We start from the raw sequence: 60,131 nt of genomic DNA on the forward strand, positions 1-60,131 counted from the left end.
GGATGGGTGACAGATAGAATGTTCAATAAAGTATACAAACTGAGAATTGAATCATATCAACTGTATTGAACATATAATTAGCCAAATATATACTGTTTGTAGATGTGGAGTTTGGAAGTTTGATAAACCAATCTGTAAACAGTTCAAGTTTAGCAAGATATTTGTTTATATATTGTAACTGCAGATTAGTCCACTAGCAGTTCTGTAAGGAAAACCTGTAGATGTTCATGAAAATGTGATATTTAATAAATAAACTGATTTGATATGAAGTTCTACATGTTGCTGACTATTTCAATTGATAGCTTATGTACCAGGCCCCTTCTCCTCTGCAACACAAGGGTGTGACACTGTAATGACGAAATGGCTTTGTTATGACAGTATGCCTAAATATGTCCAAAGTATTTGAGAAAGCTCACCAAACAGACCAATGTTCTGGGTTTCGATTCGTTCAACGTGTGGTTACCATCACTAGTCTGAAAAGGTAAGGTACAGTATGTCAACATGCAATTATCTGAATCCATCACTCCACACCACTGAAGTCTCAGCCAACATCATGGCAGCATTAGGACTCCTCTGGCTTGTGATCGGTGAGTAAGTTCTACTGTTCAAGTAATACAAAACACTTTCAGAGAAATATTGATGTTCATTTCCTGAACATAATACTTTCTCTAAGTGTGTACATTTCCCCACGCAGCCACAGCATCCATCCTTGTCAAATGTGAGGATGCAAAATCTGAAGACAAAAGTAAAGTATTTCTGCATCTTTTTTTTTGTAGTGATTATTGATTAGTGTTTCATCAATACTTAATTACATCAATGTATAACATACAGTATATACCTTTAAAACACAAATGACCTTCTTAATAAAAAACACACTTACATTTAGGGGAAATCCTAACTTCCACTTAAGTTCACCCCTTATTGGCATTTGTTTCTATGCAGAGATCTACCCAGCAAAGATCTTTGGACCATCTAATGTGACTGAAGGGGTAAATGTCCATTTTAAATGTAGCATTACTGGCATCGGAGGACCTGAGGACAAGTTAAATGTTTACCTTTGCAAGAATGGAGTTGGGATAAGAATTGCGAAGCTGGAGAAAGGTAAAGATGATGCTATTTTCACCATGAAGGATGTTACAAGAGAAGACTCAGGCAACTACAGCTGTGTGTACACCAGAGATAAACCTGTACCCAGTCACTTGAAGTCAACAGGGGATAATTTAATAGTCTTTCATGTCGATGGAGAATGGAAAGGTAAGATTCTGTCAATATTTGTGTATAATGTATGTTTGTAATGATAAGATTGCTATCCATACTGTATATTTGCCAATTTGTTGAATACTTGTCATTCAGACACACTTTCAGACAATATATGACTTTGTAATGAAAGGCTACATACTCTGACTCAGCAACAAGTTAAACAGCGTCTACTGTACACTATTGTAAAGTGGCTGTCACTATTGTAAAGTGGCTGTTCCACTGGATGTCAGAAGGTGAATTCACCAATTTGTAAGTCGCTCTGGATAAGAGCGTCTGCTAAATGACTTAAATGTAAATGTAAATGATTTGTGTATAATGTATGTTTGTAATGATAAGATTGCTATCCACACTGTATATTTGTCAACTTGTTGCAGTGCAGTTTGAATATTTTTCATTCAGACACATTTTCAGCCAATATATTGCTTTGTAAAGAAAGGCTACATACTCTGACTCAGCAACAAGTTAAACATCAGCGTCTACTGTACACCAGAGTCTAATTTATCAATGTTCTTCACAGAGGGACTAAATAATATGGGAGGACAAGGCAGAGCAGGACTGGCAGCAGCCTTGGTCCTCCTGTTTCTGACTCTGTCTTTACTGCTGTTACTGTGGAGGTGCTGGGGGATCCTGAAACCAAGTAAGTGAAGTGAACCTTTTCTGTTTGGCCAGTAATCAATTCTTAACCCAGTGCGCTGGACATTCACTTTCAAAAAGGCATTTTCACTGCCGTTTGCGGAGATCACATTCACAAAATGCTGCAGATGACGGCCCAATCGGAAATTCCCTTTACATGTCAAACAATTCATGTGGAATTTGGAATTTTGATAAACTAATCTGTTAACAGTCAAGTTTAGCAAGATATTTGTTAATATATTGTAACTGTATATTTGTACACTCGCAGTTCATATTCACGAAACGTTGCAAATGACAGCTCAATCGGAAAGCCCCTTTAAAAATCAAGCAAGCTGTAACAAAAATCTAACGCGGATATGATTGAATCCCGGCCTTACAATCACCATATGTGACATGGTGGGAGAAAGTGAGCAAATGCTTGATGTTAATCTAAGTGTCTATGTATTGTAACACAATGGTTTAAGTCATTCCTTACTGTTGCTTTCTGTTACAGTGATAGGCATTGACCATCAACCAAGGTATATCAAACCTACCAAATGAAAATAAAATACTACTACTTGATTTATCAATGTCCACATTGTTGAGACAGGAAATACAAATATTTGTATTCTTCCCTTAGTGAGACTCAGGATACGGATCAAACATACAGTCTAATCTCAGTTGTACCAGGTACAATATATTAGTTCATATTTTTACATTGCAAATTTAGCATCACATATTGTTCATTTTCTTAAGTTATTTAAGTACTAAGTTATACTGCATGTTTTCTGTCTTTGATTTTCATATGCTGGATGTACTAGTCGCAGCTGGTGTAATGTAAGTTTCTCTTCGTTTGCAATCCCGCTCGTACATTTCCTTCAGTATCAGGGACATGGATGAGGCTTATTGTTGATATTTCTATAATTACATTTTTACATTTATGAGTTTGAAGTTCATTTTCTGTTTCTGCAGCTCTCCAACTGATCCTACAGGAAATGAGGCACTGCACAGTGTAATAACTAGAGGTGGGTACTAAAAAAGAAACAAGTAGAATAGAATACGTAAAATGTACTGTCTGATGGGTTACAAAGGTAGGTTCATGTCATACCTATTTTTATCTGTTGTCTGTTATACTGACGTAGAGGCAGCCCTGAGCATCCCACGTAACCAGATACAACACAGGTTGATGAATGTTTACCCACATACACACAGAGACCAACATGCCTGCAGACAGAGGAAGGCAATGTGAGCAAAGACTCATAACACAACTCAAAGTCCCACAAAACTCAAACTACAATGCACTGAGGTTGCTATATTTATATAAAGATACATTTAACTGTAGCAATTTGGTTTCCCACAGACACTTAATTCTCAAAACACTCAGTTAACTTTCTCTACATTCAGTATCCAGCATGATTGACTAAATCTAGCAACCTCTCCCCTCAGTGAAAAGACCAGAACAGCAGGGTGAAACTGCCATCTATGCCAAAGTGACCAAAACAAAGAAGGAGAAAGAAAAACAGGACCCTGTGTACAGTCTGCTGAACAGAGAGGACACCATGATACTGTAGTAGTGCTATACTGTTGTGCTATATAGTAGTGCTATACAGTAGGGCTATTGTCACGCCCTGACCTTGGATATCTCTGTTTTCTTGATATTTTGGTTAGATCAGGGTGTGACTAGGGTGGGTACGCTAGTTTTTGAATTGTCTAGGGTTTTTGTATGTCTAGGTTTGTTGTAGGTCTAGGAGTTTTTGTATCTCTAAGTTGGCCTGATATGGTTCTCAATCAGAGACAGCTGTTTATCGTTGTCTCTGATTGGGGATCAGCCATTTCCCCTTTGTGTTTCGTGGGATCTTGTCTATGTGTAGTTGCCTGTCAGCACTCGTTTGTATAGCTTCATGTTTCGTTTAGTTATTTTGTTAGTTTGTTCAGTGTTCATTCTTTAAATAAATAAGAATGTACACATACCACGCTGTGCCTTGGTCCGATCCTTCTAATGAACGTGACAGCTATATAGTAGTGCTATACAGTAGGTCTATACAGTAGTGCTATACAGTAGGGCTATACAGTAAATCAAATCAAATTTTATTTGTCACATACACATGGTTAGCAGATGTTAATGCGAGTGTAGCAAAATGCTTGTGCTTCTAGTTCCGACAATGCAGTAATAACCAACGAGTAATCTAGCTAACAAATCCAAAACTACTACCTTATACACACAAGTGTAAAGGGATAGAGAATATGTAAATAAAGATTTATGAATGAGTGATGGTACAGAGCGGCATAGGCAAGATGCAGTAGATGGTATCGAGTACAGTATATACATATGAGATGAGTATGTAAACAAAGTGGCATAGTTCAAAGTGGCTAGTGATACATGTATTACATAAAGACGCAGTAGATGAAATAGAGTACAGTATATACGTATACATATGAGATAAATAATGTAGGGTATGTAAACATTATATTAAGTAGCATTGTTTAAAGTGGCTCGTGATATATTTTACATCAGTTCCCATTATTAAAGTGGCTGGAGTTGAGTCAGTGTGTTGGCAGCAGCCACTCAATGTTAGTGGTGGCTGTTTAACAATCTGATGGCCTTGAGATAGAAGCTGTTTTTCAGTCTCTCGGTCCCAGCTTTGATGCACCTGTACTGACCTCGCCTTATGGATGATAGCGGGGTGAACAGGCAGTGGCTCGGGTGGTTGTTGGGCTTGATGATCTTTTTGGCCTTCCTGTGACATCGGGTGGTGTAGGTGTCCTGGAGGGCAGGTAGTTTGCCCCTGGTGATACGTTATGCAGACCTCACTACCCTCTGGAGAGCCTTACGGTTGTGGGCGGAGCAGTTGCCGTACCAGGTGGTGATACAGCCCGACAGGATGCTCTCGATTGTGCATCTGTAGAAGTTTGTGAGTGCTTTTGGTGACAAGCCGAATTTCTTCAGCCTCCTGAGGTTGAAGAGGCGCTGCTGCGCCTTCTTCACGATGTTGTCTGTGTGGGTGGACCAATTCAGTTTGTCTGTGATGTGTACGCCGAGGAACTTAAAACTTACTACCCTCTCCACTACTGTTCCATCGATGTGGATAGGGGGGTGTTCCCTCTGCTGTTTCCTGAAGTCCACAATCATCTCCTTAGTTTTGTTGACGTTGAGTGTGAGGTTATTTTCCTGACACCACACTCCGAGGGCCCTCACCTTCTCCCTGTAGGCCGTCTCGTCGTTGTTGGTAATCAAGCCTACCACTGTTGTGTCGTCCGCAAACTTGATGATTGAGTTGGAGGCGTGCATGGCTACGCAGTCGTGGGTGAACAGGGAGTACAGGAGAGGGCTCAGAACGCACCCTTGTGGGGCCCCAGTGTTGAGGATCAGCAGGGTGGAGATGTTGTTACCTACCCTTACCACCTGGGGGCGGCCCGTCAGGAAGTCCAGTACCCAGTTGCACAGGGCGGGGTCGAGACCCAGGGTCTCGAGCTTGATGACGAGTTTGGAGGATACTATGGTGTTAAATGCTGAGCTGTAGTCGATGAACAACATTCTCATATTGGTATTCCTCTTGTCCAGATGGGTTAGGGCAGTGTGCAGTGTGGTTGAGATTGCATCGTCTGTGGACCTATTTGGGCGGTAAGCAAATTGGAGTGGGTCTAGGGTGTCAGGTAGGGTGGAGGTGATATGGTCCTTGACTAGTCTCTCAAAGCACTTCATGATGACGGAGGTGAGTGCTACCTTAGCTTTCTTGGGAACAGGAACAATGGTGGCCTTCTTGAAGCATGTGGGAACAGCAGACTGGGATAGGGATCGATTGAATATGTCCGTAAACATACCAGCCAGCTGGTCTGCGCATGCTCTGAGGGCCCGGCTGGGGATGCCGTCTGGGCCTGCTGGGGATGCCGTCTGGGCCTGCAGCCTTGCGAGGGTTAACACATTTAAATGTTTTACTCACCTCGGCTGCAGTGAAGAAGAGTCCGCATGTTTTGGTTGCGGGCCGTGTCAGTGGCACTGTATTGTCCTCAAAGCGGGCAATAGTAGTGCTATACAGTAGGGCTATATTGTAGGGCTATATAGTAGTGCCTTACAGTAGTGCCTTATAGTTGTGCTATATAGTAGTGCTATACAGTATTGCTGTACAGTAGTGCAATACAATAGTGCTATACAGTAGTGCTATACTGTAGTGCTATACTGTAGTGCCTTATAGTTGTGCTATACAGTAGTGCTATACAGTAGTGCTATACTGTAGTGCTATACTGTAGAGCCTTATAGTTGTGCTATACAGTAGTGCTATACTGTAATGCTATACTGCAGTATATGACATGTGAATAGAGTCTGAGGATATTAATACTGTACACCTAGGCGTATGCCAAGATGTGTTTTTTAAATACTGATTTGGTTTTGAACTTCATTTGATGCAGTCTGCAGTCTGGGTGCTATCTTTGAGCCTAGCAAAGATGTAGATGACTTCCACAGAGCCTACGCAAAGTGACATACTGGCTGCCATAAACTCACTAAGCAAGAAGGTGGACACAAGGTTGGCTGATATCTCAAAGAGTATTGGGACTTTGGCCGAAACTGTGAAGGCAACTCAGAGAAGGGTGCATGAGGTTGAGCAGACGACAGTCGATCACGAGGCCAGGCTTCAGGACATAGAGAAACAGTGCGCAACATTCAAAAATGACAACAAAACCCTGAAATCCCGACTGGAAATGCTCGAGTCGCATTCAAGACACCAGAACATCCGAATATGTGGCATCCAGGAGGACACTGAGAAAGGGAAACCAACTGAATTTGTCTCGGAGCTGATACCGGCCCTGCTGGGGAGTGAACACTTCAAAACGGCCATCCTGATCGCCTGCGCACACAGATCTCAGGCAACGAAGCCGGCCAAGGGCGGGCCACCAAGGCCATTCATTGTACGGCTGCACTATCCCCAGACCAGGGATCTCATCTTCAAGCTGGCTAGTCAAAAGTTCCCCCTTAACTTCAACGGAGCCAGGGTGTCTTTCTACCCAGATCTTACCTTGGAGGTGAGGAACCAACGGAAAGAGTATGATGAGGTACGCAACAAAGGCAGGGCGGCCAACATCCGATATGGATTCCCCTCCCCACCCGGTTTAAGGTGACAGTCGAGGGATCAACACGTACGTTTGACAACCCAAAAGAGGCCGATCGGTTCTTGACAAGCAAGCTCCCTGGCTGAGGATACAGAACGGCTGTGTCCGCCGGCTAAATGACCAAATACAGGCCAGGAATGTGTTTGGATTTCCGGACTAAGGCTTTTCGATTAGAAGATCAGCATTTGGGACATATGATTGGTGAGATGTTGTGGCTAATATAGCATTGTTTGGCACATCATGTTTTAGCGCCACTCACCCCCTAACGTGAGAGTTAAGTGGTAAGTGTTATTTAATATTAGCGTATATGCGGAGCATCTATAGACGACGAGTTAGTTCAAACTGTATGTCTAGACACCCTAAGGTTTGTGTGTTAGCCAAGGAGTGCTTCGTTTGGGGAAGTCACTCAGTAAAGGGACGGGAGAGGGGATGGGGGATGTGTTTTATGCTTACGTTTATTATTAGTACAGGTGGCATGACAAGCTCCCGCACGGCGGGACGTTTTTCTTCTGAGTTTTGTATGACAGCAACAATTTGCTCTAAAATAAGAAATGCCACATAGTGACAGAGCACAGAGTAGACCAGGTGGAATAAAGATAGTCAGCTGGAACTGTAATGGCTTAGGGCATGTGGTGAAACGAGCTAAGGTTTTTTCTCATCTTAAATCACTGGGTGCTGACATAGTGTTTCTTCAAGAAACTCATATTAAACGCTCCGCTCAGGCCAAGCTACGAGTCGCCTGGATCGGTCAGATATACCAGTCTAACTTTGATGAAAATGCGAGAGGGGTAGCAATCCTGATAAGGAAAAACATTCCGTTTGTTTACTCATCCTCGATTTCAGATCCTAATGGTCGGTATATTATTGTGGCTGGTACACTGAATTCGAAACCAGTAACCTTGGTCAATTTATATGGACCCAACGTCGATGATCCATTTTTTTTCAAAGGGTATTTAAGGACAAATATCTCGGATACAAGTGTTATTGTTGGAGGGGACTTTAACTGTACGTTAGATCCTCATTTAGATAAACAGCAATCAAGGTCACTTCAACAAGCAAATGCCAGTGTCTGTCTAAATACATTGATGACAAACCTTAACATTGTCGATATTTGGAGACTGACGCACCCAACAGACAGGGATTACTCTTTCTTTTCATCAGTTCATAAATCATATTCCAGAATTGACTATTTTTTGTTGGACTCCAAACTAATTTCAGCAGCTGAGTCGGTTACCTATCACCCTATTCTAATAACGGACCACTCTCCTCTGTCCATGGTGCTGAAACTCGACAATATATCGACAGGTCGGCGACCGTGGCGCTTAGACGCATACCTGCTGAAAGATGAGGCTTTTTGTCAGTATTTGAAGGAGCAGATTGCCTTTTTCCTCGGAACCAACGACACGGGGGATGTTGACGACTCCACCCTTTGGGAATCTCTAAAGGCTGAGATTAGACGTTACATTATTTCTTATACATCAGAGAGGAAGAAACACGCCAATACTAGGCTAAGAGAAATTGAAAGAGAGTTAGGGAACAGGAGAACGTTTTTAGGACGAATTCCTCATATACAGTCCTTCAAAGATCACAAAGTTAAAATATGAATACAATACCATCCTTTCGAAACGGGTGGGCTCTTTACTTGCTAGAACGCAACAAAGTTATTTTGAACTGGGTGACAAACCACATAAATTATTAGCAAGACAGCTAAGGCATATACAGGCATCTAGAGCTATTCACAAAATAAAAGACAAGGGTAAAATAGTAACAGATCCGCAGGATATTAATAAATAATTTGCACTGCTTTACTCAGAGCTGTACCAATCAAAATGCGATGCTACTGATCCACAAACTATGCTTCTCGCTGAATGTGAACTTCCTAAACTAGACAGGGGGGCAGCTTCTGCACTCGATGCAGGGATAACTTTGGAGGAAATTACCACAGCGATAGCACAATTTCCAAACAGCAAGGCCCCTGGGGCCGATGGATATGTAATAGAATTCTATAAGAAGTACTGCGCCAGTCTAGCTCCACTTATGTTGCGAAACAATCCAAAGAAAATGCCAAACTCCCGCAAACACTGTATGAGGCTACAACAGCACTGATCTTGAAAAAAGATAGATTCCATGGAGATGTTGTCTTATCGCCCCGTGTCGTTACTCCCCATAGAAAACAAGGTGTTGACAAAGATATTGGCAAACCGATTGAAAACATATATTTCTGACATCATACACCCTGACCAGACAGGTTTTATCCCGGGCCGACATATGCACTACAATTTGAGACGTCTTTTCAACGTAATGTATCACAATCATAAGGTTGAGGCAGTGGTAATAGCTATTGATGCAGAGAAGGCGTTTGACCGGATTGAGTGGAAATAAATGATGTCGGCTCTGGAGCACTTCGGGTTCGGAAAGGAATTTATTAATTGGATAAGAATTATTTATGCACACCAAATGTCGCAGTCATTCCGCTTGTTCAAGGGGTGCCGACAGGGGTGCCCTATTTCGCCTGCTCTCTTCGCTATAGCCATGGAACCCCTTGCTACTCGCATTCGGGCATGTGCCGATATAGCTTCTGTTAAAATAAAGGACACACAGCACAAAATTTCCCTATATGCAGACGATGTTATTTTGTTTTTGTCCAAACCTAAAACTTCTATTCCACCCTTACTTAACTTGATAAACGCATTTGGCTCCTTCTCTGGCTACAGGATAAACTGGCAAAAAGGTGAGTTGATGCCAATATTACGGCCTGTGGATATGCAATTTCTGCAATCTACCCCGTTTAGAACAGTGATAGACAAGTTCACAAGTCTTGGCATTGTAGTGACAGGAGACCTTGATCAGCTATTGAAAGCGAATTGGGACATGAAAATATATCAGCTTAAACAAAATATAGATTTTTGGAAAACTCTGCCTATCTCCTTGGTTGGTTGTATAAACGCTATTAAAATGGTTGTTCTACCCAGGTTTCTTGACCTCTTCCAATGTCTACCCAATTTCATACCACAAAGCTATTTTAAGAAACTGGATTCAATAGTAACTCCATTTTTATGGGATAACAAGGCAGCCAGAATTTCAAAGAAGCATTTATGCAAGTACAAAATAGAGGGAGACTTTGGCCTTCCTCACTTTAAACTGTATTATTGGGCTGCTAATCTGAACATTGTGTCTTTCTGGAGGGAAAGCTTACCTGCGATGAGACAGAAGGATATGCCTGCATGGCTTTTGATTGAGCAGGCCTCCTGTCAACGTTCCTCACTCCCTGCACTTGTTAATAGCCCATCATATGTGAAAAAATCCACTTATGACTCTAACCCAGTCATTTGTCATACGCTTAGGATCTGGAAACAGATTAGGTACTTTCTTAACATACCCACTGTATACATTGACAGCCCGATTTGCCTGAATCATCATGCTTTCCACCTCGCATTGGATGAAGTGGTGTTTTCACAGTGGAGGGAGAAGGGGTGTCAATGTATACAGTGGGTAATCTATACATAGATGGTCAGTTAGCTTCATTTCAACAATTACAGGGAAAGTTCAACATGCCAACAACACATTTTTTCATATACCTCCAAATCAGGAATTTCGTAAGGACACATATCCCACAGTATGGCATGAAGCCAAATAGTCCTACATTAGATAACTTGGTCCTTGTCGAAACCCATTCAAAAGGGTCGGTCTCTAGACTGTATGATGTGCTACAGGCCCACATAGAGGTATCCACAGACACCATTAAAAGGGCTTGGGAACAAGAACTTGGGTCAGAAATCTCAGATGAGGACTGGGTAGAAGCTCTCAGGAATATAACCCACAGTTCAGTGAATGCCAGACACAACCTTGTACAGTTTAAGGTGATACACAGGTTACATTACTCAAAAGTAAAACTGCATAAAATATTCCCGGACACCTCACCACTGTGTGAGAGGTGCAAGCAGGATGAGGGGATGTTGACCCACTTATTCTGGACATGTCCTAAGTTACATGTTTAAGGGCTCTCATTTTTGATTATTTATCTAGAGCCTTTGATAGAGTTCTAGCCCCAGACCCATTGACTGCTCTGTTTGGTACAGTAGATGGGAATAACCTCGAAGGGAAAGCTGTCTCTCTTTGTACTCTATTAGCCAAAAGGCTCATATTGCAATTTTGGTAACTGGAGACTGTACCTACCTTTGAAATGTGGTTACGGGATTTAGGGAATGTAATACATACGGAAAAGATTCGATACAATACCTCCAATAGAAGTCCAATGTTTTACAAAATATGGCAGCCGATACTGGATAAATGGTCTAGTCCCGCTTCATAACTGGGTTGACGATCTGCTGCTACTCTGTGCTGTACTCCACTCAACATTTATTTTTGGCTTAACTACACTGCTTGTAATGACTATATGCTGTCTTCATATACATGCACCACCTAATAGGATTTTGTTTTGTTTTGTCCTCTAAATTGGCCATCCCATTCAACAGTACAATGAATGCCATTGTTAGTATTGCTGTCTTTTTTATTTGATTTTTTATTGTAAAATAATAAACACATTATAAAAAAGAAAAAGAATAAGCTATATTAAAGCTATATTCAAACAAAGTGTTAGCCAATTATTTCCACTGGTTTGTTATGTCAACATGAAAATATGAACTAAGACACACAAATTAATAATAAGACAAGACTGAGACATACATAGAGAAAGAGAACAAAGAAGGAGAATATGTGGCAGGCCAATGTGGTTACAGTGTTTCTATAGAAAGCTCAGTCTAATGGAAGATGGAGACAGAGCTTAGTAATAGACAAGCCGTCATCATCATGTCTCCCAGCAGAGGGGGAGAGGGGAGGAGGAGGGGAGAGGAGGGAAAGAGTGGTAGGCTGGCTGCACCATACAGTATTACCACTTCTCCACACACACCATGACCCATGGGCTAGGCAGAAGAGGTTTTTTCCTTCCAGCATTTTCCATTTGCTGTCACTCTCACAAGGCGTAATCATCATAGACCCGTGTCTCACACTAGATGGCGTCACTCCTACACAATGCTCGTCCCTCAACCCATCAGTGCAGACGGCTGTCAAATATATGATGTGAGACAATACATCATAGACATGATGGAGTTATGTGACTCACAGACATGCATACACACACACACACACACACACACAAAATAACATCTCAAAATCTGAATATTCTCTTCCCACAGGTACTCTAGATACTGTAGTATCAGGGGTATGGATGCTGTTTATTAGAGAAGATCTTAACACACACATACAGATACACACATGCTCCTCCATCCCTATTAAACCTGAAGCAACCGCCTTAAGTTACCTTAGTTAGACGTATGGCTGAGACAGACTCGCTGCTAGCCACTGTCTGTGGGGAGAGAAAAAGAGAGAACAACATCAGTGTGCTGGATCTATATAGGTAGACCTGCTAGGGCAGGGCTTGCAGTGTAGATACTTGGCTGTGGATAGGCTACAGGCTGCAGGCAGTGTGCTGCTGGGGAAGATACCTGATAGTGATTAGTGATCAGACTCTTCTGGGAGAGAGAGGGGGCTGGCTTTCTGGAGGAGGAGGCGAAGGAGGAGAGAGAGGAGAGAAAGGGGGGCTGGTTTTCTGGAGGACGTTGAGGAGGAGAGAGAGCATGCTACCGTTCATTTAGAGGCAGCAGCAAGAGACTGAAGCATCGTCTGTCTGAGCTGAGGCAGGGCTGCATGGAATGGAGGAAAACTAGAGCGCAGCGCTGCTTGTCTGTCTGCCGGCACACTGTCTGGACTCTCACGCTGCATTCAGGATAGATTGTTTATTGAGCGGATGATAGGAATAGAGGATGCAGGTCTGATATGCACAGTATGTCTGTTTGTGATCATATGTGAATGGGTTTGTGTGTGTTCACTACATCCAAGCAGGTGAGTGTAATGTGTTCGCATGTACACTGTTGTGCATGTGTGTATTTGTGAAATGTGTAAGATGAAATGTGTGTGTTTGCAAATGTGCAAATTAGTTTATATGTGTATGCAGTGCGTACCTGTATCCATGTTTGTGTGTACATGTAAGGTATCTAAACGGGTGCATACATATCCCATAACTTCCTCTGTTTGTGCACTGTGTTGTGCTGTGTTTTCCTAGACTCTAGTTGTGTTGTAGTCATGGCTGCCTGAGGGACTGCTCCCTGGCTGTGTGGAGCCCCCTCTGATATCATGCTGAGAGTTGGGCCAGCGGCCACCACTCTACTCCTGCTGCTGTCATACTGCTGCTGCCACCTGTGTCACTCTCTGGGTAAGTTCTGCTCACAGTACCACCGTGGAGGACATGAAAGTCACTCTCAGAGTGATGGGCCATCAGAGATGTTGTCAGACTGAGAGATACCCACTCTGCACAAATAGGATCATCTACTGGGAACAGGATGATAAGGAGATGAGCGGCAGGCAGATGGAAAATCTGAGGGTGGGAGATAGTGAAGAGGCAACGCCAGCTGAGACTAATATTAAATTAAACGAGGAACTGATGAGGGATGGTCAGATAGGCTGAGTAATGTCAGTATGACCACTCAATATATTCAAACCTAATTTCCCTTTTAAGTAGATTTCTAATCAAAGTGTATGGTCTCAGAGACTTTGCCAACCTTTGTTATGAAAGTGAGTGATTTGGTTTCCTGCTCTCAGTTAATTCAGTATATATGATACGCAGCCTTGTCTGGTTTAGTGCAGTAATTTCCTGTGGTTGGTGACCTTCTGTTCCGCTGGGAGAGGTGATGAGCTGAATAAGGGAAGAAATATCTCTATTAACGACTTGGGGAAAGCACCTCAGAGTTCTAATAACTCTGTCCAGTCAATATCAGAAATATAAGCTGGCCAGCCCAGATAGCTCCACACGGCTGCCTCCTCCATGCCAACCTGTGCAGAAACAGGATTGATTCTCGTTTGACGCTCACTGTAATTTGTTTTGAATAAGAGCGTGAGCGTCTGCTAAGTAACTCAAATGGAAACATGTAATGGAGCTCCTCTTTTGAAATTCTGTCCTTCGTTAGCGGACTGGGTTAAATAACATGGGCTGTGTAGACAGCAGAAGAGGGTTAGGAGATGTGTAAGGTCACAGATTTTATTCTGTCATCTCTTGGGGTGTTTTTGTAAACCCCACATTTTCGAGGTGACTCATAAAATATTCACATCTTTCATCAGTACAGTACACAGCCAGGGATCCTCTGGAGAGATAGACTGGCCTAATGCCTCACTGGCCACACAATCAGGTTACACTAATTGTAGATACACTACCATTCAAAAGTTTGGGGTCACTTACAAATGTCCTTTTTTTTTAAAGCAATTTTTTTGTCCATTTAAATAACATAAAATTGATCTGAAGTACAGTGTAGACATTGTTAATGTTGTAAATTACTATTGTAATGGAATATCTATATTGGCGTACAGAGGCCCATTATCAGCAACCATCACTCCTGTGTTCCAATGGCACGTTGTGTTAGCTAATCCAAGTGTATTATTTTAAAAGGCTAATTGATCATTAGAAAACCCTTTTGCAATTATGTTAGCACAACTGAAAACTGTTATTCTGATTAAAGAAGCAATAAAACTGGCCTTCTTTAGACTAGTTGAGTATCTGGAGCATCAGCATTTGTGGGTTCGATTACAGGCTCAAAATGGACAGAAACAAATGACGTATTCTTCTTCTGAAACTTGTCAGTCTATTCTTGTTCTGAGAAATGAAGGCTATTCCATGCAAGAAATTGCCAAGAAACCGAAGCTCTTGTACAACGCTGTGTACTACTCCCTTCACAGAACAGCGCAAACGGTCTCTAACCAGAATAGAAAGAGGTGTGGGAGGCCCCGGTGCACAACTGAGCAAGAGGACAAGTACATTAGAGTGTCTAGTTTGAAAAACAGACGCCTCACAAGTCCCCAACTGGCAGCTTCATTAAATAGTACCCGCAAAACACCAGTCTCAAAGTTAACAGTGAAGAGGCGACTCCGGGATGTTGGCCATCTAGGCAGAGTTTCTCTGTCCAGTGTCTGTGTCCTTTTGCCCATCTTAATCTTTTCTTTTTATTGGCCAGTCTGAGATGTGGCTTTTTCTTTGCAACTCTGCATAGAAGGCCAGCAGAAGAAAGGTCTTTGTTTCTGGCCATTTTGAGCCGGTAACGAACCCACAAATGCTGATGCTCCAGATACTCAACTAGTCTAAAGAAAGACAGTTTTATTGCTTCTTTAATCAGAACAACAGTTTTCAGCTGTGCTAACATAATTGCAAAATAGTTTTCTAATGATCAATTAGAACGCCTATGTAGATATTCCATTAAACATTTTTATTTATTTTATTTAACCTTTATTTAACCAGGTAGGCTAGTTGAGAACAAGTTCTCATTTACAACTGCGACATGGCCAAGATAAAGCAAAGCAGTTCGACACATACAACAACACAGTTACACATGAAATGAACAAACATACAGTCAATAATACAGTAGAAAAAGTCTATATACAGTGTGTGCATATGAGGTAAGTTAAGGGAGGTAAGGCAATAAATAGGCCATTGTGGCGAAGTAATTACAATATAGCAATTAAACATTGGAATGGTAGATGTGCAGAAGATGAATGTGCAATTAGAGATACTGGGGTGCAAAGGAGCAAGATAAATAAATAAATACAGTATGGGGATGAGGTAGTTGGATGGGCTATTTACAGATGGGCTATGTACAGGTGCAGTGATCTGTGAGCTGCTCAGACAGCTGGTGCTTAAAGCTAGTGAGGGAGATATGTGTCTCCAGCTTCAGTGATTTTTGCAGTTTGTTCCAGTCATTGGCAGCAGAGAACTGTAAGGAAAGGCAGCCAAAGAGGAATTGGCTTTGGGGGTGACCAGTGAGATATACCTGCTAGAGTGCGTGCTACGAGTGGGTGCTGCTATGGTGACTAAAATCTTCCATTTCCAGCTACAATATTAATTTACAACATTAACAATGTCAACACTGTATTTCTGATCAATTTGATGTTATTTTAATGGACAAAAAATGTGCTTTTCTTTCAAAAACAAGGAAATGTCTAAGTGACCCCAAACTCTTGAATAGTAGTGTAAGACTGAGCATTTATAACACAATCTATACACTGGATTAGATATATTGTAAAGGGTTGGGAAGTGGTTTTTAGATTGTGTTTATTATTCTATCATGACAATGCATGCCGAATTGTTGCTCCACTACAAAAATCAAAGGAAGCAACTACAATGTAGTCCATGTATGTAATGCCCTTGCTCTGTGAGGATTTTCCAGTTGTGCAGACTATTCCCCTCTGATTTGATATAGATGTCTTTGCTCAGTTTAAATGAATAGTGTCCCGTGGTTCTCAGCATACTTGCTGGTATTAGTCTAATGAAGGACAACAGAGTCAGCTGCAGAAGAGATTTAGCACAAGTTGTCTTTACCCACTTAAATGATTTGTATTTCATATAAATCTCATATAAAAAGTATTACTTAGCTCATTGCTAAGTTACTACTTGTAATGACATACAATAGATGATGGTTGTACTGTAGGTGTTATATGACACATTGTTGGATCATATTTATATTGTTTTTCACAAAGGGTAGTGTTCAGAATCTCCCAGAGAAGCCAGACATGAAGCAGGATTTTCTGCAGGAAGCTGTGCTGAGAGCCAGAATGTGTAAAGATGATGAATCTGCTCATCCCAGTGATATTGACTGAGGAGGTCTAAGAATGCTGCTATTGATCCTGAGCCTGAGGATGACACAGGGGTGTTAACTGTAGTCGGCCCCGCATTGGGCCTGTCATCCTCAGGTAAATTTACAGCCATATTGAACGCACATAAAATAAGCCCATAAGCACGTGGGGAATGATTTAAGAGCATTGTGTCCCTCAAGAATTGAATCAATACTTCTTCATTTTCTCTGAGCTGGAGAGCTGTTTCCAGCAGTAATACAGCAACGTATCGTTGAACTAAAGTGCTGAATATAATAATTGAATCCTGAGATTTGCTTGTGCTTAATTCTGCATTTAGAGAGGCTAACTAGATTTCCCTCCCAGTCAGCAGTTGTATGTGGACTAGTGTGACGGCTGATGTCTTTAATATGAAAGGTGCACCTTCGGTCTCTCTCTGTCTAAAAACCCAGCTCGTCCTTAGGGGGCACAAAGACCTCACTGTGTCTTTCACACATAAAACACTTCCTCTATCTAAAGCTCCACCCTCTAGCCTTTCTCTCCATCATCAACCCCCCTAGGGCCTACACCACCAGGCTGTCATGGATACCAGCATGCCACAGAGGCCAGCTGATGCACTGATACAATGAGGTATCCATCAAGCACAGTCACAACATCAGATCCATCTGTAATGAAGTTATGGAGAGTGACACTCATTGGGGCTTCCTTCCTCATAATCCAGATAGAATACACACGAAGATAAATTAAATTAGACCAGAGCGGGGGATGACTGACTGAGGATTTACAGAGAGAGACACTAAATAGAACAGAGCTGATAGGAAGAAACACATTAGTGTTGGATGATGGCAGGAGGCTAACTAGGCAGCCCACACTATTGAAACCTTCCCACCTGACACTAGTGGTGGCATCACACACATGGAACAATGGAGTCATATTTAATCTCTCCATGTCTATGCAGCCGGCAGACAGTGAGTCATCAATTACGGAGGAAATTGGTGCACAAATGCAACTATCTTTAGTTTATACTGTGCCAAACCTTCATTAGCTTTTAAAGGTTTGGACAGCCTTTTATTGCCTAAACCCCAGCCAAGTGACTCTTACCTTTAATCACTGTTAGATTGTTTATCGGCCTACTTCCATGGTGAAGAACTGGGGATGAAGCACCACTCTGTATTGTTGGCAGAGGAGTCTTGTCCAGGGAGGAAGATGATGATTAATTTGATGGAAAAAACAATAAAACATATTATTCAAAAATCCTCCCTGTAAATAGAATTACACCTCTGTTATACACACCAACACATCTGATCAAACATACTAGTTTGCATTGAATTCTAACAGGAAGGACACACTTGACCTTGGTCTCCTTCCATGAGGAGTGGAAAACACCAAATCATGAATAAAAGGTATTGACGATGTTGCCATGACAAAGTGACAGTTAGCTTTCTTCCTCTCTAGATAGCGAATGTCTGGTCCTGGTCTGAGGGTAACCAGGGACCAGAGATGTGATTGCCATGATGTTGAGAGCCCTGGGGTGATTTCCTGCACGTTAAACTGGAGATTGATGGAGTTATTGACAAAGTGTCAGGTGCCAGGGCCTATGAATCATTGTCATTGTGCTTTAGCTGGGCTGAACAATGACCATGAGCTGTTACCAGGATAATACCCCCTGTTAACACATTGCTGACATGATGAGGCTAATGTGGTGTTTCCCTGGCTCTAGGAATCCCTAAACTGTCCTCCTATGCCAAGACAGAGGACAAACTGTTCAAGAACCTCTTCAGAAACTACCAGAAATGGGTGAGGCCTGTGGAATACCTCAACGGCACAGTACGGGTCAGATTTGGACTGGCCATCTCCCAGCTAGTGGACGTGGTGAGAAAAATAGGATTATTATGGGATATTGTGGTTTGTGTCTTCCTGATTATTATTTTGATGTTTGTCAATCCAAGCTGGACTTTCAAGGCAAAGAATCAGTGGAGGAAAAAGTACTCAATTGTCATACTTGAGTAAAAGTAAAGATACCTTAATGGAAAATGACTCAAGTAAAAGTGAAAGTAACCCAGTAAAATACTACTTTAGTAAAAGTCTGAAAGTATTTGGTTTAAAATATACTTAAGTATCAAAAGTATAAACCATTTTAAATTCTTTAAATTAAGCAAACCAGATGGCACCATTTTCTTGTTTTTTAAAATGTATTTATCAGTAGCCAGGGGCACACTCCAACACTCAGACATTCCTTACAAATGAAGAATGTGTGTTTAGTGAGGCCGCCAGATCAATGGCAGTAGGGATGACCAGCGATGTTGTCATGTTCATCATAACAAGGAGACCAAGGCGTGATAAGAATACATTCTTCTTTTAATTAAATGAAGAACACTTAACAAAATGACCGTGACACAACACTAACAAGTGCTTACAGGCAACTACACATAGACAATAACCCACCAAACCAAAATTGCAAATGGCAACCTAAATAGGATCCCCAATCAGAGACAACGATAAACAGCTGTCTCTGATTGGGAACCAATTCAGGCCACCATAGACCTATAATAAACCTAGACTGACAAACACCCCTAGAAAAACAAAAAAAAACCTAGACAGGACAAACAAGCATACCCACGCTCATCACACCCTGACCTGACCAAAATAATACATAAAACATAGAAAAGTAAGGTCAGGGTGTGACAGATGTTTTCTTCTAAGTGTGTGCATTGGACCATTTTCCTGTCCTGCTAAGCATTCAAAATTTAATGATTACTTTTGGGTGTCAGGGAAAATGTATTCTGTAAAAAGTACATTATTTTCTTCAGGAATGTAGTGAAGTAAAAGTAAATGTTATCAAAAATATAAAAAGTACAGATACCCCCCAAAACTACTTGAGTAGTTTAAAGTATTTTTTACTTAAGTACATTACATCACTGCAAAGAATATATCACTATAAATACATTTAGACTCATTTACATTCTGTTTTTTAACACATTTACAAACATACTGACTGTATAACAACACAAAGGTACAGATAAAACCTTCACAGTCTGCTCTCTCCATTACAGGACGAGAAGAACCAGTTGATGACAACCAATGTCTGGATGAAACAGGCAAGATCTTAAAAATATTTGGGGGGGTATAGTATAATTAAGTGATCTTTCCTGAGAAGCCAGTGTTTGGAGGATAAATTAGCACGGGGGTTGTTAGGCCCGAGACGAAGTTGAGTGCTGGCAAACCATGCCAATATGTCCTCCAATCACCGTCTTTGAGGGCATTATCACCTTTATACAACGGGTTACCAACATATTTATATAATGATTAGCACATTGTAATTAAAAAGTTATTTTGAGGAATTTATTCATACTATTTCATCGTTCCACAAGATACAGTCCTGACACAAATCTAGGTGTTTCTACCCAAGCCGGCTGGTTGTTCATTCTATCGGTTTGGTTCTCAGAGACATGACCCAGTTGTTAAGTATTTTTGTTCTGTATCTATGGATGTGACACAGTCGTTCATTTAAGCTGTTTTCTAGTGACATTTATTTGGATACATCCATAACAATGATGGTTTCACCTGCCATAGAAAATGTGCTCGCTCGTCAGAACACTGTTGTTCAGAGAAGCTAGCCAACAACAAAGCTAACACAATCACTTCAAACTGAAGCTGGAAAGACCGCAAACTAGCTGCACTTCATTTATTTTACCTGTTTCTAATGACATTTCTTTGTATATATCCCCCCCCAAAATTGACTGGCTGAGAAAAGCTGCCTGCTTGTCTGTCTTGTCCCTACTCCCGACCCCTACACGTTCATTACTATGGGACAGCTGGAGATCAAATTTCAAAATTAAACAATGGTACAAATGTCAGAGAGACAGACAGCAAGGTTTGTACAAATATCCACTATTGAAAACCAAATGCTAGTCTAAAAGAAATGGGAGACAATGTCTAGGTGCTTTTTACATTGGAGGTCATGTTTATAAATTGTCTGGCTGGGCTGATGAGACAGTGGAATGCACAGTGAGATTGAACAGTGCAAAAAGGCATTTCAACGTCACAGCTTTAGCCGGTGGTAACTTGTGGAATAGACACCGACTGGAATGCGGTTTTAACCAATCAGCGTCCAGGATTAGACCCACCCATTGTATAATTCACAACACTCTACAGCAGTGGTTCCCAACCAGGGGTATTAGGACCCCCGGGGGTACTTGGCCTTTTCATGCACATAAACGGGTACTTCAGGGGTACTCCAGGCAAAGCAAAATTCAGTTGGGAGTACAATAACCAAAAAAGGTTGGGAACCACTGCTCTACAGCAGCGTCAGCTAAACATACAAAGGCGACATGGCATTTAGAGTAACAATCAACCTCCCTTCCCCCTGCATGTCCCCTTGTTCTGGTGGCATTTCACGAAAAGCTCACATATTCATTTCTCCCCACCCTCCTCCACCTTCCCTTGTGCCCACACGAGCCACCCACTTTGCAACTCCCGCCCCCCGGCATCCTGCCTTGCCACCCAGCCCTCTTGGCAGCTTAATTCAAATCCTCTGACTGCATCGGCTCTCTGCAGCCAGGGAATCATCACTCCAGACCAGGGTCTGCAGGTCAGCCTCTCCCAAGTCTGCCACAATGACAAACAACTCCATGCAAATCAAAGGACAGAGGGTAATAGCTAACAGTGGTGGAAAAAGTACTAAATACTCATACTTGAGTAAAAGTAAAGATACCTTAATAGAAAAAGACTCAAGTAAAAGTGAGTCACTCAATAAAATACTACTTCAATAAAAGTCTAAAAGTATTTTGTTTTAAATATACTTAAGTTTCAAAAGTAAATGTAATTGCTAAAATATACTTAAGTGTCAAAAGTAAAAGTATGAATAATTTAAAAGTAGTACTTTAAAGTATTTTTTACTTAAGTACTTTACACCACTGCATGGCCACATCTATTTGTCAGCGGTGAATGAGGACATAAGGTTGAAGATATTGCTCTGTCCACGTCAGTGCTTCTCTCCTACTATCTACTTTATTTGTTTCTTTAACCCGTTTCCTCCCCTTCATCTACACTGATTGAAGTGGATTTAACAAGTGACATCAACAAGGGATCATAGTTTTCACCTGGATTCACCTGGTCAGTCTATGTCCTGGAAAGAGCAGGTGTTCTTAATGTTTTGTACACTCAGTATATAGTGTAGTGCAATCAAATGTCTCTCATGAGGAGAAAAGTAATTCATGGTGAGCTCCAGCAAAAGTCTTGTCAAATGGATCTGCTTGTAAAAAGAGATGACTCATCCCCCCTCTCTGTCTCTCTCTCTCCTGTTTAGGAATGGTTGGACATGAAGCTACGCTGGGACCCTGATGACTACCTGGGCATCACTAACATCAGAGTCCCCTCGGACTCCATCTGGATCCCAGACATTGTGCTCTATGACAAGTAAGTACCATGCCCAACAGACTGCCAACAGTAGAACAAAAGATGGCACTGATATTGAACGAACACTTTCGTTGCAATATAATCTCCACATTAGGGTTGCAAAGGGAGGGTATATTGCCAATGCTTGACTTGGGCCGTAGCTGTCCGGAACGCCGTACTAGCACAACGTACAGCTCCTCTTTAAAAACAAAGTTGCCTTTCACTGGCCCAGATTCATACACCGAGTCAAAAAATGTTGATCAAATATGAATGAAGGTGGGATCTTCATTGAATAGCAATGGCGAGTTTCTGCTTTGTTCAAGTTTATTTGTCGCTAGTCTCTGAATCTGTGAGTGCCAATATAGGCTGTTCTAGATAGCGCAGATTGAAAAAGTGCTAGGCTGAATGGCATGAATCCTGCTCTGCAATGTTAGTGATTCCCAGGTAGTCATCAGTGAAACAACTGGGATTCCCCCCTATTAAACAGTAGACATGTAATTGCGACAATTAAAGGTCATATAGAAGTAATGGAAAATGAGTTTAATCCACTAACAGTGAATAATCAGAGGTCTCTATAACATAATCTCTAATGTACCGACTTGGAATAATACAGCTCCTACACTACTTCCATCCCAAGTCAAGCACTGCATAATACTGGAAACTTTCTAAATTTACCAGTAAACTACCAGAATTTTGGTATGTTTCATGGATTTTATCTAATCTATTACAAGACGTCTAGTGGCCCTTTTGGGTACTTCAGATTATCACAGGTGTCTGTAACAATCTCTGGCCCTCTGTGACTGTTTTTACACAGGAAGCCCAATTCTGATCTTTTTTCTACTAATTGGTCTTTTGATCAATCACATCAGATCTTTTCACATCAGATCTTTTTCAGAGTTGATCTGATTGTTCAAAAGACCAATTAATTAAAACAATCGGAATTGTGTAAATGCAGTCTTAGTGGCCTCATCACAGAAAATATCTTAAATAATGTAATATGTAATGTAATAATACTATGTCAGTATGTGTTTGTTGTCAGTGTTTTGGCGTCAAACTGGTGGCAGTTGTGTTGCAGAGTTAATTGAATAGAATGCTTTAGTTGATTAAATGCTTTTTTAATTAATTAGGTTATTTTCTCTTGAACCATATAGTCTATCTACTAGAAACTCATGGACAATATGGACACAGATATAATACATTAATACTATATATTCATTCTTTTTTTAAATACGTTTTTCAAGTATAAATTACGAAAGTTACGATAGATTGCCATAGATTGTCTGTTAAATACCAAAATTGAAGGTTCCAGTAACTTTGGGAAATTACCGGTAGCTTTGCAACCCTACACAGCATAGACTATATTTTGAACAGCACAAATTCAATGAATCCAACACATCAAGAAAAGCCCGATTCAACCCCGTAGAAGATAAACAGATGTGAACCCTTTCCTCTAACAGTGCCGATGGGTGTTTTGAGGGCTCTGTCACCAAGGCTGTTGTCAAGTATGATGGCACCATCATCTGGACACAGCCCGCTAACTACAAGTCGGCCTGCATCATCGATGTCACCTTCTTCCCCTTTGACCTGCAGAACTGCTCCATGAAGTTTGGCTCCTGGACCTATGATGGCTCACAGGTTGTAGCCTACACAGCATTGTGAAACAGTCTGCAGTATAGTAATGACCATACAGTCTTTAATTGATGTCAGAAATGTGTAAAACTCTTGTTTATACTTTGGGGAGTTGAAGGGAAGATACATCTGTTGATGTTTCATCTTTTCTAACCTTGTATTCATTCAATAGGTTGACATCCTCCTGGAGGACTTCCATGTAGATAAGAGGGACTACTTTGACAATGGTGAATGGGAGATAGTGAAAGCAACAGGCAGCCGTGGTCTGAGGATGGACGGTCCCTGCCACTTCCCCTTCATCACCTACTCCTTTATCATCCGTAGACTGCCGCTCTTCTACACCCTCTTCCTCATTATCCCCTGTATCGGCCTTTCCTTCCTCACCATCCTGGTCTTCTACCTGCCCTCCAACGGCGGGGAGAAGATCTCCCTGTGCACCTCTGTGCTGGTGTCCCTCACTGTCTTCCTCCTCGTGATCGAGGAGATTATTCCGTCCTCCTCCAAGGTCATCCCTCTTATCGGGGAGTACCTGGTGTTCACCATGATCTTTGTCACGCTCTCAATTGTCATCACCGTCTTCTCTATCAACATCCACCACCGCTCCTCATCCACGCACCAAGGCATGGCGCCATGGGTGCGCCGTATCTTCCTGCACAGGCTGCCTAAGCTGCTGTGTATGCGCAGCCACGTGGACCGCTATGCTACCCCAGGAGGGGCCAGGGAAGGACTGACAGGGAGAGAGTGGGCAGGACTGGCAAGAAGAGAGGGGGTAGTAGGGGCCATTACGAAGGGTTCTTCACCAGAGTCCACCCCTCATCTCTCCTCTAGGAATAACCTGCAGGCTGCTTTGGACTCTATCCGCTACATCACCATGCATGTGGTCAAGGAGAACGAGGTCAGAGAGGTAAGATCCCATTGAGTTACAGAGAATCAGTCTGCCCCTCAGTATCAATGACAAAGTTGGCCAGAGAGAATATTGTGTTTGTTTGTTATGACTTGAACACCATTCAAAATCAATTCTATAGTACTGAATTTAGGTTTTTGAAGTCTTACTGTAATTCTCTCTATATATTCATCATCTCCATACTGTATATTTGTCTCCATCCTCTGATTGTCACATGCAACTGCACCTCTGAGTGCAAAGCCCTCCCAGCCTGTGTCAACGAGGTCATGTGTTGGTGTCTGAAGGGCGTTTTGGTCTCTCTCTCCAGGTGGTGCAGGACTGGAAGTTTGTGGCTCAAGTTCTGGATCGTGTGTTCCTGTGGACCTTTCTCCTGGTCTCAGTACTGGGCTCTGCTCTGCTCTTCATCCCTGTCATCTACAAATGGGCAAACATCATCGTCCCCAACCATGCAGGCGGCAGCGGATAAGACTAAACTGAGACTAAGTGCACTGAGCACAATAATTTCAGAGACACTACAGTCAGTGCAGATAAAGAGACACTTACTCAATTGGGTGTGGGAGACCAGTTATAATTGCAATGGATTCTAGTTCCATCATGATTTTTGATTTGTGTAAATGAATGAGGGATTATTGTCTCTATGTTGCTATATCTGTTTATAGATTAAATTAACAATCAATTGTTTTATATTCTGAAAGGAGGATACCTCCCTATAGGCATATCTCACAAAGTAAAGTATAACAATGAATACAATTCTCCAGGTTACTGTCTTTCTTGCCTCTGAAAAACAGGCTTCTCACAGTTAAGGAGACAGGATTATGGAATGCTGGCCACATGAGACTAGCTAATAGTTAACAGGTGTTAATTCACAACTTTTAATCCACCCCTTTGTAAATAAGTGTACAGTACCCTTTATGATTACCCTTTCATATACAGTGCCTTGCGAAAGTATTCGGCCCCCTTGAACTTTGCGACCTTTTGCCACATTTCATGCTTCAAACATAAAGATATAAAACTGTATTTTTTGTGAAGAATCAACAACAAGTGGGACACAATCATGAAGTGGAACGACATTTATTGGATATTTCAAACTTTTTTAACAAATCAAAAACTGAAAAATTGGGCGACCTTGCAAAATTATTCAGCCCCTTTACTTTCAGTGCAGCAAACTCGGGACTCCAGAAGTTCAGTGAGGATCTCTGAATGATCCAATGTTGACCTAAATGACTAATGATGATAAATACAATCCACCTGTGTGTAATCAAGTCACCGTATAAATGCACCTGCACTGTGATAGTCTCAGAGGTCCGTTAAAAGCGCAGAGAGCATCATGAAGAACAAGGAACACACCAGGCAGGTCCGAGATACTGTGACTGTGAAGAAGTTTAAAGTCTGGCGGATTTGGATACAAAAAGATTTCCCAAGCTTTAAACATCCCAAGGAGCACTGTGCATGCGATAATGTTGAAATGGAAGGAGTATCAGACCACTGCAAATCTACCAAGACCTGGCCGTCCCTCTAAACTTTCAGCTCATACAAGGAGAAGACTGATCAGAGATGCAGACAAGAGGCCTATGATCACTCTGGATGAACTGCAGAGATCTACAGCTGAGGTGGGAGACTCTGTCCATAGGACAACAATCAGTCGTATATTGTACAAATCTGGCCTTTATGGAAGAGTGGCAAGAAGAAAGCCATTTCTTAAAGATATCCATAAAAAGTGTCGTTTAAAGTTTGCCACAAGCCACCTGGGAGACACACCAAACATGTGGAAGAAGGTGCTCTGGTCAGATGAAACCAAAATTGAACTTTTTGGCAACAATGCAAAACGTTATGTTTGGCGTAAAAGCAACACAGCGCATCACCCTGAACACACCATACCCACTGTCAAACATGATGGTGGCAGCATCATGGTTTGGGCCTGCTTTTCTTCAGCAGGGACAGGAAAGATGGTTAAAATTGATGGGAAGATGGATGGAGCCAAATACAGGACCATTCTGGAAGAACACCTGATGGAGTCTGCAAAAGACCTGAGACTGGGACGGAGATTTGTCTTCCAACAAGACAATGATCCAAAACATAAAGCAAAATCTACAATGGAATGGTTCAAAAATAAACATATCCAGGTGTTAGAATGGCCAAGTCAAAGTCCAGACCTGAATCCAATCGAGAATCTGTGGAAAGAACTGAAAACTGCTGTTCACAAATGCTCTCCATCCAACCTCACTGAGCTCGAGCTGTTTTGCAAGGAGGAATGGGAAAAAATTTCACCAGTCTCTCGATGTGCAAAACTGATAGAGACATACCCCAAGCGACTTACAGCTGTAATCGCAGCAAAAGGTGGCTCTACAAAGTATTAACTTAAGGGGGCTGAATAATTTTGCACGCCTCCAATTTTTCAGTTTTTGAATTGTTAAAAAAGTTTGAAATATCCAATAAATGTCGTTCCACTTCATGATTGTGTCCCACTTGTTGTTGATTCTTCACAAAAAAATACAGTTTTATATCTTTATGTTTGAAGCCTGAAATGTGGCAAAAGGTCGCAAAGTTCAAGGGGGCCGAATACTTTCGCAAGGCACTGTATATGACCCATTACCTTTTATGTTTAAGTCAACATTAACCTTGTAATGGCTTTCCTCCTCTTCGTCTGAGGAGGAGTAGCAAGGATCGGTCCAATACTCAGAGTGGTAAGTGTCCATGACATTTTAATAATCACTGAACACGACAACATACAAAAATAACAAAGTGTAACGGTTTTCTATATGCGAAGGAGAGTCGGACCAAAATGCGGCGTGGCTATTGAGATTCATGTTTAATGAAAAAACACACTAAACACAAACACTACAAAACAATAAACATAACGAACACCAAAACAGCCTAATACTGGTGTAAACTAGTACACGTGTCACGGCTTTCGTTGTGGGAAGGAGGAGCGGACCAAAATGCAGCGTGGTTGTTATTCATTTTATTATAATAAAGAAACTATACACGATAAACTAACAAAATAACAAACGTGCGAAAACCAAAAACAGCCCTATCTGGTGCAAAACACAGAGACAGGAACAATCACCCACAAACACACAGTGAAACCCAGGCTACCTAAATATGGTTCCCAATCAGAGACAATGACTAACATCTGCCCCTGATTGAGAACCATATCAGGCCAAACACAGAAATAGACAAGCAAGACATCCAACATAGAATGCCCACTCAGATCACACCCTGACCAACCAAAACATAGGAACATACAAAGTAAACTATGGCCAGGGCATGACAACACGACAGACATAAGGACAGGAAAAGGAACAAAAGGACAATCACCCACGAAACACTCAAAGAATATGGCTGCCTAAATATGGTCCCCCCCCCCCCCCCCAAGGTGCGGACTCCCGGCCGCACACCAAAACCCATAGGGGAGGGTCCGGGTGGGCGTCTGTTCACGGTGGCGGCTCCGGCGCTGGACGTGGACCCCACTCTAACAAAGTCTTAGTCCATTTTCCTCTCGTACTTAGATAGGCGACCCTCGCCGCCGACCTTGGCCTAGTAGTCGTCATCCAGGACCCCACTGGACTGAGGGGCAGCTCGGGACTGAGGGGCAGCTCGGGACTGAGGGGCAGCTCGGGGCTGAGTTAGCTCGGGACTGAGGGGTAGCTCGTGACTGAGGGGTAGCTCGGCACTGAGAGGAAGCTCAGCACTGAGAGGAAGCTCAGCACTGAGAGGAAGCTCAGGCAGGTAGTTGGCTCTGGCAGATCCTGGCTGGCTGGCGGTTCTGGCAGATCCTGGCTGACTGGCGGATCTGGAAGAGTCTGGCTGACTGGTGGATCTGGAAGAGTCTGGCTGACTGGCGGATCTGGAAGAGTCTGGCTGACTGGCGGATCCTGGCTGACGGGCGGATCTGGAAGAGTCTGGCTGACTGGCGGATCCTGGCAGACTGGCGGATCTGGCTGCTCCATGCTGACTGGCAGCTCTGGCTGCTCCATGCTGACTGGCGGCTCTGGCTGCTCCATGCTGACTGACGGCTCTGGCTGCTCCATGCAGACTGGCAGCTCTGGCGGCTTCTTGCAGACTGGAAGCTCTGGCGGCTTCTTGCAGAAAGGCAGCTCTGGCTGCTCCATGCAGACTGGCAGCTCTGGCAGCTCCTTGCAGACTGGCAGCTCCTTGCAGACTGGCAGCTCCTTGAAGACTGACAGCTCCTTGCAGACTGACAGTTCCTTGCAGACTGGCAGCTCCTTGCAGACTGGCAGCCCTGGCTGCTCCTTGCAGACTGGCAGCTCCTTGCAGACTGACAGCTCCTTGCAGACTGGCAGCTCCTTGCAGACTGGCAGCCCTGGCTGCTCCTTGCAGACTGGCAGCTCTGGCTGCTCCTTGCAGACTGGCGCTGAACAGGCAGGAGACTCCAGCAGCGCTGTAGAGGAGGAAGGCTCTGGTAGCGCTAAACAGGTGGGAGACTCCGGCAGCGCAGGAGAGGAGGAAGGCTCTGGCAGCGCTGGAGAGGCGAGGCGCACTGTAGGCCTGATGCGTGGTGCTGGCACTGGTGACACTGGGCCGAGGACACGCACAGGAAGCCGTGTGAGGGGAGCTGCCACCGGAGGGCTGGTGTGTGGAGGTGGCACAGGATGGGCTAGACTGTGAAGGCGTACTGGAGATCTTGAGAGCAGGGCTGGCACAGGACGTGCAACGCTAGGGAGGTGCACAGGAGGCCTGGTGCGTGAGGCTGGCACAATCTTCACCAGCCGACTAACACGCATCTCAGGACGAGTATGGAGCGCTGACCCAGGTGCCATCAAATCCCCGACACGCTCCGTCGGGCGAATTCCATGCTTAAAGCACCAACACAGCAACTCCCTCTTAACTCTCTCCTCCAATTTCCCCATTAATTCCTTCACAGTCTCTGCTTCGCTCACCTCCAACACCGGCTCTGGTTCTGGTCTCCTCCTTGGCTCCTCACGATAAACAGGGGGAGTTGGCTCAGGTCTGACTCCTGACTCTGCCACACTCTCCCTGTGCCCCCCCAAGAATTTTTATGGGCCTGACTCTCGGGCTTCCATCCTCGTCGCCGTGCTGCCTCCTCATACCAGCGCCTCTCCGCTTTTCCGCCTCCAATTCTTCCTTGGGGCGGCAATATTCTCCAGGCTGTGCCCAGGGTCCTTCTCCGTCTAGGATTTCCTTCCAAGTCCAGAAATCCTTATTTCGTATCTCCTGCTGCCGCTGCCTGTTGTCACGCCGCCTGGTCCTGATTCTGTAACGGTTTTCTATATGCGAAGGAGAGTCGGACCAAAATGTGGCGTGGCTATTGGGATTCATGTTTAATGAAAAAAACACACTAAACACAAACACTACAAAACAATAAACGTAACGAAAACCGAAACAGCCTAATACTGGTGGAAACTAGTACACGACAGATATAAGGACAGGAAAAGGAACAAAAGGACAATCACCCACGAAACACTCAAAGAATATGGCTGCCTAAATATGGTTCCCAATCGGAGACAACGATAAACACCTGCCTCTGATTGAGAACCACTTCAGACAGCCATAGATTCACCAAGAACACCCCACTAAGCTACCATCCCAATACATGTGAAAAAAACCCAAGACAAAACACACCACATACAAAAACCCATGTCACACCCTGGCCTGACCAAATAGATAAAGAAAACACAAAATACTAAGACCAGGGCGTGACACAAAGTGAATGAAAACGGAAACAACAAAACAGGAAACAATCAACCACGAAACACAGGTGGGAAAAGGCAACCTAAGTATGGTTCTCAATAAGAGACAACTAACGACACCTGCCTCTGATTGAGAACCATACCAGGCCAAACACAAAAACACAACATAGAAAAACGAACATAGACAACCCACCCAACTCCCGCTCTGACCATACTAAAACAAAGACATAACAACAAGACTAAGGTCAGAACGTGCCAGTACCCCCCCCCCCCCTCCCCCAAAGGTGCGGACTACAGAGCCGGAGTGATGGGCAATTCTGGCAGCTCCTGACTGACGGGCTGCTCTGGCAGCTCAGGACAGACGGGTGACTCTGGCAGCTCAGGACAGACGGGCGACTCTGGCAGCTCAGGACAGACGGGCGACTCTGGCAGCTCAGGACAGACGGGCGACTCTGGCAGCTCAGGACAGATGAGATACTCTGGCAGCTCAGGACAGACAAGAGACTCTGGCAGCGCTGGACAGGAGGGAGCACCTGGAGGAAGGAGACGGAGAGACAGCTTGGTACGTGGGACTGCCACCGGAGGCCTGGTGCGTGGAGGAGGCACCGGATAGACCGGACCGTGGAGGCGCACTGGAGGTCTCGAGCACCGATCCTGCACAACCCTACCTGGCTGGATGCTCCCCGTCGCCAGGCTAGTGCGGCGAGGTGGAATAGACCGAAATGGGCTGTGCTGGCGAACCGGGGACACCGTGCGTAGGGCTGGTGCCATGTATCCCGGCCCAAGGAGACGCACTGGAGACCAGATGCGATGAGCCAGCTTCATGGCACTTGGCTCGATGCCCACTCTAGCCCGGCAGATACGAGGCGCTGCGATGTAACGCACCAGGCTATGCCTGCACACCGGGAACACTGTGCATCTCACGGCATAACACGGTGCCTGCCCGGTCCACCTCTCTCCACGGTAAGCACAGGGAGTTGGCTCAGGTCTCCTACCTGACTTAGCTACACTCCCCGTGTGCCCCCTCCCCCCCAATACATTTTTGGGGCTGCCTCTCGGGATTCCTTGACCGCCGTGCCAACTCCATTCTCCGGTATCCCTCCTCGCACTGTTCCAGAGAATCCCAGGCGGGTTCCGGCACTCTCCCTGGGTCGACCGACCACCTTTCTATCTCGTCCCATGTTGTTACCTCTTCCAGATAGCGCTGCTCCTTACCACGCTGCATGGTCCTTTGGTGGTGGGTGATTCTGTAACGCTTGTCGTGGGTGGAGGAAGAGGAGGACCAATACGCAGCGTGGTAAGTGTTCATGATACTTTAATAATCACTGAACACGACAAAATATAAAAATAACAAAGTGAATGAAAACGAAAACCGAAACAGTCCTGAATGGTGACACAAACAACAAAACAGGAAACAATCACCCACGAAACACAGGGGCTAAAAGGCTACCTAAGTATGATTCTCAATCAGAGACAACTAACGACACCTGCCTCTGATTGAGAACCATACCAGGCCAAACACAAAAACACAACATAGAAAAACGAACATAGACAACCCGCCCAACTCACGCCCTGACCATACTAAAACAAAGACATAACAAAAGAACTAAGGTCAGAACGTGACAAACCTTTTATACCCTTTTATATACACTACCCTTTATATTACCCTTACATTACACTTTTATATTTTATTAACTCTAGGTTGGTAAAATACAAAATAAAATAAAAACATTTTTTAACAGTGGCTACATTCTCAGAAAAGCAGTGTTATAATCCACTTGAACAAGCTTCACTGAAGAATTCAGCTGTGAATGCTCTTGTATGAGCAAAAACTACTGTTTTAATGTAACTACTTTCCAGCTTCTAAGACCATCTCTTTGCATTACAGAGGTGTCTTGAGATGAGATTTTAAGTCTGTGAGCCTGTTAGAAACTGGGGGACATAGTTGGGGACTTAAGTCAGTCAGAGTCTACCTGATACAAAAACAAGAGTTGTTGTTTTGCATTCTGTTCATCCCGCCTTCTGATTTCACCTATCATTCAGATGAAATATGGCAAGCCATAATGGAAGCATAAACTCATACCTTCTCATATCTTTACTGGTTGTTTCTTGGAGAACCAACGATGGTGGGGAAATTCTACTATTTCCCTTAGAAGGTAGCCACTGGTTGAACATGGACAATCTGATCAAGGCTCTTCACTCTCAGGGACACAGCGTCACAGTGGTACGGCCAACTAAAGTTGGTATATTAAAGAAGGGTCTCTACATTACAGTTTTCTTACAATACCTGTCACTGATGATGTGGAATATGAGGAATTTGTAAAGCCAATCGTGAAGAAAGTAATTGATATAGAGAGAGGAAAGAGCTCTGTATTAAACTTTATACATTTTCAAATCGAGATGTTCTCTGCAATGTCTAAGGTTCATGGACTGGAATGTGACACGGCAACTGCTGTATTGAAAGACAAGGATTTAATGAAGACCATAAAAGAGAGCAAGTATGACCCGGTGTTTACTGACCCAGCATGGGGGACTGGTATTTTGGTGGCTCACTATCTTCAGGAACCTCTAGTCTACAATGTACAGTGGGTAAACAGTGGAGTGGGACGTTAAGCCATTGCACCATCCCCTATGTCTTATATTCCAATGACTGGATCAGGGCTCTCACACAAAATGATCTTCACAGAGAGAGTAAAGAATGTGCTTTTCCATTTGCTTTGGGAAGCTCACGACAGATGTTTTATTCAGCCACATTACCAAAATGTTTGTAATGGGTTCTTCCAACCAGGTGTGGACTTCTATGAGTTATTACAGGGAGCTGGTCATTGGCTCATGAGAGTTGACTTTGTGTTCGAGTTCCCTTGTCCCGTCATGCCTAATTATATCTATAGAGGGTTCCAATTTATGGGGGGGTTCCAATTCTCCCTATCGTGTGGGGTAGAAAAAGCATGAGGTAGTTCTATATGGGTAACTCTGAGGGCTTCCTTGAAATGTTTGGACGAGAAAATATTGTTGTTTGACATTGTGAAATGTGTCTGCAATGTTAAACAGTATTTAAATGTGTAATTTTATGCATCCAAATTATAATCATTCACTGAGTTTTGAGTAACCATCACTGTGACTTTAAGAAGTGGAAAGGAAATCATACAGGCAGTACTTTGACCTTAACTTAACCTGTATAAACCAACAAACCAACAAAAGCCAAAGTTAACTGCACATTTTACACGTGGCTTCCATACACATAACATGAAGATCATCTGGTAAGTAATATTGCACTGCATCTTACCTCCAGACTGTATAAGCTAATAATAATTATGTTAAGTTAATGTTCATCAACAAGGATGAAATGTATTGTGAGATATTGTTCACATACTGAATCAAATGTGAATCTAAATGAAGAATAAAGTCTCATATTCATTGTCTCAAACTCTCAAAACCCTAATGGGAATTAATAAGGCACTATTGAGAACAGCTTTTCATGGTCTTTCATGATTTGTATCAAATCAAATTGTATTAATTGGTCGCATATGGATATTGAGCAGATATTATCGCAGGTGTAGCAAAATGCTTGTACATAAATGAGAATATATATATATATATATAATCAGCTCACTGACAATATATCAAAATCCATTCAATGTGTTATTCAAACTGAATATGATTTCCTATCTCTGTTTGTTTTATATTTCAGATAAATGATGACATACATTGGAAGCATGACTTTGTGCCTTTTTTTATTTCTGTTGATTATGTGTGGTTCAGTTTGCCATGGTGGGAAGTTGCTGGTCTTTCCTGTGGAGGGAAGTCACTGGGTTAACATGGACATTTTGATCAAGGCTCTTCACTCTCAGGGACACACCATCACAGTGGTACGAACGACAAAAAGTTGGTATATCAAAGAAGAATCGCCCTACTACAGTTCTATTACAATACCTGTCACTGACGCTATGGATGAGGAATTTGTAAAGCCAATTATTAAGAAAATAATTAATATAGAGAGAGGAACGAGCTCTGTATTAAACTTTATACATTTGCAAATCGAGATGATCTCTGCCAGGTCTAAGTTTCATAAATATGCTAGTGACTTAGCAACTGCTGTATTGAAAGACACTGATTTAATAAAGACCCTAAAGGAGAACCAATATGACCTGGTGCTTACTGACCCAGCATGGGGAGGAGGTCTATTGGTGGCTCACTATCTTCAGCTACCTCTAGTCTACAATGTACGGTGGGCAATCAGTGGAGAGGGACATTTAACTATTGCACCATCACCAATGTCATACATTCCAATGACTTTATCAGGGCACTCAGACAAAATGACTTTCACAGAAAGAGTAAAGAATATGCTTTTGTATTTGCTATCTGCTGTTCGGGACAGGTTGACTGTCTGGCCACATTACCAGGCTGTTTGTGATGAGTTTTTCCAACCAGGTGTCGACTTTTATGAGTTATTACAAGGAGCTGATCTGTGGCTCATGAGAATTGACTTTGTGTTTGAATTTCCTCGTCCCACCATGCCTAATGTTATCTACATGGCAGGGTTCCAATGTAATCCTGCCAAACCTCTTCCCCAAGAACTGGAGAAGTTTGTTCACAGTTCTGGGGAGCATGGAGTCATTATCATGTCTTTGGGGACTTTCGTTACTGAATTACCACATGATATAGCTGATGTGATTGCTGCTGCTTTTTCCCAAATGCCTCAGAAGGTAATCTGGAGACACAAAGGAGACAGGCCAGCTTCTCTGGGCAACAACACCTTAGTAGTTGACTGGATGCCTCAGAATGATCTGTTAGGACACCCTAAGACAAGGCTGTTTGTAGCTCATGGAGGAACAAATGGGGTTCAAGAGGCTATCTACCATGGAATTCCTGTTGTGGGTCTACCTCTGTTTTTTGATCAATATGACAACCTCCTTCGTCTGAAAGAGAGAGGAGGAGCAAAGCTTTTATCCATGGCAACAGTAGACAAGAACAATAACTTCCTAGAGGCCTTACAGGAAGTTCTGGATGAGCCGTCCTACAGGATGAACATGCAGAGACTCTCCAGGCTACAACGGGACGTGCCAATGGAACCCCTGGACACTGCCCTCTTCTGGATTGAGTTTGTCATGAGACACAAAGGTGCTGCTCACCTGCGTACAGAGTCCTACAGAATGCCTTGGTACTCCTACCACTCTGTAGATGTTGTCCTGATGTTGTTGGGTGTTGTTTCAGTGGTTATTCTTCTTCTTGTTGCAATAGTAAGATATTTATGCATTAGAAAATGCTTGAAAAGAAAGATTAAAAGTGAATGAATGAGCAGATCCAATTCTCCACATTCTGGTGCACACAAATAGTAGGATATATATGACTTAAAGCTGTTATATGGAACAATACCCAACAAAACTCCTATAGGTATGCGAGTTATGGAACTGTCATTCTCATTGAAAGCAAGTCTAAGACGCCGTAGATCTGTTCTATGTGTGCTATCTCTATGCTTCCCATGTTTAAGTATCTTTTTGCTTCTTTTACTTTCGGTTTTGTACACCAGGTTCAAACAGCAGGAAATACAACATTTTTGGTTATGGAAAATATATTTCACAGTGGTTTAGATGATACAATGATTCTCTACACTACACTTGCTTGTTTTGCCACATAGACTGAAATTAGGCAAACGATTACAATTTTAGCAACCAGGAAATGGCAGAGTGATTTCTGCATAGTACATCTTTAAATCATGAAAATGTATAATGTCGAATTGATGCCAACATAATAAAATGCTTATGTATAATTTAGTGTGAAATATATTTCTTGTCAAGTATTTCCAGATGGTTGTGCATTTTGTGATTCAATTCTACACTGCAAATATTTACTGTAAGTGTTACAATCACAGTGTTAAAGATTTTTTACTCTGTGTAGTGTAAAGAAAAATCTAAACCTCATCCATCATTATCATATTTACCATCATGCTCTATTGCAGGTTGATGTTTAGTATTGTTTGTTGCAATATCTGTGTTTTTGCATGTACATTGATCTTATGCTACAGAAAGATACATACTTTGCCAGCCAGCATAATGTAATTTGCAGGCCTGATGTGTTAGGTGTTAGGGAGAAACTAGGCCATCAAAGAAAGCCCATATGATGTATGTAATGTATTGTCATAAAGGGTTTAATCTTAATTAAACTATAACACTTAGGCACTCACTTCGTGAAGGCTACAGGCCTGGAAGTGAATGAACAAATGCAACAAACTCTGTCACTAACAAACACAGTAATGGGTGGTAACTCGATCATTCCCTCAAAAGGCAGACTGGTAAATATACAATTAAGGCTTTACACCCTACAGTGTTAAAATATAATAAACTTCTAGGGTACAAATGCTGTCTGATGGAGTTGACTGTTAACATCTGCTACAGAGTTCACACTTTCAAAACTGTTATTTTAACACCAGTTAAGTTGGACTCATATATACATTCTGATATAATACAATGTACAATCTCCGAGTTCAATGTACACTCGTGATTTTGCTGTGTACAGCTTAAATTGACAACCTCATAGCCTTAAATAATAACATAGCATTTAGAAGACGCTTTTATCCAAAGTCACGTACAGTCATGCGTGCATAATTCTTTTGTATATGAGTGGCCCCAGCTCTCACAAACACATATTGCATATTCCAAACAAGTACAAGTTGGTGAAAGTCCACAAACACAGAAACATTGTGGTCACTCAGATTAACTCACTCACTCTCATCAAGGGATTTTACGTTAATGTCACATTCTGACCTTTAATTCCTTTCTTTGTATTTATTTAGTATGGTCAGGGCGTGAGTTGGGTGGGCAGTCTATGTTTGTTTTTCTATGATTTGGGGATTTGTATGTTTCGGCCTAGTATAGTTCTCAATCAGAGGCAGGTGTCATTAGTTGTCTCTGATTGAGAATCATACTTAGGTAGCCTGGGTTGCACTGTTTGTTTGTGGATGATTGTCTATGCTAGTTGCTTGTGTCATCACAGGTCTCATTTATAGCGTCACGGACTTTATTGGTTTTGTGTTCAGTGTATTCTTTAATTAAATATTCACCATGAACACATACCACGCCGCATTTTGGTCCCCTGATCCTTCTCGCTTCTCCTCTTCAGATGAAGAGGAGGAAGACCGTGACAGAATCATCACATGTTTAGTGAGTCCGCCAGATCAGAGGCAGTAGGGATGACCAGGGATGTTCTCTTGATAATTGTGCGAATTGGACCAGTTTCTGCCCTGCTAAGCATATAACGTGTACTTTTGGGTGTCAGGGAAAATGTATGGAGTAAAAAGTACATCATTTTCTTTAGGAATGTAGTGAAGTAAAAGTAAAAGTTCAGATACACCCAAAAAATACTTAAGTAGTACTTTAAAGTATTTTTTACTTAAGTACTTTACACCACTGCATGGCCACATCTATTTGTCAGCGGTGAATGAGGACATAAGGTTGAAGATATTGCTCTGTCCACGTCAGTGCTTCTCTCCTACTATCTACTTTATTTGTTTCTTTAACCTGTCTCCTCCCCTTCATCTACACTGATTGAAGTGGATTTAACAAGTGACATCAACAAGGGATCATAGTTTTCACCTGGATTCACCTGGTCAGTCTATGTCCTGGAAAGAGCAGGTGTTCTTAATGTTTTGTACACTCAGTATATAGTGTAGTGCAATCAAATGTCTCTCATGAGGAGAAAAGTAATTCATGGTGAGCTCCAGCAAAAGTCTTGTCAAATGGATCTGCTTGTAAAAAGAGATGACTCATCCCTCTCTCTCTCTCTCTCTCTCTCTCCATAGCTCTCCGTAGCTGTCCGGAACGCCGTACTAGCACAACGTACAGCTCCTCTTTAAAAACAAAGTTGCCTTTCACTGGCCCAGATTCACACACCGAGCCAAAAAATGTTGATAAAATCTGAATGAAGGTGGGATCGTCATTGAATAGCAATGGCGAGTTTCTGCTTTGTTCAAGTTTATTTGTCGCTCGTCTCTGAATCTGTGAGTGCCAATATAGGCTGTTCTAGATAGCGCAGATTGAAAAAGTGCTAGGCTGAATGTCATGAATCCTGCTCCAAACTGTCAAATTAGGGTTTGTAAGGTAATGAAAAGTAATGGAAATTAGTTGAATAATTGTTTCCAATGTAATTCAAAAAAGCACACTTTTAAATATGGTCAATCAATAAAAATAACTACATATCAGCCATTATCGGAATGACCCTTTAGTGCATGTCTGTGGGGTTGCGTGTGCCAGTATGGTGTTGCGTGTGTGCCAGTGTGGTGTTGCGTGTGTGCCTGTGTGGTGTTGCATGTGTGCCAGTGTGGTGTTGCGTGTGTGCCAGTGTGGGGTTGCGTGTGTGCCAGTGTGGTGTTGCGTGTGTGTCAGTGTGGTGTTGCGTGTGTGCCAGTGAGGGGTTGCGTGTGTGCCAGTGTAGTGTTGCGTGTGTGCAAGTGTAGTGTTGCGTGTGTGTCAGTGTGGTGTTGCGTGTGTGCCAGTGTAGTGTTGCGTGTGTGCCAGTGTAGTGTTGCGTGTTTGCCAGTGTGGGTTTGCGTGTGTGCCAGTGTGGGGTTGCGTGTGTGCCAGTGTGGGGTTGCGTGTGTGCCAGTGTGGTGTTGCATGTGTGCCAGTGTGGGGTTGCGTGTGTGCCAGTGTGGGGTTGCGTGTGTGCCAGTGTGGGGTTGCGTGTGTGCCAGTGTGGGGTTGCGTGTGTGCCAGTGTGGAGTTCCCCGAGGAGAGAGAGCGCGACATTCCAGCAGCAGGTATTCCATAATGACAGACAGACGAACTAGATTCAATTCAAAATATAACTTGTAGCAGTTATCTCGCAAGTTAACTAACATATAGCTAACTAAGCATTCATTTCGTTGTTGCCTTTCCACCGGCACTGTAGAGCCTATCTGAGATGTTAAACAACTGGGATTCCCCCCTATTAAACAGTAGACATGTAATTGCGACAACGTAAAAATATTCTAAGAAATTGACAAATACATTTTTGTGCATAGATCTCCCTCAAAACATAAATATTTGTGCCTTATATATAAACAGGTCTCGTTAATACCTTGCTCTGAAGAAGCCTACCTTATCCATTTGTTGAATGAGAGAATCATTTTTATGGAGACAAAAGTATTTGGTTTGTAATGTTGAAAAAGCCAAGCCTGCACACCCTGCTCTCCGGATAGAGAGTTGACCACATGTTGACAACATGTGACTAACAGTCCATCTCTATCTGGGGGGCTAAGTGCCTTGATCAAGGGCACAACAGCAGGAGAAAGACGTGGTAGGTCTATATGGAATCAGACACTTCATCTTTCCAGTGTCAATAATGCTTACTTTTTCATGTAGGCTATAATAATAGTCATTCATTTTTTTAGTTAAAGGTCATATAGAAGTAATGGAAAATGAGTTTAATCCACTAACAGTGAATAATCAGAGGTCTCTATAACAATCTCTAATGTACCGACTTGGAATAATACAGCTCCTACACTACTTCCATCTGATTGTTCAAAAGACCAATTAATTAAAACAATCGGAATTGTGTAAATGCAGTCTTAGTGGCCTCATCACAGAAAATATCTTCAATAATGTAATAAGATGATTAAAGAAATTCATAAAATATAATGACAAAGCTGTAAAACATTAACCTAAATATAAACCATCAACTTAGTGAATACCATTGGTGTTTAATATGAGGGTTTCAACATTTTTTACTATGTCAGTATGTGTTTGTTGTCAGTGTTTTGGCATCAAACTGGTAGCAGTTGTGTTGCAGAGTTAATTGAATAGAATGCTTTTGTTGATTAAATGCTTTTTTAATTAATTAGGTTATTTTCTCTTGAACCATATGGTCTATCTACTAGAAACTCATGGACAATATGGACACAGATATAATACATTAATACTATATATTCATTCTTTTTTTAAATACGTTTTTCAAGTATAAATTACGAAAGTTACGATAGATTGCCATAGATTGTGTTAAATACCAAAATTGAAGATTCCAGTAACTTTGGGAAATTACCGGTAGCTTTGCAACCCTACACAGCATAGACTATATTTTGAACAGCACAAATTCAATGAATCCAACACATCAAGAAAAGCCCGATTCAACCCCGTAGAAGATAAACAGATGTGAACCCTTTCCTCTAACAGTGCCGATGGGTGTTTTGAGGGCTCTGTCACCAAGGCTGTTGTCAAGTATGATGGCACCATCATCTGGACACAGCCCGCTAACTACAAGTCAGCCTGCATCATCGATGTCACCTTCTTCCCCTTTGACCTGCAGAACTGCTCCATGAAGTTTGGCTCCTGGACCTATGATGGCTCACAGGTTGTAGCCTACACAGCATTGTGAAACAGTCTGCAGTATAGTAATGACCATACAGTCTCTAATTGATCTCAGAAATGTGTAAATCTCTTGTTTATACTTTGGGGAGTTGAAGGGAAGATACATCTGTTGATGTTTCATCTTTTCTAACCTTGTATTCATTCAATAGGTTGACATCCTCCTGGAGTACTTCCATGTAGATAAGAGGGACTACTTTGACAATGGTGAATGGGAGATAGTGAAAGCAACAGGCAGCCGTGGTCTGAGGATGGACGGTCCCTGCCACATCCCCTTCATCACCTACTCCTTTATCATCCGTAGACTGCCGCTCTTCTACACCCTCTTCCTCATTATCCCCTGTATCGGCCTTTCCTTCCTCACCATCCTGGTCTTCTACCTGCCCTCCAACGGCGGGGAGAAGATCTCCCTGTGCACCTCTGTGCTGGTGTCCCTCACCGTCTTCCTCCTCGTGATCGAGGAGATTATTCCGTCCTCCTCCAAGGTCATCCCTCTTATCGGGGAGTACCTGGTGTTCACCATGATCTTTGTCACGCTCTCAATTGTCATCACCGTCTTCTCTATCAACATCCACCACCGCTCCTCATCCACGCACCAAGGCATGGCGCCATGGGTGCACCGTATCTTCCTGCACAGGCTGCCTAAGCTGCTGTGTATGCGCAGCCACGTGGACCGCTATGCTACCCCAGACGAGGCCAGGGAAGGACTGACAGGGAGAGAGTGGGCAGGACTGGCAAGAAGAGAGGGGGTAGTAGGGGCCATTACGAAGGGTTCTTCACCAGAGTCCACCCCTCATCTCTCCTCTAGGAATAACCTGCAGGCTGCTTTGGACTCTATCCGCTACATCACCATGCATGTGGTCAAGGAGAACGAGGTCAGAGAGGTAAGATCCCATTGAGTTACAGAGAATCAGTCTGCCCCTCAGTATCAATGACAAAGTTGGCCAGAGAGAATATTGTGTTTGTTTGTTATGACTTGAACACCATTCAAAATCAATTCTATAGTACTGAATTTAGGTTTTTGAAGTCTTACTGTAATTCTCGCTATATATTCATCATCTCCATACTGTATGTTTGTCTCCATCCTCTGATTGTCACATGCAACTGCACCTCTGAGTGCAAAGCCCTCCCAGCCTGTGTCAACGAGGTCATGTGTTGGTGTCTGAAGGGCGTTTTGGTCTCTCTCTCCAGGTGGTGCAGGACTGGAAGTTTGTGGCTCAAGTTCTGGATCGTGTGTTCCTGTGGACCTTTCTCCTGGTCTCAGTACTGGGCTCTGCTCTGCTCTTCATCCCTGTCATCTACAAATGGGCAAACATCATCGTCCCCAACCATGCAGGCGGCAGCGGATAAGACTAAACTGAGACTAAGTGCACTGAGCACAATAATTTCAGAGACACTACAGTCAGTGCAGATAAAGAGACACTTACTCACGTGGGTGTGGGAGACCAGTTATAATTGCAATGGATTCTAGTTCCATCATCATTTTGGATTTGTGTAAATGAATGAGGGATTATTGTCTCTATGTTGCTGTATCTGTTTATAGATTAAATTAACAATCAATTGTTTTATATTCTGAAAGGAGGATACCTCCCTATAGGCATATCTCACAAAGTAAAGTATAACAATGAATACAATTCTCCAGGTTACTGTCTTTCTTGCCTCTGAAAAACAGGCTTCTCACAGTTAAGGAGACAGGATTATGGAATGCTGGCCACATGAGACTAGCTAATAGTTAACAGGTGTTAATTCACAACTTTTAATCCACCCCTTTGTAAATAAGTGTACAGTACCCTTTACGATTACCCTTTTATATACAGTGCCTTGCGAAAGTATTCGGCCCCCTTGAACTTTGCGACCTTTTGCCACATTTCATGCTTCAAACATAAAGATATAAAACTGTATTTTTTGTGAAGAATCAACAACAAGTGGGACACAATCATGAAGTGGAACGACATTTATTGGATATTTCAAACTTTTTTAACAAATCAAAAACTGAAAAATTGGGCGTGCAAAATTATTCAGCCCCTTTACTTTCAGTGCAGCAAACTCTCTCCAGAAGTTCAGTGAGGATCTCTGAATGATCCAATGTTGACCTAAATGACTAATGATGATAAATACAATCCACCTGTGTGTAATCAAGTCTCCGTATAAATGCACCTGCACTGTGATAGTCTCAAAAGTCCGTTAAAAGCGCAGAGAGCATCATGAAGAACAAGGAACACACCAGGCAGGTCCGAGATACTGTTGTGAAGAAGTTTAAAGCCGGATTTGGATACAAAAAGATTTCCCAAGCTTTAAACATCCCAAGGAGCACTGTGCAAGCGATAATGTTGAAATGGAAGGAGTATCAGACCACTGCAAATCTACCAAGACCTGGCCGTCCCTCTAAACTTTCAGCTCATACAAGGAGAAGACTGATCAGAGATGCAGCCAAGAGGCCTATGATCACTCTGGATGAACTGCAGAGATCTACAGCTGAGGTGGGAGACTCTGTCCATAGGACCACAATCAGTCGTATATTGTACAAATCTGGCCTTTATGGAAGAGTGGCAAGAAGAAAGCCATTTCTTAAAGATATCCATAAAAAGTGTCGTTTAAAGTTTGCCACAAGCCACCTGGGAGACACACCAAACATGTGGAAGAAGGTGCTCTGGTCAGATGAAACCAAAATTGAACTTTTTGGCAACAATGCAAAACGTTATGTTTGGCGTAAAAGCAACACAGCGCATCACCCTGAACACACCATACCCACTGTCAAACATGGTGGTGGCAGCATCATGGTTTGGGCCTGCTTTTCTTCAGCAGGGACAGGAAAGATGGTTAAAATTGATGGGAAGATGGATGGAGCCAAATACAGGACCATTCTGGAAGAAAACCTGATGGAGTCTGCAAAAGACCTGAGACTGGGACGGAGATTTGTCTTCCAACAAGACAATGATCCAAAACATAAAGCAAAATCTACAATGGAATGGTTCAAAAATAAACATATCCAGGTGTTAGAATGGCCAAGTCAAAGTCCAGACCTGAATCCAATCGAGAATCTGTGGAAAGAACTGAAAACTACTGTTCACAAATGCTCTCCATCCAACCTCACTGAGCTCGAGCTGTTTTGCAAGGAGGAATGGGAAAAAATTTCAGTCTCTCGATGTGCAAAAATGTTAGAGACATACCCCAAGCGACTTACAGCTGTAATCACAGCAAAAGGTGGCGCTACAAAGTATTAACTTAAGGGGGCTGAATAATTTTGCACGCCCAATTTTTTTTTGATTTGTTAAAGAAGTTTGAAATATCCAATAAATGTCGTTCCACTTCATGATTGTGTCCCACTTGTTGTTGATTCTTCACAAAAAAATACAGTTTTATATCTTTGTTTGAAGCCTGAAATGTGGCAAAAGGTCGCAAAGTTCAAGGGGGCCGAATACTTTCACAAGGCACTGTATATGACCCATTACCTTTTATGTTTAAGTCAACATTAACCTTGTAATGGCTTTCCTCCTCTTCGTCTGAGGAGGAGTAGCAAGGATCGGACCAATACTCAGAGTGGTAAGTGTCCATGACATTTTAATAATCACTGAACACGACAAAATACAAAAATAACAAAGTGTAACGGTTTTCTATATGCGAAGGAGAGTCGGACCAAAATGCGGCGTGGCTATTGAGATTCATGTTTAATGAAAAAACACACTAAACACAAACACTACAAAACAATAAACATAACGAACACCGAAACAGCCTAATACTGGTGTAAACTAGTACACGTGTCACGGCTTTCGTTGTGGGAAGGAGGAGCGGACCAAAATGCAGCGTGGTTGTTATTCATTTTATTATAATAAAGAAACTATACACGATAAACTAACAAAATAACAAACGTGCGAAAACCGAAAACAGCCCTATCTGGTGCAAAACACAGAGACAGGAACAATCACCCACAAACACACAGTGAAACCCAGGCTACCTAAATATGGTTCCCAATCAGAGACAATGACTAACACCTGCCCCTGATTGAGAACCATATCAGGCCAAACACAGAAATAGACAAACAAGACATCCAACATAGAATGCCCACTCAGATCACACCCTGACAAACCAAAACATAGGAACATACAAGGTAAACTATGGCCAGGGCATGACAACACGACAGACATAAGGACAGGAAAAGGAACAAAAGGACAATCACCCACGAAACACTCAAAGAATATGGCTGTCTAAATATGGTCCCCCCCCCCCAAGGTGCGGACTCCCGGCCGCACACCAAAACCCATAGGGGAGGGTCCGGGTGGGCGTCTGTACACGGTGGCGGCTCCGGCGCGGGACGTGGACCCCACTCTAACAAAGTCTTAGTCCATTTTCCTCTCGTCCTTAGATAGGCGACCCTCGCCGCCAACCTTGGCCTAGTAGTCCTCATCCAGGACCCCACTGGACTGAGGGGCAGCTCGGGACTGAGGGGCAGCTCGGGACTGAGGGGCAGCTCGGGGCTGAGGTAGCTCGGGACTGAGGGGTAGCTCGTGACTGAGGGGTAGCTCGGCACTGAGAGGAAGCTCAGCACTGAGAGGAAGCTCAGCACTGAGAGGAAGCTCAGGCAGGTAGTTGGCTCTGGCAGATCCTGGCTGGCTGGCGGTTCTGGCAGATCCTGGCTGACTGGCGGATCTGGAAGGGTCTGGCTGACTGGTGGATCTGGAAGAGTCTGGCTGACTGGCGGATCTGGAAGAGTCTGGCTGACTGGCGGATCCTGGCTGACTGGCGGATCTGGAAGAGTCTGGCTGACTGGCGGATCCTGGCAGACTGGCGGATCTGGCTGCTCCATGCTGACTGGCAGCTCTGGCTGCTCCATGCTGACTGGCGGCTCTGGCTGTTCCATGCTGACTGAGGGCTCTGGCTGCTCCATGCAGACTGGCAGCTCTGGCGGCTTCTTGCAGACTGGAAGCTCTGGCGGCTTCTTGCAGACTGGCAGCTCTGGCTGCTCCATGCAGACTGGCAGCTCTGGCAGCTCCTTGCAGACTGGCAGCTCCTTGCAGACTGGCAGCTCCTTGCAGACTGACAGTTCCTTGCAGACTGGCAGCTCCTTGCAGACTGACAGCCCTGGCTGCTCCTTGCAGACTGGCAGCTCCTTGCAGACTGACAGCTCCTTGCAGACTGGCAGCTCCTTGCAGACTGGCAGCCCTGCCTGTTCCTTGCAGACTGGCAGCTCTGGCTGCTCCTTGCAGACTGGCAGCTCTGGCTGCTCCTTGCAGACTGGCAGCTCTGGCTGCGCTGAACAGGCAGGACACTCCAGCAGCGCAGGAGAGGAGGAAGGCTCTGGCAGCGCTGGAGAGGCGAGGCGCACTGTAGGCCTGATGCGTGGTGCTGGCACTGGTGATACTGGGCCGAGGACACGCACAGGAAGCCTGGTGCGGGGAGCTGCCACCGGAGGGCTGGTGTGTGGAGGTGGCACAGGATGGGCTAGACTGTGAAGGCGTACTGGAGATCTTGAGAGCAGGGCTGGCACAGGACGTGCAACGCTAGGGAGGTGCACAGGAGGCCTGGTGCGTGAGGCTGGCACAATCTTCACCAGCCGACTAACACACATCTCAGGACGAGTATGGAGCGCTGACCCAGGTGCCATCAAATCCCCGACACGCTCCGTCGGGCGAATTCCATGCTTAAAGCACCAACACAGCAACTCCCTCTTAACTCTCTCCTCCAATTTCCCCATTAATTCCTTCACAGTCTCTGCTTCGCTCACCTCCAACACCGGCTCTGGTTCTGGTCTCCTCCTTGGCTCCTCACGATAAACAGGGGGAGTTGGCTCAGGTCTGACTCCTGACTCTGCCACACTCTCCCTGTGCCCCCCCAATAAATTTTTGGGGCTGACTCTCGGGCTTCCATCCTCGTCGCCGTGCTGCCTCCTCATACCAGCACCTCTCCACTTTTCCGCCTCCAATTCTTCCTTGGGGCGGCAATATTCTCCAGGCTGTGCCCAGGGTCCTTCTCCGTCTAGGATTTCCTTCCAAGTCCAGAAATCCTTATTTCGTATCTCCTGCTGCCGCTGCCTGTTGTCACGCCGCTTGGTCCTGATTCTGTAACGGTTTTCTATATGCGAAGGAGAGTCGGACCAAAATGTGGCGTGGCTATTGGGATTCATGTTTAATGAAAAAAACACACTAAACACAAACACTACAAAACAATAAACATAACGAAAACCGAAACAGCCTAATACTGGTGCAAACTAGTACACGACAGATATAAGGACAGGAAAAGGAACAAAAGGACAATCACCCACAAAACACTCAAAGAATATGGCTGCCTAAATATGGTTCCCAATCAGAGACAACAATAAACACCTGCCTCTGATTGAGAACCACTTCAGACAGCCATAGATTCACCAAGAACACCCCACTAAGATACCATCCCAATACATGTGAAAAAACCCCAAGACAAAACACACCACATACAAAAACCCATGTCACACCCTGGCCTGACCAAATAGATAAAGAAAACACAAAATACTAAGACCGGGGCGTGACACAAAGTGAATGAAAACGGAAACAACAAAACAGGAAACAATCAACCACGAAACACAGGTGGGAAAAGGCAACCTAAGTATGGTTCTCAATAAGAGACAACTAACGACACCTGCCTCTGATTGAGAACCATACCAGGCCAAACACAAAAACACAACATAGAAAATCGAACATAGACAACCCACCCAACTCACGCTCTGACCATACATACCTTAAGGGAACTTTTTGACAATCACCGTATGGTTAGTGAGAAAGTCCCTATTGGAACTGTACGGTCCCTTACTAGACGTCCGAAAACATTTTTAAAATTCGGTGATGGCGTCGGGCCGAGCGGCAGGGCCAGACCTACCGGGAAGTCATCAAATGAACTTTGTCGGACATTCGGTTTTCGTTTTATAAAATAATCAAATTTTGGTCCATTTTTCCGCTATGCCGGAAGATCCCACAAGAGGGCATAAGCAATCATATTGCTATTGGACAAAACGTCCCGAATCACGACGTGCCATATCTCGAAAACTGAAAATATTTCGAAGCCGAAACTTGGTGAGCGTAGGTTTGGCATAATGGGCAGATGGCCCCGAACAAGATGGCGTCTAGGCCTCAGCGGTTTTTGAGTTATGGCCATATTTCTGGGATTAAACTTCACGTCAAAGTCAAGGAGCCTCCGGTGTCAATAAAAAAAAATCAGCCATTTATCTATCGTCATTTAAGAGAAATCGTACGATGACCAGATTGTGATGTTCAGATATAGGTGGTTTTTTTTTCAACGGTTACAGATCCAGTTGCAGGGTGTTCATACGAATATTTTTAAAGTGTGCTGCGGAGCTCTGCGACATTTCTGTGATTTTCTATGATTTTCTGAAATAACACACACTCACTAAACCCTCCGTAAATAACTCAGTTCTTAACGTAAAGACTTAAAACTCAGGATTCTGTAAAGGCATACCCCAATGAGGATATGAGTTTATTTATAGCTTCCTGTGCCAACAGGAAGTGCCTTAAATGGTGTCATAGTGGCTGTATCCAAGGGTTAAAAAGGTCAGATCTTTTCAAAACTTCATATGTGATTAGGCAGCCCTCCTGAACTGTAAAATCACTCATTTCTCCCAACAGATGTCAAAGAAAATCTCTCACACACACACACAGCAAGGATGGAGTGACAAAGTGCGGTGTTTAAAGACACAGAGAGCAGGCAATGGCATAAACATGATCCCAAGGCCGTGCCGAGTCCAACGAGGCGCCCCGCTTGACCGTAGCTCGCTCGGTCTGAGCGCAGCGACCATGAGAAAAATAGGCCCACAATGAAGCCTGCACCACAATGTCATTTGATTTTGGGTGACAGCGGCGGAACCGTTAGGTTTAGAAGGACAATTCAAACACAGGACTGTTCCTAAGGTCCTCCCGATCTGTGCAAGCCTAACCTTGACTGTGTGGCATTAACCTTTCACAGTTAAAAGAAGGTGTTTACATAAAAACAGTGTGCATTGACTTCTCTCCCCATAGGAATACATTGCCTGCTCCCCTAAATACAACCTGGGGTCTTTATGGGTTATGAATGCTGTATGAACCTGTCTTCTATGACATTCCATCAGACCACTATGAGGTCTACCTGTGTCGATTCTAAGCTTCCTGGAGCAACCGGAAGTGGTTAAATTGACCCAAAAGGTATTTGGATGTACATCACCTCCAAAGGTGGAAATGACTCTGCATTATTCAACCCTGTGTAGATCAGTCAATTCTCAACTTAAAGACTTAAAACTCAGGATTCCGTAGGTTTCTATGTCAATCAAGACATGTGTGTATTTATAGCTTCCTGTGCCAACCGGAAGTGCCATAATTGGTGTCTCAGGAGCTGTTTGGAAGGGTTAAAAAAATCAGATCTGTCCAAAACTTCATATGTGTGATTAGAGAACCCCCATGAACTGTAAATCAGTCATTTTTCCCATAAAAATTCAAAGGAAAAATAAATCACACAGATACACAACTTGGATGGAGGGACGTATTGGGGTGTGTAGAGACTGACAGTGCCTCCAATAGTTAGCTTTGTTCGAGCTAAAAAAGAACCGTCAGACCTAGAGTTCCGAAACTTTAGAATCCTGTTCTAGACCTCAGGTAGATAGTGCGTGGTGAGTTACGGCGCTCTAGGAGGTTCTCGGACCGAGAAACAGCGTCGAACATTTGCAATGACTTCAATTCATTTTGACCATTACGAAAATGGCGACATTTAGAAATGTCCCAGAGACACAAGACTAGGTGCATTGTGACCGTCTCGGCCCATAGAGACAGAACCAAACATCTCTGTCCGATAGCTCATTCAAGGACCCCGTAGCAAGGCATGGAAAAAAGTGGATTTTCAGCACCAATTAGGCTTTTACTCGGACACCAAATGACCTATTGAGCCGAAACTCGGGATTCGGGGTCGCCTCACATAGGACTACACATAATGTCCGAACTGGCCCCGCAGCTAGAAAGTAACTATGTGTTTTATGTTTTTTATGTTTTGTACCGAAGGCCTTGTGAATTTTGGGGCAGCTCTGAAGTATGTGATACTTGGCTCCTAAACGAGTTGGGAAAAGTGGGTTTGGTGTCAGTTTGTATCAGTTTGGTGTCAAAATGATATCAAATTGACTGATGGACGGTGACTTGCAGGTGACTCTTGTCCATTAGCAATATGTTTAAGCGGTGAGGTACCATCACCAAAAGCGACATTCTGAAATCAACTCAAACGAGCGATGGAGAGGTACCAGAATCACTGCCCAGCCATCCCGAGGTCATCGGGCCAGTCAATTTGGCATTCCTGCATGATTTTTATGGCATGACAAATTGGTGATGGTGACTGCCCAGTTAACCATATGGCAAATGCACAGTGACTTTGAAAGAGTGAGAAAACATTACCAAATGGACATTCTGAAATCAACCCTAAAGAGCGATGGAGAGGTACCAGAATCACTGCCAAGCCATCCCGAGTTCATCGGGCCAGTCAATTTGGCATTCCTGCACAAATTTTCAGTGACTTTGCAAAAGTGAGAAACATTTGCAATATGTTTTAACAGTGAGGTACCATCACCAAAAGTGACATTCTGAAATCAACCCAAACGAGCGATGGAGAGGTACCAGAATCACTGCCCAGACATCCCGAGGTCATCGGGCCAGTCAATTTGGCATTCCTGCATGATTTTTATGGCATGACAAATTGGTGATGGTGACTGCCCAGTTAACCATATGGCAAAAGCACAGTGACTTTGAAAGAGTGAGAAAACATTACCAAATGGACATTCTGAAATCAACACAAACAATGGCATCACCATAGTGTCCAGACTGTACCGAGTCCAACGAGGCGCCCCGCTTGACCGTAGCTCACTCGGTCTGAGCGCAGCGACCATGAGAAAAATAGGCCCAATATGAAGCCTGCACCAGTACGTCATTTGATTTTGGGTGACAGCGGCTGAACCGTTAGGTTTAGAAAGACAATTCAACCACAGGAATGTTCCTAAGGTCCTCCTGATCTGTCCAAGCCTATCCTTGACCGTGTGACATTAACCCTTCACAGTCAAAAGAAGGTGTTTACATAAAAACAGTGTTCATTGACTTCTCTCCCCATAGGAATACATTGGCTGCTCCACTAAATACAACCTGGAGTCTATATGGGTTATGAATGCTGTATGAACCTGTCTTCTATGACATTCCATCAGACCACTATGAGGTCTACCTGTGTCGATTCTAAGCTTCCTGGAGCAACCGGAAGTGGTTAAATTGACCCAAAAGGTATTTGGATGTACATCACCTCCAAAGGTGGAAATGACTCTGCATTATTCAACCCTGTGTAGATCAGTCAATTCTCAACTTAAAGACTTAAAACTCAGGATTCCGTAGGTTTCTATGTCAATCAAGACATGTGTGTATTTATAGCTTCCTGTGCCAACCGGAAGTGCCATAATTGGTGTCTCAGGGGCTGTTTGGAAGGGTTAAAAAAATCAGATCTGTCCAAAACTTCATATGTGTGATTAGACAACCCCCATGAACTGTAAATCAGTCATTTCTCCCAACAGATGTCAAAGAAAAGCTCTCACACACACACACAGCAAGGATGGAGTGACAAAGCGTGGTGTTTAAAGACACAGAGAGCAGGCAATGGCATAAACATAATCCCAAGGCCGTGCCGAGTCCAACGAGGTGCCCCGCTTGACCGTAGCTCGCTCGGTCTGAGCGCAGCGACCATGAGAAAAATAGGCCCACAATGAAGCCTGCACCACAATGTCATTTGATTTTGGGTGACAGCGGCGGAACCGTTAGGTTTAGAAGGACAATTCAAACACAGGACTGTTCCTAAGGTCCTCCCGATCTGTGCAAGCCTAACCTTGACTGTGTGGCATTAACCTTTCACAGTTAAAAGAAGGTGTTTACAAAAAAACAGTGTGCATTGACTTCTCTCCCCATAGGAATACATTGCCTGCTCCCCTAAATACAACCTGGAGTCTATATGGGTTATGAATGCTGTATGAACCTGTCTTCTATGACATTCCATCAGACCACTATGAGGTCTACCTGTGTCGATTCTAAGCTTCCTGGAGCAACCGGAAGTGGTTAAATTGACCCAAAAGGTATTTGGATGTACATCACCTCCAAAGGTGGAAATGACTCTGCATTATTCAACCCTGTGTAGATCAGTCAATTCTCAACTTAAAGACTTAAAACTCAGGATTCCGTAGGTTTCTATGTCAATCAAGACATGTGTGTATTTATAGCTTCCTGTGCCAACCGGAAGTGCCATAATTGGTGTCTCAGGGGCTGTTTGGAAGGGTTAAAAAAATCAGATCTGTCCAAAACTTCATATGTGTGATTAGACAACCCCCATGAACTGTAAATCAGTCATTTCTCCCAACAGATGTCAAAGAAAAGCTCTTACACACACACACAGCAAGGATGGAGTGACAAAGCGTGGTGTTTAAAGACACAGAGAGCAGGCAATGGCATAAACATAATCCCAAGGCCGTGCCGAGTCCAACGAGGTGCCCCGCTTGACCGTAGCTCGCTCGGTCTGAGAGCAGCGACCATGAGAAAAATAGGCCCACAATGAAGCCTGCACCACAATGTCATTTGATTTTGGGTGACAGCGGCGGAACCGTTAGGTTTAGAAGGACAATTCAAACACAGGACTGTTCCTAAGGTCCTCCTGATCTGTGCAAGCCTAACCTTGACTGTGTGGCATTAACCTTTCACAGTTAAAAGAAGGTGTTTACATAAAAACAGTGTGCATTGACTTCTCTCCCCATAGGAATACATTGCCTGCTCCCCTAAATACAACCTGGAGTCTTTATGGGTTATGAATGCTGTATGAACCTGTCTTCTATGACATTCCATCAGACCACTATGAGGTCTACCTGTGTCGATTCTAAGCTTCCTGGAGCAACCGGAAGTGGTTAAATTGACCCAAAAGGTATTTGGATGTACATCACCTCCAAAGGTGGAAATGACTCTGCATTATTCAACCCTGTGTAGATCAGTCAATTCTCAACTTAAAGACTTAAAACTCAGGATTCCGTAGGTTTCTATGTCAATCAAGACATGTGTGTATTTATAGCTTCCTGTGCCAACCGGAAGTGCCATAATTGGTGTCTCAGGGCTGTTTGGAAGGGTTAAAAAAATCAGATCTGTCCAAAACTTCATATGTGTGATTAGACAACCCCCATGAACTGTAAATCAGTCATTTTTCCCATAAAAATTCAAAGGAAAAATAAATCACACAGATACACAACTTGGATGGAGGGACGTATTGGGGTGTGTAGAGACTGACAGTGCCTCCAATAGTTAGCTTTGTTCGAGCTAAAAAAGAACCGTCAGACCTAGAGTTCCGAAACTTTAGAATCCTGTTCTAGACCTCAGGTAGATAGTGCGTGGTGAGTTACGGCGCTCTAGGAGGTTCTCGGACCGAGAAACAGCGTCGAACATTTGCAATGACTTCAATTCATTTTGACCATTACGAAAATGGCGACATTTAGAAATGTCCCAGAGACACAAGACTAGGTGCATTGTGACCGTCTCGGCCCATAGAGACAGAACCAAACATCTCTGTCCGATAGCTCATTCAAGGACCCCGTAGCAAGGCATGGAAAAATGTGGATTTTCAGCACCAATTAGGCTTTTACTCGGACACCAAATGACCTATTGAGCCGAAACTCGGGATTCGGGGTCGCCTCACATAGGACTACACATAATGTCCGAACTGGCCCCGCAGCTAGAAAGTAACTATGTGTTTTATGTTTTTTTATGTTTTGTACCGAAGGCCTTGTGAATTTTGGGGCAGCTCTGAAGTATGTGATACTTGGCTCCTAAAGAGTTGGGAAAAGTGGGTTTGGTGTCAGTTTGTATCAGTTTGGTGTCAAAATGATATCAAATTGACTGATGGACGGTGACTTGCAGGTGACTCTTGTCCATTAGCAATATGTTTAAGCGGTGAGGTACCATCACCAAAAGCGACATTCTGAAATCAACAGGAGCGTTTGGAGGGTACCAGAAAAGGTTCATCGGGCCAGTCAATTTGGCATTTCATTTTATGGTGATTGGTGATGGTGAGGTTAACCATGAACTGCAAAATGCACAGTGACATTTGTGAGAAAAATCAAATGGACATTCTGAAATCAACCCTAAAGAAATGGAAGGTACAGAATCACTGCCCAGCCATCCCGAGATCGTGGTCAATTTGGCATTCCTCAAGAGTGAGAAACATTTGCAATATGTTTTAACAGTGAGGTACCATCACCAAAAGTGACATTCTGAAAACGAGCGATGGAGAGGTTCCAGAATCACTGCCCAACATCCCGAGGTCATCGGGCCAGTCAATTTGGCATTCCTGCATGATTTTTATGGCATGACAAATTGGTGATGGTGACTGCCCAGTTAACCATATGGCAAATGCACAGTGACTTTGAAAGAGTGAGAAAACATTACCAAATGGACATTCTGAAATCAACCCAAACAATGGCATCACCATAGTGTCCAGAATCAAATGAGCCACGAAAGCCATCCCGACCGTAGCTCATCGGTCTGGTGCAGTCACCATGAGAAAAATAGGCCCATATGAAGCCTGCACCAGTACGTCATTTGATTTTGGGTGAAGCTTTGCTGAAAGGTTTGAAGGACAATTCAACCACAGGAATGTTGCTAAGGTCCTATGTCTTAGCAATATCCTTGACCACAGTGACATTAACCATCACAGTTAAAAAAGTGTTTACATAAAAACATTCATTGAAATCAACCCAAACGAGCTATATGGAGAAGCTGTATGAACCTGTCTTCAGACATCCATCAGCCACATGACATTACCTGTGTGATTCTAATCCTGGAGCAACCATGGTGACCCAGGTATTTGGATGTACATCACTCGAAAGGTGCATGATGACATTTTCAACCCTGTGTAGCAGTGACAACTTAAAGACTTAAAACTCAGGATTGTAGGTTTCAAATTTTATGTCTTTCAAGACATGTGTGTATTTAATGCTTCCTGTGCCAAAAGTGCCACATTGGTGTCTCAGGGGCTGTTTGGAAGGGTTAAAAAAATCAGATCTGTCCAAAAATATGTGTGATTAGACAACCCCCATGAATGTAAATCAGTCATTTTTCCCAACAGATGAAATCACCACACAAAGCAAGGATGGAGTGACAAAGCATGTTTAAAGACACAGAAGAGCAGTGCAATGGCATAAACATAATCCCAGACCGTGCCGAGTCCAACGAGGCGCCCCGCTTGACCGTAGCTCACTCGGTCTGAGCGCAGCGACCATGAGAAAAATAGGCCCAAATGAAGCCTGCACCACAACGTCATTTGATTTTGGGTGACAGCGGCGGAACCGTTAGGTTTAGAAAGACAATTCAACCACAGGAATGTTCCTAAGGTCCTCCTGATCTGTCCAAGCCTATCCTTGACCGTGTGACATTAACCCTTCACAGTCAAAAGAAGGTGTTTACATAAAAACAGTGTTCATTGACTTCTCTCCCCATAGGAATACATTGGCTGCTCCACTAAATACAACCTGGAGTCTATATGGGTTATGAATGCTGTATGAACCTGTCTTCTATGACATTCCATCAGACCACTATGAGGTCTACCTGTGTCGATTCTAAGCTTCCTGGAGCAACCGGAAGTGGTTAAATTGACCCAAAAGGTATTTGGATGTACATCACCTCCAAAGGTGGAAATGACTCTGCATTATTCAACCCTGTGTAGATCAGTCAATTCTCAACTTAAAGACTTAAAACTCAGGATTCCGTAGGTTTCTATGTCAATCAAGACATGTGTGTATTTATAGCTTCCTGTGCCAACCGGAAGTGCCATAATTGGTGTCTCAGGGGCTGTTTGGAAGGGTTAAAAAAATCAGATCTGTCCAAAACTTCATATGTGTGATTAGACAACCCCCATGAACTGTAAATCAGTCATTTCTCCCAACAGATGTCAAAGAAAAGCTCTCACACACACACACAGCAAGGATGGAGTGACAAAGCGTGGTGTTTAAAGACACAGAGAGCAGGCAATGGCATAAACATAATCCCAAGGCCGTGCCGAGTCCAACGAGGTGCCCCGCTTGACCGTAGCTCGCTCGGTCTGAGCGCAGCGACCATGAGAAAAATAGGCCCACAATGAAGCCTGCACCACAATGTCATTTGATTTTGGGTGACAGCGGCGGAACCGTTAGGTTTAGAAGGACAATTCAAACACAGGACTGTTCCTAAGGTCCTCCCGATCTGTGCAAGCCTAACCTTGACTGTGTGGCATTAACCTTTCACAGTTAAAAGAAGGTGTTTACAAAAAACAGTGTGCATTGACTTCTCTCCCCATAGGAATACATTGCCTGCTCCCCTAAATACAACCTGGAGTCTATATGGGTTATGAATGCTGTATGAACCTGTCTTCTATGACATTCCATCAGACCACTATGAGGTCTACCTGTGTCGATTCTAAGCTTCCTGGAGCAACCGGAAGTGGTTAAATTGACCCAAAAGGTATTTGGATGTACATCACCTCCAAAGGTGGAAATGACTCTGCATTATTCAACCCTGTGTAGATCAGTCAATTCTCAACTTAAAGACTTACAACTCAGGATTCCGTAGGTTTCTATGTCAATCAAGACATGTGTGTATTTATAGCTTCCTGTGCCAACCGGAAGTGCCATAATTGGTGTCTCAGGGGCTGTTTGGAAGGGTTAAAAAAATCAGATCTGTCCAAAACTTCATATGTGTGATTAGACAACCCCCATGAACTGTAAATCAGTCATTTCTCCCAACAGATGTCAAAGAAAAGCTCACACACACACACAGCAAGGATGGAGTGACAAAGTGTGGTGTTTAAAGACACAGAGAGCAGGCAATGGCATAAACATAATCCCAAGGCCGTGCCGAGTCCAACGAGGTGCCCCGCTTGACCGTAGCTCGCTCGGTCTGAGAGCAGCGACCATGAGAAAAATAGGCCCACAATGAAGCCTGCACCACAATGTCATTTGATTTTGGGTGACAGCGGCGGAACCGTTAGGTTTAGAAAGACAATTCAAACACAGGACTGTTCCTAAGGTCCTCCCGATCTGTGCAAGCCTAACCTTGACTGTGTGGCATTAACCTTTCACAGTTAAAAGAAGGTGTTTACAAAAAAACAGTGTGCATTGACTTCTCTCCCCATAGGAATACATTGCCTGCTCCCCTAAATACAACCTGGAGTCTATATGGGTTATGAATGCTGTATGAACCTGTCTTCTATGACATTCCATCAGACCACTATGAGGTCTACCTGTGTCGATTCTAAGCTTCCTGGAGCAACCGGAAGTGGTTAAATTGACCCAAAAGGTATTTGGATGTACATCACCTCGAAAGGTGAAAATGACTCTGCATTATTCAACCCTGTGTAGATCAGTCAATTCTCAACTTAAAGACTTAAAACTCAGGATTCCGTAGGTTTCTATGTCAGTCAAGACATGTGTGTATTTATAGCTTCCTGTGCCAACCGGAAGTGCCATAATTGGTGTCTCAGGGGCTGTTTGGAAGGGTTAAAAAAATCAGATCTGTCCAAAACTTCATATGTGTGATTAGACAACCCCCATGAACTGTAAATCAGTCATTTTTCCCAACAGATGTCAAAGAAAAGCTCTCTCACACACACACAGCAAGGATGGAGTGACAAAGCGTGGTGTTTAAAGACACAGAGAGCAGGCAATGGCATAAACATAATCCCAAGGCCGTGCCGAGTTCAACGAGATATCCCGCTTGACCGTAGCTCGCTCGGTCTAAGCGCAGCGACCATGAGAAAAATAGGCCCACAATGAAGCCTGCACCACAATGTCATTTGATTTTGGGTGACAGCGGCGGAACCGTTAGGTTTAGAAAGACAATTCAACCACAGGACTGTTCCTAAGGTCCTCCCGATCTGTGCAAGCCTAACCTTGACTGTGTGGCATTAACCTTTCACAGTTAAAAGAAGGTGTTTACATAAAAACAGTGTGCATTGACTTCTCTCCCCATAGGAATACATTGCCTGCTCCCCTAAATACAACCTGGAGTCTATATGGGTTATGAATGCTGTATGAACCTGTCTTCTATGACATTCCATCAGACCACTATGAGGTCTACCTGTGTCGATTCTAAGCTTCCTGGAGCAACCGGAAGTGGTTAAATTGACCCAAAAGGTATTTGGATGTACATCACCTCCAAAGGTGGAAATGACTCTGCATTATTCAACCCTGTGTAGATCAGTCAATTCTCAACTTAAAGACTTAAAACTCAGGATTCCGTAGGTTTCTATGTCAATCAAGACATGTGTGTATTTATAGCTTCCTGTGCCAACCGGAAGTGCCATAATTGGTGTCTCAGGAGCTGTTTGGAAGGGTTAAAAAAATCAGATCTGTCCAAAACTTCATATGTGTGATTAGGCAACCCCCATGAACTGTAAATCAGTCATTTTTCCCATAAAAATTCAAAGGAAAAATAAATCACACAGATACACAACTTGGATGGAGGGACGTATTGGGGTGTGTAGAGACTGACAGTGCCTCCAATAGTTAGCTTTGTTCGAGCTAAAAAAGAACCGTCAGACCTAGAGTTCCGAAACTTTAGAATCCTGTTCTAGACCTCAGGTAGATAGTGCGTGGTGAGTTACGGCGCTCTAGGAGGTTCTCGGACCGAGAAACAGCGTCGAACATTTGCAATGACTTCAATTCATTTTGACCATTACGAAAATGGCGACATTTAGAAATGTCCCAGAGACACAAGACTAGGTGCATTGTGACCGTCTCGGCCCATAGAGACAGAACCCAACATCTCTGTCCGATAGCTCATTCAAGGACCCCGTAGCAAGGCATGGAAAAAAGTGGATTTTCAGCACCAATTAGGCTTTTACTCGGACACCAAATGACCTATTGAGCCGAAACTCGGGATTCGGGGTCGCCTCACATAGGACTACACATAATGTCCGAACTGGCCCCGCAGCTAGAAAGTAACTATGTGTTTTATGTTTTTTTTATGTTTTGTACCGAAGGCCTTGTGAATTTTGGGGCAGCTCTGAAGTATGTGATACTTGGCTCCTAAACGAGTTGGGAAAAGTGGGTTTGGTGTCAGTTTGTATCAGTTTGGTGTCAAAATGATATCAAATTGACTGATGGACGGTGACTTGCAGGTGACTCTTGTCCATTAGCAATATGTTTAAGCGGTGAGGTACCATCACCAAAAGCGACATTCTGAAATCAACTCAAACGAGCGATGGAGAGGTACCAGAATCACTGCCCAGCCATCCCGAGGTCATCGGGCCAGTCAATTTGGCATTCCTGCATGATTTTTATGGCATGACAAATTGGTGATGGTGACTGCCCAGTTAACCATATGGCAAATGCACAGTGACTTTGAAAGAGTGAGAAAACATTACCAAATGGACATTCTGAAATCAACCCTAAAGAGCGATGGAGAGGTACCAGAATCACTGCCAAGCCATCCCGAGTTCATCGGGCCAGTCAATTTGGCATTCCTGCACAAATTTTCAGTGACTTTGCAAAAGTGAGAAACATTTGCAATATGTTTTAACAGTGAGGTACCATCACCAAAAGTGACATTCTGAAATCAACCCAAACGAGCGATGGAGAGGTACCAGAATCACTGCCCAGACATCCCGAGGTCATCGGGCCAGTCAATTTGGCATTCCTGCATGATTTTTATGGCATGACAAATTGGTGATGGTGACTGCCCAGTTAACCATATGGCAAAAGCACAGTGACTTTGAAAGAGTGAGAAAACATTACCAAATGGACATTCTGAAATCAACACAAACAATGGCATCACCATAGTGTCCAGACTGTACCGAGTCCAACGAGGCGCCCCGCTGACCGTAGCTCACTCGGTCTGAGCGCAGCGACCATGAGAAAAATAGGCCCAATATGAAGCCTGCACCAGTACGTCATTTGATTTTGGGTGACAGCGGCTGAACCGTTAGGTTTAGAAAGACAATTCAACCACAGGAATGTTCCTAAGGTCCTCCTGATCTGTCCAAGCCTATCCTTGACCGTGTGACATTAACCCTTCACAGTCAAAAGAAGGTGTTTACATAAAAACAGTGTTCATTGACTTCTCTCCCCATAGGAATACATTGGCTGCTCCACTAAATACAACCTGGAGTCTATATGGGTTATGAATGCTGTATGAACCTGTCTTTGGTACCAGTCCATCAGGCCACTATAAGGTCTACCTGTGTCGATTCTAAGCTTCCTGGACCAACCGGAAGTGGTTCAAATCGCCCTAAAAGTGTATACCCATAACCTGCCTGCAGTTTGATAGACATAGTGCATTCAACCCTGTGTAAATCAGTCAGTTTTCATGGTAAAGACTTAAAACTCAGGATTCTCTAATGGAATACCCCAATGAGGATGTATGTTGAGTTACAGCTTCCTGTGCCAACCGGAAGTGCCATAATTGGTGTCTCATGGGCTGTTTGGAGGGGTTAAAAAATCAGATCTTTCCAAAACTTCATATATATGATTAGGCAACCCCCATGAACTGTAAATCAGTCATTTTTCCCATA

General features: G+C 43.4%; 4 protein-coding genes across 5 annotated transcripts; all 4 read left to right on the forward strand.

Moving 5' to 3' along the window:
* The first annotated feature begins 517 nt into the window (after nucleotides 1–517).
* LOC135558414 (uncharacterized) lies at nucleotides 518–3,802 on the forward strand. Its single transcript, XM_064992239.1, has 9 exons — nucleotides 518–587; nucleotides 695–745; nucleotides 943–1,254; nucleotides 1,778–1,897; nucleotides 2,387–2,411; nucleotides 2,513–2,562; nucleotides 2,694–2,709; nucleotides 2,845–2,897; nucleotides 3,319–3,802. The coding sequence occupies exons 1-9, from the start codon at nucleotides 554–556 to the stop codon at nucleotides 3,441–3,443; spliced, it is 786 nt and encodes a 261-aa protein (XP_064848311.1). The 5' UTR covers nucleotides 518–553; the 3' UTR covers nucleotides 3,444–3,802.
* Nucleotides 3,803–13,147: 9,345 nt separating this feature from the next.
* Nucleotides 13,148–25,237, forward strand: LOC135548213 (neuronal acetylcholine receptor subunit alpha-5-like). The gene is made up of 7 exons (XM_064977575.1): nucleotides 13,148–13,249; nucleotides 18,368–18,519; nucleotides 19,701–19,745; nucleotides 21,956–22,065; nucleotides 23,502–23,679; nucleotides 23,846–24,577; nucleotides 24,885–25,237. Exons 1-7 carry the CDS (start codon nucleotides 13,171–13,173, stop codon nucleotides 25,041–25,043), a joined length of 1,455 nt encoding a protein of 484 aa, XP_064833647.1. The 5' UTR covers nucleotides 13,148–13,170; the 3' UTR covers nucleotides 25,044–25,237.
* An 8,197-nt stretch (nucleotides 25,238–33,434) lies between these two features.
* Nucleotides 33,435–36,432, forward strand: LOC135548194 (UDP-glucuronosyltransferase 2A1-like). 2 transcript variants are annotated; one of them, XM_064977540.1, is made up of 2 exons: nucleotides 33,435–33,509; nucleotides 33,941–36,432. In XM_064977540.1, exon 2 carries the CDS (start codon nucleotides 33,945–33,947, stop codon nucleotides 35,541–35,543), a length of 1,599 nt encoding a protein of 532 aa, XP_064833612.1. In that variant the 5' UTR covers nucleotides 33,435–33,509; nucleotides 33,941–33,944; the 3' UTR covers nucleotides 35,544–36,432. The 2 variants fall into 2 exon arrangements, with proteins under 2 accessions (XP_064833612.1, XP_064833621.1); XM_064977549.1 differs by having other exon boundaries at nucleotides 33,486–33,509; nucleotides 34,012–36,432.
* Nucleotides 36,433–40,521: 4,089 nt separating this feature from the next.
* LOC135548224 (neuronal acetylcholine receptor subunit alpha-5-like) lies at nucleotides 40,522–41,999 on the forward strand. The gene is made up of 3 exons (XM_064977598.1): nucleotides 40,522–40,572; nucleotides 40,739–41,470; nucleotides 41,778–41,999. Exons 1-3 carry the CDS (start codon nucleotides 40,537–40,539, stop codon nucleotides 41,934–41,936), a joined length of 927 nt encoding a protein of 308 aa, XP_064833670.1. The 5' UTR covers nucleotides 40,522–40,536; the 3' UTR covers nucleotides 41,937–41,999.
* Nucleotides 42,000–60,131: the final 18,132 nt, after the last annotated feature.

The sequence above is a fragment of the Oncorhynchus masou genome, chromosome 1 (genome assembly GCF_036934945.1).
Source record: "Oncorhynchus masou masou isolate Uvic2021 chromosome 1, UVic_Omas_1.1, whole genome shotgun sequence".
In the NCBI taxonomy this organism is placed as follows: Eukaryota; Metazoa; Chordata; class Actinopteri; order Salmoniformes; family Salmonidae; genus Oncorhynchus; species Oncorhynchus masou.

What these genes read in the sequence shown, in the direction of transcription:
- LOC135558414 (XM_064992239.1), top strand. Translation starts at nt 554, where the DNA reads ATGGCAGCATTAGGACTCCTCTGGCTTGTGATCG. An exon ending in GGCATTGACCATCAACCAAG is followed by an intron (nt 2,412 to 2,512) that starts GTATATCAAACC and finishes TTCTTCCCTTAG; the next exon opens with TGAGACTCAGGATACGGATC. An exon ending in GCACAGTGTAATAACTAGAG is followed by an intron (nt 2,898 to 3,318) that starts GTGGGTACTAAA and finishes CTCTCCCCTCAG; the next exon opens with TGAAAAGACCAGAACAGCAG.
- LOC135548213 (XM_064977575.1), top strand. Translation starts at nt 13,171, where the DNA reads ATGCTGAGAGTTGGGCCAGCGGCCACCACTCTACTCCTGCTGCTGTCA. An exon ending in TCTCCCAGCTAGTGGACGTG is followed by an intron (nt 18,520 to 19,700) that starts GTGAGAAAAATA and finishes TCTCCATTACAG; the next exon opens with GACGAGAAGAACCAGTTGAT. An exon ending in GACATTGTGCTCTATGACAA is followed by an intron (nt 22,066 to 23,501) that starts GTAAGTACCATG and finishes TTCCTCTAACAG; the next exon opens with TGCCGATGGGTGTTTTGAGG.
- LOC135548194 (XM_064977540.1), top strand. Translation starts at nt 33,945, where the DNA reads ATGATGACATACATTGGAAGCATGACTTTGTGCCTTTTTTTATTTCTG.
- LOC135548224 (XM_064977598.1), top strand. Translation starts at nt 40,537, where the DNA reads ATGAAGTTTGGCTCCTGGACCTATGATGGCTCACAG. An exon ending in GGACCTATGATGGCTCACAG is followed by an intron (nt 40,573 to 40,738) that starts GTTGTAGCCTAC and finishes TTCATTCAATAG; the next exon opens with GTTGACATCCTCCTGGAGTA. An exon ending in AGGAGAACGAGGTCAGAGAG is followed by an intron (nt 41,471 to 41,777) that starts GTAAGATCCCAT and finishes CTCTCTCTCCAG; the next exon opens with GTGGTGCAGGACTGGAAGTT.